At 35.5% G+C, this 72089-nt stretch overlaps 6 protein-coding genes across 7 annotated transcripts; 4 read left to right on the top strand and 2 right to left on the bottom strand.

The window, feature by feature from the left end:
• Positions 1-16683: 16683 nt before the first annotated feature.
• Positions 16684-18563, bottom strand: LOC132286006 (UDP-glycosyltransferase 89B2). Its single transcript, XM_059788259.1, has one exon. The coding sequence runs from the start codon at positions 18460-18462 to the stop codon at positions 16969-16971; it is 1494 nt and encodes a 497-aa protein (XP_059644242.1). The 5' UTR covers positions 18463-18563; the 3' UTR covers positions 16684-16968.
• Positions 18564-21157: 2594 nt separating this feature from the next.
• LOC132280995 (UDP-glycosyltransferase 89B2-like) lies at positions 21158-22564 on the top strand. Its single transcript, XM_059782738.1, has one exon. It carries the CDS (start codon positions 21158-21160, stop codon positions 22562-22564), a length of 1407 nt encoding a protein of 468 aa, XP_059638721.1.
• Positions 22565-28285: 5721 nt separating this feature from the next.
• Positions 28286-29704, top strand: LOC132280994 (UDP-glycosyltransferase 89B2-like). The gene has a single exon (XM_059782737.1). The coding sequence runs from the start codon at positions 28286-28288 to the stop codon at positions 29702-29704; it is 1419 nt and encodes a 472-aa protein (XP_059638720.1).
• A 14646-nt stretch (positions 29705-44350) lies between these two features.
• LOC132285580 (UDP-glycosyltransferase 89B2-like) lies at positions 44351-46118 on the top strand. Its single transcript, XM_059787771.1, has one exon. The coding sequence runs from the start codon at positions 44395-44397 to the stop codon at positions 45820-45822; it is 1428 nt and encodes a 475-aa protein (XP_059643754.1). The 5' UTR covers positions 44351-44394; the 3' UTR covers positions 45823-46118.
• Positions 46119-55299: 9181 nt separating this feature from the next.
• Positions 55300-62437, top strand: LOC132284572 (UDP-glucose:glycoprotein glucosyltransferase-like). 2 transcript variants are annotated; one of them, XM_059786682.1, is made up of 5 exons: positions 55300-56053; positions 56516-56602; positions 56893-56966; positions 59174-59303; positions 60988-62437. In XM_059786682.1, the coding sequence occupies exons 2-5, from the start codon at positions 56543-56545 to the stop codon at positions 61060-61062; spliced, it is 339 nt and encodes a 112-aa protein (XP_059642665.1). In that variant the 5' UTR covers positions 55300-56053; positions 56516-56542; the 3' UTR covers positions 61063-62437. The 2 variants fall into 2 exon arrangements, 1 of the variants encoding a protein (XP_059642665.1); XR_009472315.1 differs by having other exon boundaries at positions 55302-56053; positions 58941-62432.
• A 2678-nt stretch (positions 62438-65115) lies between these two features.
• Positions 65116-67299, bottom strand: LOC132280993 (protein DETOXIFICATION 33-like). Its single transcript, XM_059782736.1, has 7 exons — positions 67111-67299; positions 66382-66923; positions 66199-66285; positions 66048-66104; positions 65652-65890; positions 65338-65543; positions 65116-65193 (listed from the first exon to the last, which is right to left on the bottom strand). The coding sequence occupies exons 1-7, from the start codon at positions 67297-67299 to the stop codon at positions 65116-65118; spliced, it is 1398 nt and encodes a 465-aa protein (XP_059638719.1).
• Positions 67300-72089: the final 4790 nt, after the last annotated feature.

Below are 72089 nucleotides of genomic sequence, written 5' to 3'. Positions count from 1 at the left end.
TGGGCCTAGATGACCCCAGAAGTCCTAAAGTCCATCCTAGAAGGAGTATGACTTAATTTCTCCTATAAAAGAAGATGAAAGGTCACAAGGAAAAGAACTTTGACACTCTTGCAATTTTTAGATCTCGCGGCAGCTTTTAAGTTTTTGGAGTTCTCTTTGAAGATTGAAGAAAAAGATCCCAAGAAGAAGAGTTGCAGTCCATGAAGATGTTTTCTACACCAACAACGATGCTATCCTCCATCTTCATAAGTAGCTAAATCTTCTCTTAGGGTATTGATGTAGCCCGAATTCGAATAATATGGTTTGATTATTTTTTAACTTTGGGAATTTTTATTATTTATGTATTTTAATTGCATGATTATGAGCAATTGACTTAGGATTTCTAAGCAATTTGAGTTTTAATGAAATTAATATATTATCTTAGAATTGATTTTATTTTAATCAAATCCGAATTATTCTTATTGTTTGAGAATGGCGGCTAAGGGCTTCTCATAACGATTTGAATAGTGAACATGAAGTGCTTAAACTATTTTATGAATGAATGTTTTGATAATATATGCTCAGGAAAGATGAATTATTCTGCAATTTAGTTTAGAGTAGTTAGGTAGATAATTCGTGCCAACCGAAGATAGGTTATTGCTTAATGTAAATTCATATTTTATCTTCTTGAAATTGAATTAAATAGGATGTTAATTCATTTAATTCATGATCATGTATAAGTATCAAAATCCTTAAGGTTAAATCAATTGACCATATTATGAGGTTTGTGCTGAAATCAAGCCCTAAGTATTTCTTCTCTTGATTTCAATCTTTATTATAGATACTTATTTTTACTTTCATGTTATTGATACATAACCAAAACAAACAAATCTTCTCTCTGAATTAAATTAGCAATTGATTTTACACTTGACAATCCACCACAATCTTTGAGGTTCGACACCCTCAATATAGCCCTATCCTATAAGGATTCATTCTATTACGAGTAGTTTTTATCATTGATAATACACACGTCAATATTTTTGATGTAGTTCATTTTGATGTCTCAAACCTCCATTTATGCCTTGTTTTCTGGTTTAGCCTTCTGATATGGATACATATATATGATATCTTGTTGTGACTTGAATTCTTATCATCTCAATATATTTATATATTTGATTTGAGGCTGTGCAAGTTGAGATTTGGCCAGAAAAGTGACCATAACAGAATTTGGTCTTGTGAACCTTCAAAAGCTAGGGTTTTATCTGTGTTGAGGTCTTTGAATACTGAAATTGTTACACCATTTTTGTTTTATTGTGAATATCATCTGAGCATGTGTATAAGGCTGATATAAGGTTGTGAGAACCATTTGGTGGGTTTTATTCATACGAAGTTCCATATTTGCCCTTCTGTCACAGATTCAGCAGAATAAAGGTTTTGAGCTGCTATTTGACAATTTAAGTTGTTAATTTAATCATTCTTATCTTGTGTAATAACTTAAGTGTAACGACCTGAACCCGGGGATCCGAATCATTAACTAGATCCTTACCTAAACCTGAAGACTCTCAAGGGCAATATAGTTATTTCTTTTGCCGAGGCATCATTAAACTAATAATTGGTCAATAAGACTCGATGGAGTTGTGAAAGGGTCAAAGAAGGAACAAAATCTGCTCATTAAACAAACTGACCCAACCCTCAGGAATTGGTCGATGTATGGGACATACATGTCGATTGGTTTATGGAACTCGGTCAACGTGAAGCCCATAGACGTCAACCGGTTTGGATCGAAATAGTACAAATGTATACTGCCCTAATTAAATAAGATACTGGTTGACGTGAAAAGTCCACACGTCGACCGGTTCTCTCCAGGTTTGTGACTTTGGTTCTTTTTTAGGTGCCTTAGGCAGTTGGCACCCCTCTTGGCTTAAATAAGACATTATAAATGACTTTAAACCAGTCCCAAAACCCTCATAAAGTGAGTAAAACATCAAATGCTTGAAAACGTGGATCATTTGATGAAAATAACCCTTTTTAAATTGGAAATCATGCAACGACTTCATCAAATAAAATCTTGAAATCATTTAATGACGACTATCATCATTCATGCTCGAAATAACCAAAAGTTAGAAAATTACATTTCAAAGATAATAAGTTTACACCCCTAAATCAATACTTTACATTGCCATTGAAAAGGTTTCAAAATAATACAAGTTCATGCCATGCTTTACAAAAATAGTCATGGTTACAAAAAATAATCAAAACAAACCCTATGCCTATGTCTAAGTTGTAAGAACGCACCATCCTTCACTTCGCTTCCAAGTCTCGAAAATGTTTAAAATAAAGGGGTGACCACCACTATTCAGTAGAGTATGCTTAAGGCATGACTCTTAAAGCCCCGTGAATAAACACATATAGAAAAAGGGAGAGCAAGGTAAGAGGATTATGCTATTACAGGGGAAATAACGGAATCAATAATACATGGCATTAGCAACAATGTATAAGCATTAACTTAACCACATTCACACATACAAGTCCACTACAAAACTAAAAATGCAATCAATGCTTATGCCATAAATCCACCCGAACCAATCCAATTATCTCATTCTACACACAATAGCACTTTCCCAACCAATTCATCTCACGACACAAATCCACACTAAAGGCCTCTAACTCCAAATGGCACAAGTCTACCGCTTATCCACGATTTGGAACCCTGGCTAGCTATCCCTAGTGTGAGACTACCGTTCATCCAACCATTTGGGACCTAGCTACCGAAATCTCGAAAAAGACTACCGTTTGTCTTCTGTCCATCACAATCTCTCATTAACTTGAATCTCATCCTTCTCACATCACCTTTTCACTCATACATTCTCTACCCAAAACATGAGCTAAAATACCTCAATAGATGCTCGTCTTCCAAATTTAAATGACTAGACTCCTAGCTAGCCTCATGAAATAAATATGCCATTCAATAAACTCAGAACCATATTATACAAACATGCTTCCACAACACAACACTCAACATGTTAATCACATAATCAATTTTTACCAACATCAAACATGCTTATAAAACATCATATAATCATCTTTACATACGAAATTGGAATATTTTAATCATATAAGGCATGCTAACAATTTCCTCACATAATCATTTTGGCATGCCATTGACACAAATTTAACATATAAGTCATGCTTTCACCTTTCTATATAGATGGAATAAATTACACATAACTAAACCTTATATAAAGCATGACAATGACTTATACTTACACATAATCAATCAAATTGTAACAAGAAGATAACCATAGCATGCTATATCACGAAATCAATACATAGAGACTCACAAAAACCCAAAACTCCAAGAATTAGACACCCCTACCTCAAATTAGGGTGAAAACCCTAATCTCACCAAAATCAAAATACCTCCCTTGCAAACGGGTCTGTAGGATGAAAAAGGAGGCAAAAGAGATCAACCTTTCCTCTTGAAGCAACCCCAAAAGCCTCCACTCTTGCCTTGGCCGAAATCTCAATGTGCTCCAATGGCCTCCAAAATCACTTCATCTTGTAGATCAAAAGGTGCTCTACAACATCTTTAACCACCCCTTCTTCCAAATCTTATCTCCAAGAAACCTGAACTTCCAAAGTGAGTACAATCTCTATTTTTTTTCTTTGGGTGTGTAGAAGAGAAGGAGGGGAACCACTTTGCCTTCATAGGTACATTCAAAATCATGGGTTAAGGGCCTCAAATCTAAGTTTTTTCAAGTTTATACATGGAGGGTGATATTCTTTTAGATATAAAGAGAGAAAATGAAGGAGGAAGATGATGAATAGTGGCAAAAATTTGCCAAACAAATTATATATATATAGTCCCATATAACTTCTTACTAATTACATCATTTAACCCAAATTTTCATAGCTAATTACTCCATTCCTCCAAATAACTTTCATAAAATTACACTAAGGTAACTGTTGGGAAACGTGCAAGTTTTAAAAACTTTTCGAGGGATTTTGATTCATAGATCTTGATTCATCACATAGAGATAAGTTTTATGCAAAAATAAAATATGATGTATCATTTAAGTAACAGATTGAATACTTACATCAAAGGTCTGAGTAAACCTTTAAATCTTTCCTCTAAAGTGAATGTTCTTACTTATTGTAGATTCCTTAGCAAGATGCCTTCTCCTTAGATTTCCATCTTCTTGGTAATTGTTTTGCCTTTAGGAATCATTCATAAACCTCCATGAATGACCTTGAAAAACTAGGCTTGTGGGAGTCTCCATTAGATGAGAACATAAACCCTAATTTTCTAGAGAGAGAAAATATATTCCTTTTTCCTTCTTCCAAAAATCACCCAAAAAATATACATAGACCATGTATATTTATAGGCAACATAAAGATAAAGAAAAGGAAACAACAAATCCTTCTCAATCTCTAATTCACATGTCTCAAATCTAATAGGATTCCAATATCAAGTTGGGCTATGAGTGAGAATCCATTGGGCCTATTATTTTATTGGCTATAATGAATTAATAATTGGCCCGGTCCATGGACCCAATTCAATTAATTCATAAATTAATTTCTACTCCACTAAAAGAAATTAATTGAACTCCAATTAAATAATAAATAACCTCTAAGTCAATATTGCACTTTGACCCCTCTATGCATAATTAATTATTAGATAAATAAAGCTATCAATCCGACTACTTAATTAATATATTTATTTTGGTACCTTTGATTATTTCTGGCTCGATCACAATAAAACATTTGGTTGACAAAAATAATAATTTAAATAAATAAATATATAATAAATCATTTTATCTAAAAATATACGAAGGCCTTCGAATTTACTTTGTAATCAACCATAATCAATACAAAATAAATACAAGTAGCAGTGATGCAAATATCGAAAATATAACCCTCTAACTATTAATTACATAACTACCCAAAGTGTCGGTCTAAGGATCCCGAAGAATCCGTCGAACAAATCAAAGTAATTATTAATTAATAAAAGAGTTTATACTTTTCTCGTGCTTAAGAGTCAAATGACACGACGGTGATAGGGAGCAATTGCATACGACGGCTCTCGCAATATATCTCAACTTAACGCGTATCCAGTTCAAGTCTTAATTAATTATGATTCCATCCATAATTACCGACTATGAACAATTTATAATTACTATTTATATTCATGTATTGATCGCCATCACATACATAGATAAATATCTCTTGTAATCAAGAGGACACTATCAATTCTATAATGAATCGAAACATAATACATTAAATTCACCAATTGTACAAAACACAAATATTTCAGAAACGTCAGGAACATATGTCACTATAATCCAGATGGGAATTTGCTATGCCAGGGCATATAAATCCCAACAGTAATATCCCACCAAAAAGATACAATAATGCCCTCCAACGGATTTTCATTTAAGCCCTAGCTATTTTCGCGCAATCGGGCGACCTCGGACCCACACCGGACCTCTGGGTCCAAAAATGACCACAATGAACTCAAGTGAGTTTTCTAAGGGTTTTAAACCTAAAGAAACACCCCAACCAACTCCTAGAACACTTTGGCAAGCATCCCCATGCACCATTAAAATAATTAAAAAAAAAAATGGTTCAAAATTTATAAAAAATCTGGGACGTCACATTAAGTATTGTTGATATACATCATTTTATATGTATTTGGTGAGCTGTGAGAGCTCAAAGGGTCCAACCAGGGTTGCTTAGGATAGGGAAGTGCCTGTGTGCATTATTGTGAGCTAGGGTATATGAAGAGTGAGAGACAGTTGTATGTGTATCTACTTGCATTACAACTAGTAGAAGATTACATTGGTTGTGGCCAAGAACCAAGGTTTTTGCTTTGATCTCTAATTGAGGGAGATTTTCCTTATAAAATCATTGCACTTGTGGTTGAATGTGTCATCCTATTTGTACTTGAACTTAACTAAGTGATTGAAATAAGTTTTTGTAAAAGAACCAATTCACCCCCCTCTTGGTTCATCAGTTTGTCCATGATTATTCTGTGTGAGAGTTCTACTTGTGTGTATCCACAAGAGAGTCTGTGTGAGAGATATTTCTTATGTGAGTTGAGGGCACCACATTTGATATATATCTTACACTATACCATATATCTTGTGATTTTGTTTTTATATTATTTATACACATCATATACTTTGCATTAGATATGGTGATTATGATATATCCATTGTATTGATAATATTATTATGGTATGAGCTGAAAGTTCAACATTAATACAAAGCCAAGAAGTGTTACTATCAAAGCTAAATTAAACCAAAACAATGTGGTGGACATATTAGTTGACGGAATGAGTCCAAGGTGAAGAAGTTGTGTAGGGTGGGATTGATGTTGATCAATGGGATCATGTAACGGTTAGATCTTTTAGAGTGCTTTAGTAAGGGGTTGGATCAGGGTCGGAGCCAGGATTGCAAAGTAGGGGGGTTAAAAATAATTAAACCCATGATTGCTTAGTGTGTCATCTATACTTTAAATACGGAATTCTCATGCATCAGTTATTCAATTAAACCCAATAATTTACAACCTTCTAACACATTTATACTTCCAAACTCGAACGTATTTTCACAGTCAAGAATCCACTAAAGTTTGCTTCATACAAATATTAAAATAAACACCTGCAATAATGCAAAATATATATGTTCCTTATCAACAAATTCACATTAGAAAGAAAGACCTATGTGCTCCACCCCTTACTAGTTTTTAATCCATTATAAGTAAATTACCCAATTTAACAAGAAATCATTAAGTCATCAACACAGCCCTTTTTTTTTTTTTTTTTTTTACAAAAATAAAAATCAATATTTCACTAGATTAACAATAATAATACATGATATCCATTCACCTATATTTTAGTGTCAATATCCATTCACCTATATCTTAGTGCCTTACACACGAAGGGTTTAGGTATTCTTCCATAGACTAACAATGTGTTTGATTTATTGGGCTTCCCTATTATGTTTTATTATGGTTTATTTTGTGATTGGGCATGTCCATAGTTCATGGACTTGCTCATATTTAAGGCTTAGCCTTTATAAATTTTATAACTCCTTTTATTTATAGAATTACTATGAATTGGGCTGGATTGATAGGAAAAGAAAGAGTAGTATATGAGCTTATAAGAACAATAATACTATTTTTTTTTTTTTCAATTAGACTTGGGCTCAGGTTAGCCCATTACTAGTTCCTCCATTGGGTTGGATGAAACAGGTGGAGTAAGCAATTGCAACAAGAACGAATTAAAGGTTTGGTATCTTACTGAGTCTGAAGGTTAGTTGGTGTACATGATGATTGAATTGGACTAGTTGTAATCTCTTTCTTCATAGTAATTTTTTTGGCTTTACCAAGTCTCGAGATTTTTTTATCTACCGTTGGGGTAGGTTTTTCCTCGTATATCTGGTGTGCAAGTCTTTGTCTCTATTTACTTTAATTCATATATTAATTGCTTATATATTTCTATGTGAATGATGTATGCTTAAATGTTTATCATGATGAAATGATCTCATGCATATGTTTAAGAGTCAAAAGTAATTAAACTGTATTTATCACATCGCTAATTGGTTGGCTAAAATCAACTAGGGCCTGGTTTAGAGTTTATTTTGTTTATTTAATAAATCAGATAGTTAGTTTATTTATTTAATTAAATAAATAGCTTGTTTGTTGAATTCTGATTTATTTAATTAAGGGTCACACACTTAATTGATCATTGAATACATAGTACAATAAATTCACCAATCTACATTTGAATTAATATATTATATTCCACATTTAGAAGAGAATATAAGAATTGAGTAAATTTATATCAAAGTCTTAACATAAACGAAAAAGTGGGAATCGATCTATTCACTCCCTCTGGGTTGTATCTCAAAGTCCTGCCCGTTGCGTTCTTAATTGTGACTTGCTACAGTTTGATTTTAGTTAAAACCTCTTCAGTTAATTGTGTGGCAATAAGTGATTCACCGATAAAGATACCAGCAATTAAAGTTATATTTTTAAAGTTTGATTTATAGATTTAATTAATGTTGTAAGGATATTGTGGAGAATTTTTTTTTCAATTCTTATATGAAAATACAATGGATGTCATCTTTTCTTTTTGCCTCGTGTGCACTCGAGGAACCCACTAATTTGGAGGGGAATTGCGTTCTCTCTCTCTCTCTCTCACACACACACACACACACCCCAATAAATGCTCTGATAGTTTGATGAAAATTGCAAAAATAATCTTAAAAAGGGATCCTAAAGATAATGGTGTGATATTCCATATTCACAAGTCTTTATCTAGACTACATATGAGCATATCTGTTATTAGCACACACCCTGATTGCATATTATGACATACTTAATTTCTACTAATGTCTAATATTTTTGTTAGCAATATACTAAATTTTGCAAGCATTATAGAAATTACAAAATTTAGTGTTATCAAAAGTGAATCTAATACATTAAAATGAAAGGTACTTCTGAATATCCTAAATATACTCTCTTCGATTATGAGGCTATACACTATATTAAAGGTACATCTGAATGTGCTCACTTCGATTATGAGGTTAGCTTAAGGCATCTTGAGTTTATTGATCTCAACTCCCAACAAAATAGACACTTAAAAGTCTGTACACAATTTTTTTTAACCCCGTGACTATAATAAAACCACATTTTGGGTTATCTGTTTATGTGCGTACAATTTATATAGTTAATTGGATGGTTTATGTAATCTATATGGTATTTTGAAAAGCGTTGGAAAGGGAAAAAAAAAATAGAATTATTTGTCCTTAATTGTGGTTCAATAGGTAGTTTCTACATGATTCTTTTTTTGGTTATAAAGAGAAAATGCATGAAAAAAGAGAAAATAGAACATTGAACAGTTAAGTACAGTTTCAATAGAATTGTGTAATCTGAAATGTACTTATAATAATTTTTTTGAATAAAAGAAGAAGAAGAAGAATATGGTTTTCTTATTATCATGAATTTGATATATTTTACTAATAGTAAAATACTTTTTAAAATGAAAATTTTATTCTTTAGCATATTTATCATTTTTTATGTTTATCACGTGTGATACAGAGAATTTAGATAAGCACATGTAAGATAAAAATAAAGTGGTTTAACCGGGTAAAGATAACTTAGGACGGTATAAGTTCAAATTCAAGGAGTAGATAATCTCCCCAACAAATCTCTTCTAATCTTGCAATGAACAAAGGGAGAGCTGGCTATAAGAAAAGGACCCTACCAGTCATTCAGGTATGATAACAACGATATATTAAATTCCTACCTCTATTTTAGACCTCTAGAGACTGACTTAATCGTCGGAAAGCTCTTGGTAGACACTACACCGGTGTTATCAAGATTTATTGATCTTCTCCTCCCTTCTTTGTAGGAAAACGGTGTCGTCTCGGATCGTGTTGATTTTCGCTTCAATAGTTGGCGCCGTCTATGGTAACGAAAGTTCTCGTCATAAAATATCATGGTTTAATTACGACCCGGGTTAGCTGGGGAAAGGGAATGTCGATGTAGAATCCTAGTCAAAAGGAACTGCCTGGGAAACATCCAGATGCCTCCATCGACCGGGAATGCATCACAGCATTGGAACAACAGTTCCAGACATTAAACCAAGGGTTAGACCAGTTGGTCCAACAACATGCGATGATTTTACAACACCTGACTACTCTGGCAGGACCACCGTCTCAACAAGAATTGTCCGACAGACAACCAGATCCTCCCAATCTGAACGATGGGGGAGAAAACGGGGAGGATCGAGATAACGATCCTCATCGCGAGCTCGAGGCAAAACAAAGTCAAGTCGGGAACCGATACAGAGAACCTCCTCCTCCTCTGCAAAATTCCCAGCCTCGGGTAAGTACAACCTCCTATGTCGAGGAGAAGTCAGAGGAAGTTTCCCATTTCAACCTGCAGATCTAGGATTTCAAGGTGAAAATGGAAGATGTAACGTAGGCTATGAAGGGGAAAGGACCTGCCGATATAGATGACCTGGTGCGGAGGACTAACTTGTCATTCAGTCCCGTCATTATGAAATGCCCCCTGCTAAGCAAGTTCAAAATGCTCTCGTTTGAAAGTTTTGATGGGACCAAAGATCACCTCAACCACCTGGAGACCTTTCAAACTCTTATGCATTTACTGTAATACCCCTAATTTTCAAAGGATATAATGGGGAGTTTATTATTTGTTTTAACTGCATTTTAATTAATTATTTGATCATGTGGCTAATTGTTTATTTGAATTATTTATTTAAATTAATTGTGTGTTTTAATTAATTGATCTTATATGATTGTTTGTTTAAATGATTTGCATTTATGTGTAACTTGTTTGTTGGGTGTAAATAATTTACTTGTTTTATTTATTTTATTTTAAATTAAAGGATTGGATCTCGGTAGTAGTAATGGACCAACCTAATAGGTCACATGGACTACTTGGATAGGAGGTCTTAATGGGTATGGATAGTTACCCATGGATATTAGTGTGTGTGTGTGTGTGTGTGTGTGTGTGTGTGTGTGTATGGGTATATATGTATATAAGAGTATTATTATTATTATTATTATTAGTATTATTAGTAATAGATGGGTAGTCAGTATTAATATATTTTTATATATTAATGTTTAATTATATATATATATATATATATATATATATGTATATACGTTTATCATACGACTTATATATATAAATATTTTCCTTTTTTATTTTTATTTTCTTTTTTCTTTTCTTTTCTTACTCCTTAAGGTATCACAAATTGTTTTAGAGTAGGATTAGTGTAGTCTATATATATAGGATATATTAGTCTGCATAAGGGTTACATAACCTTTATACGTAGATAGAGAGGGGGGCGAGGCGAGGAACAGATCGAGAGAACGTGAGAGAGAAAGAGGAGTTTTGGCTAAGAAGCAAGGGTCGAACTAAGGAGAAGGAAGGTAGGAAGACTGTTCATGGGCTAGATCAGAGCAGTAGAGGATAGTGAAGGCAACCCAAGGGTCGCCGGAATCAGAGGAAGAACGCAGAGAAGGAGTTTGGGATTTTTAACCCGAAATCGTAAAGATACATTCTTCTTCTAACTCTTCTACTTTGATCACGTGTTTTATACATGCCTAGGACAATTCCAGGACGATTAAACATTAAAATCGAACATGTATGCATGCTTAAACATTTCTGAATATATGTTTATGTTCTTGAGATTTGATGCATGATGTGTTGTTTAAACTTGGTCTTTACATGCTTAATCACTCTAAAATAAATTATTAAGTATGTATGGGACTTATATTGAAGCTTAGAACCCATAATAATAGAGTTTGGAGAAGTTGCAGAGGTTGAAAAACAAAGAAGACGACTCGTAACAGGAACGAGTTAACTTAGTTCCAACTAAGACGAATCGCAACAGGAATGAGTCAACTCAGTTAGAACCAAGTTGACTCGGCTAATGAACGAGCTGACTCGTTTAAGAACGAGCTAACTTAGTTGGACACTGAGTCAACTTCTTCTGAGAAGAAGCCGACTCATTTAGGCTGGAATGAATTCCCAGAATGCATTTTGACCCATTTTAATTAACTTTAATGAATTAAATAGGCTTGGTTTATTCTTAGAATGTATTGTTAGGAATTATGTCTCAAATTCCCTTTATTATTAGTTTCTATTTTAGAGTGTATTTTTTATGGTAATTTCTTATTGAGAGGTGAATTGGGCTTTAAGAAATTGTAATCCTTATCCACAAAGGAATTGGGTATGTGACTCTATAAATAGAAACTTAGGCTATTGTTGAGAATTATGAGTTGAGAGAGATGTAGCCTCATGAGGGATGTAACCCTAATTTTGGTTGAACCATGTATATATCTTGTGTTATGGTTTGAATTGTTGTTTTTCTTTCTTTATTTTTGCCTCTGCTGTACCCTAACAACTGGTATCAGAGCCAAAGGTGAAAGAGATACAGAAAACACAAGAAGTCTCAACATGTGCTACAACGGGCTTCAGTTGTAAGTGGAGTCAATCGGCTTGGTTACATGGCATGGAGTTTGAGTAGTCAAGGTGGAGCCTTGAGGTTTGACTGATTGAGCAATGTATAGTGGGGATAATCCGAGTTCTGCAATAAGATCGAGAAGATTGAAGTTGCAGAGAATTGTCCAGATTCAATTGCCATGAGAAACTATGATTGACATAATAAAATTTGAGCTAAGGTGGAGATTGTTAGGAATTATGTCTCAAATTTCCATTATTATTAGTTTCTATTTTAGAGTGTATTTTTATAGTGATTTCTTATTGAGACGTGAATTGGGTTCTAAGAAATTGTAATCCTTGTCCATAAAGAAATTGGGTATGTGACTCAATAAATAGACACTTAGGCTATTGTTGAGAGTTATGAGTTTAGAGAGATGTAGCCTTATGAGGGAATACGTTGATGGTAGGGGTGAGTTACGGGTTTGGTAGAGTGAACACTGATGGCGAGAGGGAATCTCGTGGAGTAAACGGAGAACTTGGTCAAGAGTTTGTATGCATGGTCAGGTGTTGAAATTCTCCACTATTGTAATATCTCTACATATACAGTGAATCTCTTCTCATCCGTGGATGTAACCCTGATTTTGGGTGAACCACGTATATATCTTGTGTTGTGGTTTGAATTATTATTTTTCTTTCTTTATTTTTGCTTCCGCTATGCCCCAACATGTATAATATACTTTAATATGCTAAGGAATTGGACAATATGGAATTTTAAATAACTTCTAAGTTGTTTAATGGATAAGTTTATTAATTTAAATTGTGTTTAACAATTGAAATAAATGCTTAAATGATTTTAATCATTATTAAAGAGGTTTATATAATTTAATTAAGATGAAGGTTAATTACTTGTGATGTATGTTAATTGCATGCTATTTAAATTATTTATGTTGCTTAAATAAATGTAATGGATATCTGTATGATTTATATCATGTTTTTTTTTTTTTTTCCCTAGATTATTTTGATGTATATACATGCTTGCATCATTATATGGATTGAAAATTATTGTTTGGTTGTGTTATGGATTGATGCACCATTGTTAGGATATAAGGCATATTACTTGATGGACTGGCTAATAAGTTAAGTCACATCTATTCGTGTCAGGTCATAGAACCATGTGAATGACATGCCATTGAAAGATTATGGCGGATAGTTTATTTTATTTTGGATAGGATATGAATTATATATATATGGATATGTGCCACAATATGAACTTGAGTTGTCAGGATCAGTGGTTAGGGATATTACCTAGGATGCATAGTTGGATATAATGGATAATTGTGTGCCTTGGTAGATCTTGGTACTCATGCCCACTATGTGTGCGTTTTACATGTTGCCTACTATCCAGGTTGATGCCGCTCTATAGTACAGTGAGAGTCCTTTAGTATGTATTTATATATATGTGGACTATGTATTTTTTGTATGAGTTGACTAAGATGTATATGTGTATCGAGTCTCTATTTGGGATGTAGTAGAGTAAAACTTGTTCGTAGTCCTGACTCACTATTATTTTTCAGGTATTTGTCAGGTATAGAGATTATTCGTGTAGAGCAGAAACCAGTCTTCATCACTCTTCCGATTATCTACGTAGGATTCTACTTTATATTTTCAGACTTTGGATTTAGTTATTTATTTCAATTATTGTTTTAGTTGGGATTTTATTAGGGGTCTACATTATGGATTCCCGAGTTGTAATCTAGAGGATTATTGGTATCAGAGTATTTTGGAGAATTATTTAATTGGGATATTATTTTGGAGAAATTAATATTAGTTTCTTTTCAACTTGATTATTTATTTATCTTTTGTAATCCGTGTTTGTTTATTACCTTAATTATTTGGTATCCCTCGATTTTGGACATGGACTTGGTCAACCCGTGGCTTTAGAATTGAAGGGTATCACATTTACACGATGTGCTAGATGAAATCATGTGCCGAACCTTTCCTATGACCCTCAAGGGATCGGTACGAGTTTGGTTCAATAAGCTGAAGCTAGGAACCATCGACAACTTTGAAGAACTAAGTAAACAGTTTGTAATCCACTTCATTATAGGCCAGAGGCATAGGAGGCCGGCCACCTACTTGCTGACTATGAAGCAATAGAAGAGAGAGTTGATCCGGGAATACATCACCCGATTCAACACAGCAATGTTGCAGGTAGAAGAGGTGGATGACAAGGTGGCTTTGACCATTTTCATTGGAGGACTCCAAACCACCAGTATGGCAGAGTTGTTGGTTAGAAGCACATGAACGCTGAAAAAGCCATGAATGCACGGAAGGAAAATGAAGAAGATAACAAGAAGAGGTCAGCCTCTGACACCAAGGATGAGAAGGAAACCAAATATAAGAAATCATTTTTCTACCAAAGCGATAAGACATTTTGTGAGGACTCAGATAAGTATACCAACTACACTCCTTTGAATACATCAATTAACCATATTTTTCTTACAGATCCAAGAGGATTTGTCTTTGAAATGGCCACAAAGGATGAAGTCTGATCCAGCGAAAAGATCTCGAAATAAGTATTGCATGTTCCATCGGGATCATGTGCACACTACGGATGATTGTTTTAACCTTAAAAGTCAAATTAAGAATCTGATTTGAAGGTGTCACTTACAAAAGTTTGTTGCCAATGAAGGTACCAACCCAAATAATTGCCTTCTGGGGCAGCAACTAATTGGGGAGATCATGATCATCTCTGGATGAGTAGACCTAGGATGATGAATCCAACTCAGCTCATAAAGCTAGTGTGATTAAAGTTGCCTCCTAGCTGGAAGTAACCTCAGTAAGTCATTCAAAATAAAGATAGGGGGCATGTCAGTTAATCATTATAAAGGGAGGATAGCTCCCTCACATGTCATCTTATTTTTTAATAAAGTCACGATCACCAATAAGATGACCCCTCATGTTTACGCAATAAAATATTATGTTTTCAGTTACCTGTGAATGACCAATATGGTAATGTTTTACATAAAGCTAACAAAAAACCAAGCTTCCTTACTAAAGGGATTAGATGAGTAAAGCTCGTGAAAACAGTTCATTTACTAAAGGGACGAGCTGAGTGAAGTTTGTAAGAATTCATTCTCTTACTAAAGGGACGAGCTAAGTAAAACTCGTAAAAATTAATTCATTACTAAAGGAACGAGCTGAGTAAAGTTTGTAAAATTCATTCCCTTACTAAAGGGACGAGTTGAGTGAAACTCGTAAAAATTCATTCCCTTACTAAAGGGATGAGCTGAGTGAAGCTCGAAATATTTATTCCCTTACCAAAGGGATGGGCTGAGTAAAGCTCGAAATATTTATTCCCTTACCAAAGGGATGAGCTGAGTGAAGCTCGTAAAATTTGCAAATAATATGTTAGATTCCAAAGAAAATCTAGCTTTGCATCACTAAAAGTCATTGACCATAGGTTTGAACCTACGCCTTTACAAAACATAACCTTGATTTGATATATGTATTAGTTCCACCTTGGGAAGAATACCCCAGTGTACTGTTCACCTTGGAATAATAACCCGAGGTTAAAAAGAAAAACAAAAGTTACTGTTCACCTTGGGAACTATGCCTGGGGGGGCAAAAAATTTGCCTAGTACTATTCACCTCGGGAACCGTGACGAGGTGAAAAAAATTGCCGATACTATTCACCTCGGGAACGTACAGTACCTGAGGTGACACTGTTCACTTCGGGAATTGGGCCCAGGGGTAAAAAAAATTTAAAATTAAAATTTTTACTCGGAACAGTACACGAGGTGACATTGTTTACCTCGAGAACTGTGCCCGGGGGTTAAAAAAAAAAGTTTGACATTCCCAAAGCTAGATGAGCAAGCTTGGGAATGCGGGGCAACTGATAAGGTGAATTTAGATAAGCAAATAAGATAAAAATAAAGTGCTTCAATTGGGTAAAAATAACCTAGGACAGTATAAGTTCAAATTCAAGGTGTAGATAGTCTCCGTAACAAACTTTTTTTGATCTTGTAACAAACTAAAAGAGAGCCGACTATAAGAACATGGCCCTACTAGTCAATCAGGTGTGTTAAAAACGAAATATTAAATCTCTGCCTTTATTTTAGACCTCCGGTGACTAACTTGATTATCGGAGAACTCTTGGCAGACATCACACCGGTGTCGTCAAGATTTATAGATCTTCTCCTCTCTTTTTTTGTAAGAAAACGGTGTCGTCCTGGGTCATGCTGATTTTCGCTTCAACAACATGCATCGCACCTGTTTTTTCCTAGTATACTAAAATATCATTAGGTCAACACGATATGAATATGACCTGCCAACACTAATTGCCATCATTAGAAATTTTAGATAAGAACGATTTGGGTCATAATTAAAGCAAGGGCCTTTTTTTAGAAAATAAAAAAGAAAATGGAGGTTGATTAACTGTGAGAGAGAAAAAAAAGGATAAGGGATAAAAAAATTTTATGTCATGTTACAAAAATATAGTAAGAGAGAAAAAAGACAACAAGTGAGAGCGAAGAGAAAAAAAAAAAACAAAAATACTCGTTGCAACCGATGTGCTTTTTGTCTTTTTATTTTTATTTTTATTTTTTATTATTTTGGCAGTTTCATGGTAAAAAAAAAAAAAATTGTATTGGTATTTTTTTTTCCTAAATAATTGTATTGATATTGAATGAATTATAAAACTATGTATAATGGATTCACAAGATGTGATTATTTACTTCTTATAAGTTCCATGTAAAAAACATTAAATTAATAATATTAATATATATCTCTATATATATATAGTTTAACTTTTCAAATGAGATATTTATATTAATACAGCCAAAACTAGACAGATGAACATTTAATAAAGAAATTTTTTAATCAAGAGTCGACAACAGACTCTATTACAACTGCTGTAAACCTAGACCCTACCACATTTCTGTCGCTGTCTCTTTAGCATTGCTCAAAAAATCAATCACCATTTGACTAACCAATCTGTCCAAATCTTTTTCAGGCATGCATGATTGGTTTGTAATGGTTATCAGTGAACTCCATGGTGCTACATTTTTGTTCGACATCAAGTATTTTGTCTCGCAATGAAGCCTCCTTTGTCAAATGCATAACCAATCTGTCCAAATCTTTGAATGAGCTGCCTCCTCCTTTAATGGCATTCAATACAGCCTTAGACGATTCCATGGCTCGAACCATCTCAACCCGATTCCTATCCACCACCAATTGTGCCACCAATCGACCCAACTCGTCCGAGTTTGGAACCGATTCTGCACCCTCACACACTCTAATTGCCACCTTCAACTCCTCCACCAAAAGGGTTGCGTTCACGAACTGATCTGCTCCCATTGGCCACGCCAACATTGCCACCCCCGCAACTAGTCCCTCGAGAACCGAATTCCATCCGCAGTGAGTTAAGAACGCCCCCACGGCTCGGTGACTAAGTATCGACACCTGTGGGGCCCACCCCCTCACAATCCGTCCCCTCCCGGCCACAAGATCCTCTAGCCCAGGTGGGACCACACCACATTTAGCGTCTCCTCTGGCCTCTTTGATGCACCATATGAATGTGGCCCCACTTTTCTCTAATCCTAGTCCCAAAGCTTCCATTTGCTCACTTGTCAACACAGCTTGACTCCCAAAGCACACATACACCACAGTATGGTCCTTGCAACTGTCAAGCCACGTCATTATATCACCAGCCCAATTAGCACCGGGCCCACCTCTTTCCGTTGGCCCAGATGGATCTAGCAACGGCCCAACAGTCCACACTCTATCATGGCCCAACTCATTCTTCAGATAATCCAAGTAATCCTTTTCTAAGGATTCGAACGAGTTAATAACGAGTCCCCAACTCTCCATGTTAGCGCGAAACCCATCCTTGATAAATTCCGAAACTGGGTCTCCTTCGATGTAGCTCCGATATAGACCGGAGAGCTGGTACCAAGGGTAAATAGGGGAATTCGGCATTTTGGGGAACGATATCATCGCGCTATGATCGTCGGGATCATTTCGTTTCGGTAGGTCGCGCCACAGGTAATACATGACGGACAAGGCCATCGCACCCGAAGGTGAGAACACGACACGTAGGATGCCGAGCTGGCAGGCGAGGTGGTGGGTCCACCCGAGGAACATGTCGGACACGATGGCAATTGGCGGCGAAGGGTGGCTCTTGAACCATTGGAGGAGAGGCTGGCGAAGTTCGCCCAGGGCGCGCATCATAGCAGGGGCGGATTTCGGGGTGAGGTCTTTGGCGTTCTCTACGCCGGCGGGAAGGGAGGGGTGCGTAGGGAAAGGCAAGACCAGGGTTTTGATGGAGGATGGGTGTTTGGAGAGGAGAGGGTTTAGGAGAGAGAGGTTTTTGGGGGTGACGAGTACGGTTACCGTGAGGCCAAGGGTGGCCAAATGGTGTGTCAAATCCAGAAGAGGTATCATGTGCCCCTGCGCAGGATAAGGGAACACCAGGATGTGTGCACCGCCTCCAATGACCGGCATCGTTGAATTGCTTTACCACCTATTTTACATTTAGATATATCTATAGAGAGAGAGGTTTGGGATGTTAGAGAAGGAAGTGAAGAACCTGATGCTATTACAGAGTTATATATAGAGAGAGAGTGTGTGTGTTTTAATGCATAGGATTGATATGCGGAATAAGTGAATATCATATAAAGTGGTTACTATATATTCTTGCAATTTGGAGGTAATTATCAGCCTACATGTAGCCACGTGTGTGTACAGGTGGTTGCTTGATTCGATTTCGAGAACTTTTAATTACCAGATTATTATAGCAAAATTAACCAAACAAATTACTTTAAATAGATAAATGAATAATGAGAAGTAATTAATATATATATATATATATATGTGTGTGTGTGTGTGTGTGTCTGTGTGCGTTTGTGAATATACAAGCCAGCATGCTTAATATGTATAGCTTACAAGATGATTTAAATATCATGGCCCCACATGCACATTGTTTTTTAATGTTGAACTTCATGCATGATTCAAGCTTTAATTCTACTTACATAAGATTGGTCCGACCTATCTGAATGAATGATAAGGATTATTTATTATTACTCCGAAAATTAGTCCCATCTATTTGATTTAATTTATGTGAGTGGAGATTTATTTCAATCTGTAATATTATGATGTCATTAATTTTTACTTGCATAAAATTGGTTTTACTTACATAATGAGAAAGTCTATGATACTCCGAATATTCCAATCATCAATTAAGTGATTTTTACCATCACATCTAAACGATTAAAAGTTCCAGAAAGTATTGATTGGATTTCCTATTATTACTCAAAAACAATTATTTGTTTTTGTTATGGAATTGGTTAAAATTATTTCCATCAATCCTCAAGTGAACAGAATCATGAGAGGGTACTATTCCTAAAACAATTATTTTTGCTAGAAAAATTCAACCAGCAACATAGAGAGATTGTTCAATAAATTATGAAGTAGTATTATATTTTTATATGCTACTATTTATGACTAACCAAAAATGATATTAATATGAAAAACAGATTAATTAAATAAATGATATGCAATTACCAATATATTTAATTAAATAAAACAACTATTAAAAGAACCACACCAACACTTGTTTCTCTCCTCTAGCCTCTTTGATGCACCACATTATGAATTTGGCCCACTTTTGTCTAACCCAAAATCCCAGCATTAAATTGGTTGACGTTGAATGGTGCGCACCCAACCCACCGCGAGGAGCAAGTTGAGCAACCACGGTTGGCAGCAGCAGGAGAAATCCCTCACCCACGCACAACCACACACAGTACTGTCCTCGCAATTTTCAAGCCATAGTCCAGTCCAAGTAGCACCGGGCTCACCTATTTTCATGGGTCCATATGGATCTGGTAAAGGCCCAAAAGTCCAATCCCTATCATGGCCCCAATTCCACCATTAGATAATTCAAGTAAAAAACCCTTTCCAACGAGTTAATAACGAGTCCTCAACTGGCCATGTTACCACGGTTGGCACTTGGCAGCAGCAGGAGAAAAAGCTCTGGTCAGAAACAGTGAAACACACACAACCACACACAGTAATGTCCTGGCAATTGTCAAGTCATTGTATTCCCAGTCCAAGTAGCACCGGGCCCACCTATTTCCATGGGCCCATATGGATCTGGTAAAGGCCCAAACCCCATCGTTGCCCAATTCCTCCATTAGATAATTCAAGTAAATCACTTTCCAACGACTTATTAACGAGTTCCCAACTCATGTTACCAAAAGTAACCAAGAAATTACTTTAAATAGACAGATGAATATACACGTTACCAAATCAACAATGGTATTTCTATACTTAAATAAATAAATAAATAAAATCTTATAAAAACAGTGGTGTTACTATAATAAGCAATGCTATTGGCATTGAAATATTAAATGTCAGGAAAACGTAAAAGATGTTGAGAACTAAGTCACATAAAGTGCGGGAACATGAACAGCAGTCAGAATTTGAGCGAGATCGTACGCGACTTGAAACGTAAAAAAACATCCATTGAAAATGATTATATAACTTAGCTTGAGAAACCACATTATACACCATCCATGGATTAAATGAAACCCATTTGTTAAATGAATTTAATTTAACAATTAAAGATAAACAATTGATCATAGGCTTGGAACCGAAGGTTATATACCATAATCTTTAGATAGACAAATGAATAATGACCAATTATATATATATATATATATATATATATATATAACTACAGAGGTAAGATTCTATTTGTGTTAATCTCGTTCACACTGAAAGAAGTAGGAAACAAGGCCTCAAATTGGCCGTTTAATTTAAGAAAGATTAGATTAATATATAATTATATATCCTCTCTCTCTCACATTCATATTAGAGCACTGCTAGAAATCAAGTTCTTATCTTGATCGTTAATTTGTAATGTGATACAGTGTGTGCATGTAAATGAAAGTTTCAAATTAAATGTTGTTTCCGTTTTCTTGGATACGTTTCAAATGACCATTAATACAAAACTAAAACCAAAACCAAAACCAAAACCAACATTCAATCCTCATTAACTTCACATTCGTTTTCCATTTCCTTCCAGTCTCTTTCTCTTCTCGTTGAAAAACATATATATATATATATATATATATATATATATATATATATATATATATATATTCATTTATCATATTCCACTGTATACGAACAAATATCCATGGCACACATCTTAGTCTTCCCCTACCCATCGGCGAGCCACATGATGCCTCTCCTTGAACTAACCCACAAACTAGCCACCCGTGGTCTAACCATCACCATACTAGTCCCCCCACAAAACCTCCCTCTCCTAGACCCAATTCTCTCCAAACACCCCAATTCCATCCAGACCCTAGTCCTTCCTTTCCCTTCCCACCCTTCCCATTCCGTCGGCCTCGAGAGCGCCAAAGGACAACCCCCGAACGCCGTCCGTGTCGTCATGCGCGCCACAACTGACCTCCACCATCCCATCCTCCAATGGTTCCAAAACCACCGCTCACCACCTGTAGCAATCTTGTCCGACAAGTTCCTAGGGTGGACCCACAACCTCGCTTGCCAGCTCAACATCAAACGGTTCGCGTTCTCTCCGGTTAGTGCGATCGCCGTATCCCTCGTTTATTCCGTGTGGCGCGACCTACCCAAGCGAGATGACCCAAATGATCACAATTGTCCGATTTCTTTCCCTAAGATTCCGAATTTCCAAGTTTACCCATGGTGGCAGCTCTCTGCTTTCTACCGTAGCTACGTGGAAAGAGACCCAGATTCAGAAATTGTCAAAGATGCGATTTATGGTGATATAGCCAGTTATGGTCTTGTGATCAACACTTCTCACGAATTGGAAATGGATTATTTGGATCATTTAAAGGAGGTATTGGGTCATAATCGGGTCTGGGCTGTTGGGCCGTTACTTTCTCCTGATGAGGATAAGGCTGACCCAGGGCCCACGAAGGGAGATGGGTCCAAAACGGGTTCGGCCAGAGATGTGTTGTCGTGGCTTGACACGTGTGATGATCACACGGTGGTGTACGTGTGCTTTGGGAGTAAGACAGTTTTGAAAAATGAGCAGATAGAGGGGCTAGCGTTGGGGTTGGAGAAGAGTGGGGCCCATTTCATATGGTGCGTTAACGAGCCAAAGAAGGGACACGTGGAAGGAGGTTATTGCGCAGTCCCGAGTGGGTTTGAAGATCGTGTGGCTGGGAAGGGGTTTATCATAAGGGGGTGGGCTGCACAAAGGTCAATACTAAGTCATCGAGCTGTGGGCGCGTTCTTGACTCACTGTGGTTGGATCTCGACTCTTGAGGGACTGGTGTCTGGAGTGCCATTGCTAGCTTGGCCCATGGCAGCTGAGCAATTCTTCAATGCAAAATTACTTGTGGATGAGTTAAAGGTGGCAATTATAGTGTGTGAAGGTGCACAAACTATTCCAGACTCGGCCGTTCTAGCTCGAGCGGTGGCTGAGTTGGTGGGTGAGAATCGAGTCGAGAGGGCACGAGCAGTAGAGTTGAGTAAAGCAATCGTAGATACTATCAAAGAAGGCGGGACCTCATTCAAAGATGTTGATGAATTGGTTATGCATATATCCAACTAGGGTTTAAAAGGATTAGTAGTTTAACAACTACTTCACAAAAAAGGGAAAAAAAAATGCTTTGTTTTACTAAAAATAATTAAATAGTCCAACACCATGGTGGTTCAACCTAATCAAAACTCGTATTTTAATTTATTTATGATATTTATAAAAGAGTAAAGTACAAAAAACTCTCTACTATACAAAAAAAATGTACAAAAAACACCCTTATTAAAAATTAAATGCATATAAATTCCTATATTATCAATCTTTTGAGCAAATTGCCCCCCAATCATCCATTTTGACCAATTTTTGTATTAAAACCCCACAATGCCTTTAAAATTAAAAAAAAAAAATTCATATCCCTTTTAACTCTGATTATGAAAGTATAAATTTACCCAACTCTTATAAAATTATTCCTAATTACCTCACTGCTGAATATAATAATATATGTGCTTGTTGTGTTTATATATATAGATAACATATATATAGAGAGAAACAAATATATATATGCACAGTGTGTGTATATGCAAACTCTCTCTCCTTCTCTTCCAATTATCTCTTTCTCTCTTTACAGAAACATTGTGTGTGTGTGTGTGTTTTTTTTTTTTTAGTTGCTATTTTTTTAATATATATATAACATATCTTTGTCATAAAAATTATTGTGTTCATCTTCAAATTTTCTTATCTTTAGCCCCCCAACAACTTTGCAATCCTAAGTCCGCCCCTATCTGTACCCAAGTCTCTACTGAAAAAAATCAATTGTGTCAACGATGATTGCAGCAATGGGACGCGAGAAGTAGGACATGGACAACTTTGTAAACAATATAAAAAAAAATCATCTGTGTCAGCGGTGATTGCAGTACTAGGAAGCGAGAAGTAGGACCTGGACAACTTTGTAAACAGTGCCTTTGCCAATTCGACTGATTCGTTCCAGTTCCGTGAAACCCATTTGCTGCGATGGCAGGAGGAGAAATGGAAGGTGCGGCTGGGGACCAGACCTTTTGGGTAATAGGTAGGTTTAGGTCTAGCTGCTGCCGTTGTGGCCGATTGCTGTCGACTGTGGCAGTGGCAGATGACGGTGGTTTAATGGGTGTCATGAGTCCTAATATCTTGGTTAGCTATGGGAGGATAGAGGGTGGTGCGGGGACACGTGAGAGTAGAGGTGGGTAGAGAGAAGAAGTGGGGATAAGGGTAATTTAGGTATTTTATTTTATCAAGTAATAGAAAAGAGGTGTCGGAGCAATTTTTACGCAAATTTAATCGGAAATCAATAAACCCAAACCTCAAGAAGTGTCAAAGCATTTAACCCAAATATTTTTTCTTCTAAAAAAACCCCTTGCCCAGGCTGGCCCATTATCTATGTGCCTAGATATCGACATCTAATTTGTAAAGTATTACATAGTACCCTATAAAATTAAATTCTTGCTCCGTCCCTTATTATAAATGTATTGAATGAAAAATATTATCAATCAACATTTATATTTTTGTATTTATTATCTTCGTTTTTTAAAAAAATTATAATTATTAAAGGTTGCCTTTACTAAAAAAAATTCTGATAAAAAAATTAAATTTCACTTAAAGAATTAGGGGTGGTTTGGGTATGAATAACCCGAGCAATTCAAGTCCCGTCAAAAAATTTAGGAGTGTGGACAAGGTATTTGAGATCATCAAACGGAGATTGAGTTTTGTGATACCCCTCGATTCTAGAGTCACGGGTGATCAAGTCCGAGCATAGATCTGAGGGATACCAAACAATTAAATATGTAAATGAATACAGAATACAAAAAGAATAATAAGAAATAAATAATATCGTTGAAAAGAAAACTAAATAAATAATCCTCAAATAAATAATAATTAAATAATGCCATAATAAAATCTTTGAATCCTCTGATACCAGTAATTATTTAAACTACAACTCAGGAATCCATATTGTAGACCCCTAATAAAACGAATTAGAAATAAATAAATAAATAAATAATCTAAATCCATAACTAAAATATAAAGATGAATCCTACGTTGAATTCAAAGAGTGAATAAACTGTCTCTACTCAGTATGATCAACCTCTAGGTTTGGAATTGACGAACACCAGAAAAATAATGGTGGGTCAACCCACAAATAAGTTCTAATCTATTCAAATAGAGACCCGATACATGTATATATCATAATTAATTCAACAATAACTAAATAGTCCGTATATAGATATATAAACACTAAAGGAACCTCACTAGACTATAGAGTTGTCTCAACATGAATAGTAGACAACATGCAAAACGCACATATAGTGAGCATGAGTACCTAGACCTACCAGGACACACAACTACACTATATCTAGCTACATATTCCTGACAATATACACACCCTAACTACTGATCTTGAGACTCAAGTTCATATCATGGCGTATAATTATATATGTAAAATCCGTCTTATCCAACCATCAAAATAAACCATCCAAATATTATTTTAATAATATGTCATCTAACTATTCCGTTGACCTGACAGGAATAAGTAGGACTTAAATATATAGTTAATTCCATTCCCTTATAAATATAAATAGGTTGGACTTAACTATTCCGTTAATCAATTCCTAAAGTGCCCCCATCCCATAATGGTGCAATCATAATATCAATCATATATTTATGCATTAAATAAATATTTACTAATTTATTTACATTACATCATGTAATCCAATTCTTAATAAATCTATTTTCATTAAACAATATTTAATACTGATCCATCAATTAAAAAAATAATAATAATAATTTAATATTCCAGCATTAATCAGATTCACATACAAATTTATTTAATGCAAAAATCATCTAATCAAACGGAACAAACAAACATATATAGACAATTTAAAGAGTTACTTAAATAATTAATTAAATCCCATTATATCAATGATTTTTCCTTCCTTCCTCGTTCGGTGTGCATGAAGGCAAATACAAATTTTGATTTAATTTACACCAACTGATACTTTTTGGAGCTGAAGATGGGACACGTGGAGGGAGGTTATTACGCTATCCCGAGCAGGTTTGAAGATCGTGTGGCTGGGAGGGGGTTTATCCAAAGGGGGTGGGCTCCACAAGGGTCGATACTGAGTCACCGAGCTGTGGGCGCGTTCTTGACTCACTGCGGTTGGATCTCGACTCTTGAGGGCCTGGTGTCTAGAGTGCCATTGCTGGCTTGGCCCATGGCAGCTGAGCAATTCTTCAATGAAAAATTATTTGCGGATGAGTTAAAGGTGGCAATTAGAGTGTGTGAGGGTGCATAAACTGTTCCAGACTATGCCGTTTTAGCTCGAGTGGTGGTTGAGTTGGTGGGTGAGAACCGAGTCGAGAGGGCCCGAGCCGTGGAGTTGAGTAAAGCAATCGTAGATATTATCAAAGAAGGCGGGACCTCATTCAAAGATGTTGATGAATTGGTTATGCATATGTCCAACTAGGGTTTAAAAGGATTAGTAGTTTAACAACTACTTCACCACAAAAAAATAAAAATAAAAATAAAATAAAAACCTTTGTTTTACTAAAAATAATTAAATAGTCCAACACCATAATTGCTAGTTCAACCTAATCAAAACTCGTGTTTTAATTTATTTATGATATTTATAAAAGAATAAAGTGCAAAAAATTATCTCTTATACAAAAAATGTGTAAAAAACATCTTTATTAAAAAATAAGTGCATATAAATTCTTTTATTATCAATCTTTTGAGCAAAGTGCCCCCCAATCATCAATTTTGACCAATTTTTGTATTAAAGCCCCACAATGCCCTTAAAATTAAACTTTTTTCACAGCCCTTTATTATGAAAGTACAAATTTGCTCAACTCTTATAAAATTATTCCTTACCTCACTGCTTAATATAATAATATACGTGCTTGTTGTCTATATATATAGATAACATATATAGAGAGAAACATATATATATATATGCACAGTGTGTGTATATGCAGACTCTCTCTCTTTCTCTTCCAATATTTCTCTCTCTCTCTCTTTACAGAATCATTTTTTTTTTTTTTTCCAATTTTTTTAAATATATATAACATATCTTTGTCACAAAAATTATTGTGTTCATCTTCAAATTTTCTTATCTTTAACCCTCCCACTTTGCAATCCTAGCTCCGCCCCTGTCTGTCACCCAGTCTCTGCCGAAAAAAATCAGTTGTGTCAGCACTGACTGCAGCACTGGGAAGCGATAAGTAAGACATGGACAACTTTGTAAACAGTGTGCCTTTGCCAATTGGACTAATTCACTCCAGTTCCGTGAAACCCATCTGCGGCGATGACGATGATGATGAGGCAAAGGCAAGAAGAGAAATGGAAGGTGCAGTTGGGGACCAGATCTTTTGGGTAATAGGTAGGTTTAGGTTTGGCCACTGCCGTTGTGGCCGATTGCTGTCAACTGTGGCAGTGGCAGATGGCGGTGGTTTTAATGGGTGTCATGAGTCCTAATATCTTGGTTAGCCATGAGAGGATAGAGGGTGGTGCGGGGACACGTGAGAGTAGAGGTGGGTAGAGAGAGAAAGTGGGAACGAGGGTAATTTAGGTATTTTATTTTATCAAGTAATACAAAGGAGGTTTTTGAGCAATTTTTACATAGATTTAATTAGAAAGCAATAAACCCAAACCTTAGGGAGTGTCAAAGCATTTAACCCAAATATTTTGTCTTCTAAAAAGCCCCCTTGCCCAGGCTGAACTAATAACTATGTGCCTATATGTATATTTATTTTTTTTTAATTTTTACAAAGCAAGAAGAGTTAGAAATTAGATTAGTAGGTACAAAGAGTCAAAACCTGGCACTCCCAGAATCCACTGGAGGCACTAACTACTGGACTATCGAGGCATCTGCATGTGCCTATATATTGACGTCTAATTTGTAAAATAGTATCCCATAAAATTAAATTCTTGCGCTGTCCTTTATTATTTGAATGAAAAATGTTATCAATCAACATTTAATTTTTTGTATTTATTATCTTCGTTTAAAAAAGTATATTATTATTATTAAAGGTTAGCTTCACTAAAAAATAAAAAATAAAAATTAGGGGTGGCTTAGGTATGAATAGCAATTTGAGTCCCGTCTGAAAATTTTAGGAGTGTGGACAAGGTATTTGAGATCATGAGACTGAGATTGAGTTTTTAAATCTTAGAGCTCTAAATTTATTTTAGAGGATACATATTTTACTAAAACCCGATCAACACGAATAACCCAAAATTCAAGAAAAGTCTAGAATTTATATTTTTAAGACTTTGTTTATATATATATATATATATATATATATATATATATATATATATGTTTGAATAATTTAATTTTGTAATGGTATAACATTATGGGGTATTTTTTTCGCAAAGCCACATAATATTTTTTATGGGGTATTTTTGTCATGTTTTGAGCAAGTTTTTGTTCTTACCCTTTGTGTGTACTTTTACTTTTACACTTTAGTACATTTTTATCACCATTCTTATTATTTATAATTCCGTTTCGGCTCTCAAATTTACCCTTATTCTTGTTTTTCTAACCGGTAATACTAGCAAAATATATATATATAGTACAGTAGTGTAATTGGACCGAACCCAATAAAAATATGAGAATCAACTTGTCGTAATGCATGACGTGATTTCAAAACCTTACTTTAAAAAAGTCAAAAAAAAGTTTGTATTGGTTTCGGCTTTATATATATCAATACCCAATAACCTAGTAAATGGCAGAGGCCCATTAATATATATCAGGTCCATCTTTCTGAGCCATGTCAACCGTGGCCGTCGGCAACTGCGCACACATCCTCGTCTACCCTTTTCCTGCGCCGGGTCACATTATACCCCTCCTCGACCTCACCCGTCTGTTACTCACCCACGGCGGCCTCACCGTCACCGTTTTGGTCACACCCGAACACCTCCCTTTACTCCAACCTCTCCTTTCCACCCACCCCTCCACTTCCCTCCAACCCCTCCTCCTTTCTCATCCCCCAAACAGCCCCAATTCCAGTGGGCTCGTCGCTAAAGTGCGCGCCACGGGCGATCTTTATCACCCTATCCTTCAGTGGTTTCGATCCCACCCTAACCCCCCTGTGGCCATCGTATCTGATTTCTTCCTCGGCTGGACCACCAACCTAGCCCGCGAACTCGGCGTGCCACGTGTCGTTTTCTGGGCATCCGGTGCTTTTGCTGCGTCGGTTCTTGATTTCCTGTGGCGCCACCTACCGAGAAATGATGAACCTCACGACGACGACAACTCGATCCGTCTAGCAAATGTTCCGAATTCCCCAGAATACCCCTGGTGGCAATTTCCTCGTTATTATCGCCAATACACAAAAGGCAATCCAGATTTTGAATTTTTCAGGAGCAACATTTTGGCCAACATGGAGAGTTGGGGAATTGTATTTAACTCGTTCACCGAGTTGGAACGAGTTTACATCGATCATGTCAAGAAAGAGCTGCTGGGAAACCAACGTGTCTGGGCTGTGGGACCCTTATTGCCTCCTGATGACGATGCAGTGGGCCCCGGCGGACGGGTCAATGTGCCACCTCATGAGGTGATGACGTGGCTTGATGGAATGGCTGACCAGTCAGTTGTCTACGTGTGCTTCGGAAGTCGTGGCAAGCTGACAAGTAAGCAAACGAAAGCATTGGTGGATGCTATCGAGCACAGTGGGGTGCATTTTATTTGGGCTGTCAAGGCAACAGATAAAGGACGCCTGGCCGATGATGATGCTGGTGCAATTCTTGATGAATTTGAAGAGCGTGTGGGACCCAGAGGTTTTGTCATCAGAGGATGGGCCCCACAGGTGGCGATACTGAGACACCGAGCCGTGGGAGCGTTCGTGACTCACTGCGGGTGGAACTCGGTGATGGAGGGACTGGCGGCTGGGGTGGTGATGCTGACGTGGCCGATGGGGACCGACCAATTCACAAACGCTAAATTGTTGGTTGACCAGATTGGTGTGGCGGCTCGAGCTTGTGACGGTGGGGCTCAGTCTGTTCCCGACTCAACCGAGTTGGCTCGGTTGTTGGCCGAGTCAGTGAGTGAGACGGGGCCTAAGAGAGCACAAGTCGTGCAATTGCGTGATGCAGCTTTGAAGGCAATCGCAGGAGGCAGTTCAAGCATAGATTTGAAGGATTTTCTCAACCGACTCACTGAGCTTCAAAAACAAAATACTTGTGATTAAATTCAATTGCAGGGAAGCTAGCTACCTGATATTTCTACAAGTTAACAAACTGTCTCGAGCTATTTAATCTTGGTCCCATACATCTTTTTATATTTTGATCTCTCAAAATAGTTGTCATGTTTCAAAAATAAATGCATTTTTGAACTATTCTAAATCCTTATTGCATTAGAATGATAAAATAAATTAAAGTGTCAAATATAACACAATAATAACTTTTACATGGGGTTAAATTCAGAATAGAATAATATTAATATTCAATCTCTTAAAAACTTTGAATTTCAAAATTGTACATCTAAACTGGACAAAGGTAATGCATAATCAAATAGATGTTCTAATCAACATGTAAATGATCGACAATAACCAATTTTTTTTATTCCCCAGAAAATAATCGTGGCACCATAAAAGAAAGATTATTTGTTATTTTACGTTTGTTGCTAAGTTTTGGTCCTTGCATATGCTAGCGAAAGTTCAATAGACTTGGACTCTTTTGATTGATTCTAAAGTTCAGCAGATTATACTCCCAAAAAAAAAAAAAAAGGGTCAATAGTGTTATTTTGATTGATGGTTCACATTCTTGGACTTTCCAAGTTTCTAAAAATGGTGTGGCCGAAAAACTTTTCGTCTTGTTCTTTTCGTCTTGTGCCTTTGGACTCAAATTCATCTTGGGCTTAGCGCAGTATTTAGTCATCTCAGGAGTTGCTTCGGCAAGACTTGCGTTGGTTAGTGGGAGATGGTGCTTCTATCTATATTTGGAAGGATAAATGGATTCCGGGTTCCATGCCGTTGGGACCTAGGAGTCTGCATCCCGTTTTGTTTGGGTTGCTGACTTATTGGATGGAAATACCAGAGAGTGGCGTATGGATGTTTTGCGACAACTTTTTAATGCATCTGAGATCCATCGTATCTCACAAATCAATTTACGTCATGGGCCTTTTCCGGATTACCAAATTTGGGAAGTTGAGCCTGCAGGTAAATTCAGTGTTAAGTCAGCCTACAACTTAGCTGTGTTGCTTTCTCACTCTCAAAATTTGCACGACATGCCAAGGGTGGATTGCCAAAGGAGTTCTAGTCCGCGCTGGAGGTTATTGTGGAAGTTTCATTTGCCTTCAAAAGTTGAACATTTTATTTGGAAAATGCTTTATGGGGTAATCCCAATAGGGTATGCTCTTGTTCATGGAGGTTGCTTGGATAATCCGGTTTGCCAGCGATGTGGATTGGAAGTGGAGGATGTTTACCATCTTTTTTTCTGATGTTCCCATTCGGTGTAGGTTTGGAAGTTATCCCCTCTTTGTTGAGATTTTCTTGCAAACCCTTCTTCCTCTTTTCTTGAATGGTGGGATGGAATTAATGAAGAATCAGCGCTTTCCCAGGAAGGTAAGTATCATATGTTGGGTTTGGCTTCATTTTTGTCTGTGGATGATTTGGAAGGCTAGGAGTAAAAGGGTTTTTGAAAAGGAAGAGTGAAATCCTTTGTTGGTTGCCAATTAGCTTCCAGTCAATTTTAGGAATTTGTTAATGTGTACAAAAAATGCCAGCTACTCCTTCACCCATCGCAGCAGACCAATGCCCTTTCTGGACCCATCTTGTGCATGGTGTTGTTAAATGCAATGTTGATGCTTCTTTCTCGAAATTCACTCAGTTGGGCGGCGGAGGTGCGGTGTTTAGGGACTTTTTCGGCTCGGTTATTCAGGTGGTGATTTTTAAGTCTTTTGTTGCCTCGTCCGTGCTAGAGTCGGAGACTGTTTGCTTTCGCCGTGCTGTTTTTTGGGCTCGAGAGTTTAATTTTTCGGTGGTATGCTTCGAATCGGATTCTAAGCTAGTAGTGGATGCCATTGAAGGGGTTAGTTATACAGATGTTTCGAATGCTTCTCAGGTATCTGAGATCTGGAAGGAGCTTTAGTTTCTTTTTGGGTTCTCCATTTCGCATGTTAGAAGGCAGGGCAATCGGGTGGCGAATGCTCTTGCTCGGCTCTCAAAGAGTGGTATGAATGCGGATTTGATGCTCCGGTCGCTTCCGCCACCAATTTTTAAACTTGCAGAGTTGGATATTATGAATGATGCTTGTTAATGTTGTTGTTTCCTGTGGGTTGGTGTTGCCAAAAAAAAAAAAAAAAAAGATGGTTCACATTCTAAGAGACTGTAAGTGGGTGTGTGCCATGAAAGGTTCACATTCAAATTTTGTTTTTTTTATTACGTGTTAGGTAGTGATTGTTCGGGACTATAAAATAATTTCTCCAAGCAAGCACTAACCGTGGAGTTTCGTAGAGCAATCCTAGGTGCTGTAAAAGAATATGGGACGGTTGGGAGGTAAAAGTCACACAGAAACAAGCAATTAAAAAGAAAACAATTACACAGAATCAACGAAAGATATGCGTGGATCGGCAAAATGATTTTGCCTACTTTCACAGATTGCACCGAAAAAAATTCACTATGAATAAGTTAGAAGATTGTAATGAAGAACACTCTTTCTTTGAATCTCTCTCTTGTTGCTCTCTCTTGTGACCACCCTCTTTATAAAGTGCGCACATTTTTTTTTTTTTTTTGCATACCATAGGGTTGGTACAAAAGTCTAAGCCTTTTGGAAAGAGAAAAACGGATTAAAAAAAAACTAATTTTCAAATATATCAAACAAGAGCAATCGGTCCCAAAAAGTGCCACCAATGGCATCCTACACAACTTCACCAACCGAGAAAGTTGGACCGGTCCGTAAAAGTGTAATCAATTGCACTTCTCGAAACTCTCGTTGTGACACAACTGAGACCTGTCGTACTTTCCATAATAGCATTCCGGATAAGTGATTCAGGCTCCACAATCTCAATAATCTCTCACTTAGAGACCAAAGCACTAATAAATCCATTCCAACAATTATAGGTACATATTAGTGCATGTCGATGTTCTCATCTTTATCTTCAAGTTTCTCCACAGTTACTCTCTTAGTTAACATATCTACCAAATTCTTCTTACCAAGTATCTTATCAAGTGTCAACACTCCATCTTCGAAAAGCAATTCAATGAAGAGATAACAAAGTCCTATATGAGGCTACCATTCGGAAGAAGTGAGTAACCACTTTTAAGACCTTTATACTTGAATTCGAAATCCTGATAACTAAACCAGTAGCCGCCTCCTAACCCTTGGTGCAGTAATATACATGTAAATCCCAAATTTTGAATTGAAAATAGTGGGAAAATATATAATGTCATAAATTTCAGGATCCAATGTTCTTCTTAAGCTTCTTTTTCCTGGCAAACTTTATCTTAATTTTATGTGCTTCCATTTTGAGGCAAAGGTACTATGTTGGCATGTGATTGGATATGCTCCGAAGCTTGCGATGCCTGCATCAGATAGATTTATTACTCATTATTCTGTTAACATTGAAAGAATAATTTAGGCAAAAGTGCAAAAAACCCCTTGAACTATCCAATTTTTTGCAAATACCCCCCTTAACTAGGCAAAGTGTGCAAATACCCCCCTGGAAGTCACTGGATCAGCTTTCTGGCAACTGTTGATTTGAAATGACCGAAATGACCTTACTTATTAAATTATATAAAAAAAATAATAAAAAAAAAACTAATTGTGAAATGCCAATTTTACCCTACTAAATTAAGTTGCCCTAAAATCTCATTTAGTTGATTATGTTAGAGAGAGAGACACACAGAGAGTTAGAGAGCAATGGAGGCGCAGATACGAACTTAGGGTTTCATACTGTGGGTGGAAGACTTTGATCGTATTCTTGTTCTGTTCAATTGTGCGCGACATCGTGTTGTTGTTCTCTTCAATTGTGCGTTACATCGTGTGGTATTTCCTGTTGGGTCTGTCATTTTCACGAACTTTGATTCGATTTTACAAGTTCTCCAAATTTGTAAGTTTAGATTTTGTTCTATGTCTTTATGTCGATTTTAAATGAATCTTATTTTTCATGTTGTATGTTAATGGTTCTATTTTTGGGTTAATTAGTACTAATCGAATATTTAATTTATAGGGTTTTTGAAAATCTATTTTGACCTAGTATAAAATTCTCTTTTTTGTATATATAATACACATGCATGCAATTTTTTAGAACTTGGGAAATGTTTGGTGTAGGCTTTATGTTGATTAAAGAAGATAGACCCCACTGACAATAGAGTTTATAGTTAATGACAGTGGTCCATGTCCTTTTTGTTTTTTACTTTTATGTCTTCGTATAGTGATACACAATGGTTCATGTCTTGTGTTTGATGTCAGTTTATTTTCTACATCATTTTTAGACTGATGTCTTGTGGGAAATGTTTGATGTCTTGTGGTCCATGTCTTGTGTTTGATGTCAGTTTGTTTCCATGTGATCATTACTGCATTTATCTTCATATGCTCCGTTACTGCATATTTAATAACAGTGAAAAAAAAATACTCTATTACTCCATTAGGGTTTATGCATATTGTTATTTTATTGCTTAGATATAGGTATTGTTATTTGCTTAATTTTTTATTTTTTGTGCTTAGGGATTGTCTTTTGATTATTTTTTTCTTTTTTGTACTTAGGGTTTATGTATATTGTTATTTTATTGCTTAGGGATTGTTATTTGCTTAATTTTTTATTTCCTGTGCTTAGGGATTTTCATTTAATTATTATTTCATTTTTTGTGCTTGGGGTTTGTACAAATTGTTATTTTATTGTTTAGATATTGTGATTTGCTTAATTTTTTTATTTTTTGTGCTTAGGGATTGTCATTTGATTATTATTATTATTATTATTATTTTTTTTTTTTTTTTTTTTTTTTTTTTTTTTTTTTTTTTTTTTTTTGTGCTTAGAGTTTATGCAAATTGTTTTTTTATTGCTTGGGTATTTTTATTTGCTTAAATTTTTATTTTTTGTGCTTAGGGATTCTCATTTGATTAATTTTCTATTTTTTGTGATTAGGGTTTGTGCATATTGTTACTTTATTGGTTAAGGATTAGTATTTGTTGAATTTTTTCTTCACCATGACTTATGTGTTTTGGTTTGCTTGATTGAACAGACAATGAATACTACCAGGTTGATTACACTGGAAGTACATTTTGGAGGTAATTTCCAATACACACCACTTAAGTCATATATTGGTGGTGAGGTAGACCTACTTGACAATGTTGATGTGGATTTTTTATCACTTTTTCATCTAAAAGAGGTGGCTAACAGGCTTAGGTTTGAAAAAAATTATGAGTTGTATTATAGGAATCCAATGGTGGAAAGTGATGAAGGAGTTAAGAAAATTGAAAAAGATGAAGATGTATTGGAATGTATAAATGCTCATAACAAGTTCAGGTTGATGAAAATCTTTATAATTTCAAAAGGCAGTGTTGAGGGTGAAAATGCTGAAAATGTAGAGGAAAGTTATGAGTGTATGGAGGATGGAGTACAACCTGAAGTTGACATGCATGATGATGATTGTAATTGGGATGATGAAATACTATAATGGGCAACTCAGACTGAAAATGAGCTGAATGATGAATTAGAGCATGAATATGCTACTGTGGATGCTAATGTGGATGCTGATGTGGTTGATGTGGATGCTGATGTGGTTGAAGATGTGAATACTGATGAGGTTGAAGATGTGAATGTTGGTGTAGATGAAGATGTGAATGTTGATGTAAATGAAGATGTGAATGGCGATGTGGATGAAGATGTGAATACTCATGTGGATGAAGATGTGAATGGTGGCATGGGTCAATACTCAGATATTGAATCCATATATTCACCAAGTGATGAGTTGGAAAGCTTATGCAGATCATCCTCCGAAGAAGATGGTAGTGACAGTGAAGTGGATATGGTTCTAAGAAGGCATAAATTTAGGAATAATGTCATAGAACTTGGCAATAAATTTTCTTCATCTGAAGCATTTAAAGTGGCCTTAAGGGATGATGCTTTTAAAAGAAAGTATGATATTAGGTTTGTAAAGAATGAAGGGAATAGAGTTACTGCTACATGTTCAAAAAATTGTGGCTGGAGAATTCATGTATCATTTAACTCAGAGGATGGCAGCTTCCAAATAAAGACTTTTAACTCAAAACATACTTGCAGTTACAACAAGCTTAATAGTCAAGCATCAGCCAGTTATTTGGTAGCCAAATACATGGACACAATTAGGGATGAACCCACATGGAAACCAAATGCAATGAAGAAGGCAGTTTTAAGAGATTTGGATGTTAATGTTTCCAAATACAAGGTTTATAGGGCAAAAAAGAAGGCTAGATTACACATTGATGGTGACCATGGACTACAATTCTAAAGGGCTAGAGATTACTGCCAACTCATTCAAACCACCAATCCTGGTAGTATTGCAATGACTACTGTTGATAGACCAACACTTGATGACCCTGCCAGATTTGAAGGGCTATTTGTTTGCTTTGAAGCAATGAAAAGAGGTTTCTTGGAAGGATGTAGGCCATTCATTGGATTGGATGGTTGCTTCTTGAAGGGTCCTTACAAAGGGCAGTTATTAAGTGCAATTGGCAAGGACGGAGACAATGAATATTTCCTATAGCCATAGGTGTGGTTAGATCTAAAACAAAACAATCATAGGAATGGTTTTTAAACCAACTAGAAAGTGCTTTGGGTCCTCTAAACAGATTTACATTTATGTCCGATAGACAAAAGGTAAAAATGTTTAAATAATTTATTTTATGTCATTTATTTTACATTTATGAACTTTTTATATTAATATTTTCTTTATTGTTGGTTAACAGGGTTTAGTTGAAATCTTTGAAAACAAGCTGCATGGCACTTACCACAGATTTTGTGCGAAACATATGTATGAGAATTTTAAGAAGAAGTTTAAGGGTGCGAAGTTGAGGGATGAGATACGGAATGCAGCACGTGCTTTGACTAAAGATACATTTAAGCATCACATGCATCTCATAAGTCAAATTGATAAGGAAGACCATGAGTGGCTGTCAAAGGTGCCAGCTAGGTTATGGTCAAGGTCTAGGTTTAATGATAATTCAAGATGTGATTTGCTTGTTAATAACCTTTATGAGACTTGAAATGACAACATTGGTGATGCTAGGGATAAGCCATTAATTACTATGTTGGAGTGGATTAGAGGGTACTCGATGTATCGGTTTCAATCGAAAAGGGAATGGATTCAAACCCAAAAGGGGTTGTTGTGCCCTACAATTGCTGACAAATTGACCAAGCTAATGAATGATTCAAGGCATTGCACTATAAAGAAAGCATGTGATGATATATATGAAGTTTGCTATAAGGGGTTAGTGATGCTCTTAATTTGGCAAACAGAACATGTAGTTGTAGGGAATGGGATGTAAGGGGTATACCATGTATGCATGCCATTACATGTATAATTGACCAAAGGGGTAATCCTAAAGACTTTGTTGATAGTTGTTATCATAGGGAGACATACTTGAGGACATATACACCTGTTATTTTCCCTATGCCTCTTAGGCAAATGACACGTGAAGTTGCCACTGATCCCATACACCCACCAATAGTTAAGCCATCTGGCAGACCTAAAAAGGCAAGAAAAAAGGCTGTTGGTGAAGTGAACAACAAAAATGGTGCAGTTAGCAGAAAAAAAAAAAAACAACTACTCAACGGCAGAAAGTGTGGGGGCAAAAAGACACAATGGCAGAACTTACAAAGCTACTGAAGTAACACCTCAAGCTGCCAAATAAGGTACACCAGGTAGACCTAGACTGCCAGTTACTTCTGGGCTACCTGGTGGACTGCTAGACACTGATGGACTTGCATCAATAATGGCAAGAGGTATTGCAACTACAAGAAAAACTGTAAGAGGAAGAGGCATTAGAAGAGGAAGAGGGGCTGCAGGTGGTATGGGAGAGGTTGGCACTACAAGTGGAGGGACTACAAGTGATATGGGAAGAGGCATTGGAAGGGGAAGAGGGGCTGCAAATGGTATTGGAGAGGTTAGCACTACAAGTGGAGGGACTGCTAGTGGTATGGGAGAGGTTGGCACTGTAAGTGGAGGGATTACAAGTGGTATGGGAAGAGGCATTAGAAGGGAAAGAGGGGCTGCAAGAACAAATGCAAGGCAACTACAAGAGGTTATTGTTTTAAACCATCATAATCAATTAATTTGAATGTTTACTGTCATATTACTATTTTTAATATTTTATCATTTTGTTTCATAGGTGATGACAATACAATCAAGATATGAGAATTTGTTGAATAATTTGTCTCAACCATCATCATCAATTGATTTCAATGTCTTGTGGAGTAGTCAAGCATCCTCATCATCTAGGTATGTGAGAGTTTTTTTAAAAAAAAACTCTGGAGCAATCAAGAACAGTTTATAAATGTCTTTGATGATTTTACTTTTTCTTTTTTTTTTTCATTTTTTTTTTTTTTCACAGGCCCACTACAATTAACCCAGTAGTTTAAGGAAATTTGGTGGTTTTCTGCTTTTTGGAGTTCATGGTACAGCTTTTTGTAAGTTTTGGTGCACAGATATTGGTTTTCATCTTTTGGTATGTTGATGGTGCACAAATGTGGTTTAGATTTTTTTAGTTTGTTGGTGCACAGATATGGTTTACATTTTTTTGGTATGTTGGTGGTGCACAGATGTTTGGTTTTTTGAAATGTTGGTGCACATATGTTGTTTGGTTATTTAGAATGTTGGTGCACAGATTGTAGTTTTGATTTTTGGGAATGTTGACGCAGAACTTAAGATTTTGTATGGTTATGGCTGATACTACTATAATTTATATGGTTATGGTTATGGCTATGTTTTTTTGTATGTTGGTGGTGCATAGATTTTGTTTTTGTATGGTTATGGTTATGTATTTTGCTATGTTCTGCACTTAATTTATTTTTGTATATTTTTTGCTATGTTGGTGCAACTGGTATGTTGGTGCTGTAAAGATTACCCCAGATTATAATTTTTTTTGTATTGTTATCACCTATTTTGCTATGTTGGTGCAACTGGAATGTTGGTGCAACACAGTATATTATATAAAAAAAATAATACATTAATTAATTATAAAGTCCATTACAATTATATTATACTAAATAACCACACAATAACCATTACAATAGCACATGCTATAAATCTCAACATGAAAACAACCAAATTTGTGATTACATGATTCCCAATATTGCTTTGCATAGGTGGTGCACCCACAAAGTTGATACTCCCATCAATAGGCAGTGTTTCATCTTCTAAATGGTTCTCATAACCAGTTCCCATAGCAATTTGGCCTCTAAAAGATGATATGGTTCTCATAGCCAGTTCTCTTCTATATGGTTCCAGTTCTCAGGATCCACCCATCTATGGAACCCACAAGACATCATGGGATACCTTCCACATCCATAGAACCTCCGACCTAGATTATTTTGTGTAGTGGCTCTTCTCAAAGGAGATTTTACTCCACAATAGTAATACAATACATTGTTTGATGGCTCCATATCAGTACTACAATACATATTGCAAGCACGTAAATAATTTAAAAAAAAAAAAAATTAGTATTAACTACTAAACACTACTATGCATCTGAAGGAAAAAAACTAACACAAAAAAAGTAATATATATGTATTATAATTATATATATATATATATATATATATATATATATATATATATTCAAATCTAATATATATGTATTATAAATAAATTTAATTGCATAAGAAAACTCACCTTTGCCAAAACCCCTTCCAGTTCGTTGCAGAGAGAGAATGAGTACACAATTTGGCAAAATGACATACAATGGGGTTATATAGGCCACAAGGCTATAATGGTCACAAAAGGGCATTTTCGGCATTATAATACTTTGAATAGGCGCGTGGCATTACACACGCCTGAAAAGCTGATTCGGTGACTTCCAGGGGGGTATTTGCACACTTTGGTAGTTAAGGGGGGTATTTGCAAAAAATTAGATAGTTCAGGGGGTTTTTTGCAGTTTTGCCAATAATTTACTTAACAATGTTTGGAGCCAAACATTCTCAATGCTAGGTTTACTATCCTAGAACTGAGTTTATTTGCATACTATGATTATCAATTAATCTGAAGATACTAACCTATTTATGCCAGTTAGTTTGAAAAACAATTAACAATAAGGGTGCATTTTAGTAACGTTTTCGTTTTCTGTTTTCGCAGTCTTAACAAAGCAGAAATATGATTTTGTTTTCTTGACTGAAAATAGAAAACAGAAATAATGTTTATTAACACTTATTGTTGCCATAAATTTGAAAACATAAAACAATGATTGTGTTTAATATTACAACATATTTGTTACAAATTGTACATAATATTCTTAAAAAATTTTATTTTATTTTATTTTTTTCATTTCTATTTTATTATTATTTTTTTTTTCATGGCAAGAATTTTAGGAGTTAGTGATTAGAGGGGAGGGTAGATGACTTGAACACGAACTTTTGGACACAGAGAGCAACCCAACCACTTAGGTATGACACTTACTTCCATTAATATCAAAAAGTCATAAATTTAAAAAATCTAATTTAAAATTATAAATCTTAAAAATACCTGTACATCATAAGTTCAAAATTAAATATACCAAGACAAAAACATTCTAACCAATTATGTATATAAATACATGTATATGCATGATGTATACATTTATTATGTGATATATAATATATTTAGCATATGATAATTTATTATGAATAAAAAATATTAAATAATATATCTTATATGTAATAAAATATATATTGTGTTATAATATTGTAAATTAATTATAATTTAATATTTACATATAATATAATATAGATATGATATATAATAATATAAAATATCTACTACTTAATAATTTAATAACATTATATTCTATATCAAAAATTGTTTTGTCACAAAAAATCATTTACATTACTATTTAATATATAATATATTAAAATATATTTTTATCAAATAAAAAATAATATACAATATTTAATTTATTCTATATTTAAAATATATATTTTTATTAAAATTTAATATGCAACTTAGTATATAACACAAATAATATGAATTTTATTTGAAATGAATAGTGCCTGTGCACTAATATTTGTGAAAACGTTTCTTTACTACAGTACCAAAAATATAAGAAATATCATTTTGATGTTTTCTCTTTTCTTTACAAAAATTGAAAACATTTTCTGTTATAAAAAAATAAAAACATTTTATTGAACGCGATTTTTGTTTTCATTTTGCCTTTTTAGAGATTGATAACAGAAAACAAGAAACGTTTCTCGTTACTAAACGCAACCTAAAATAACTGTTTGGAGCAGGCAACCAGCTATCATTTCATACCAGATGCCTCGAATGCCAAGCTTGAATTTGTAACCAAGCAAGGCACCTAAAGGAAGGCCAAAAATGTAGTAGCACCCGGTGTTTATCAGTGCAACTGAAAACTGCCAAGCTACACCTATGGCAACCCCTACAATAACTTCAACGGTAAATGCTTAGATTTGAGACGAAAATGGCTACACTAGTTAGTTTCCACTACTCTATATACTTTCAATTTATCAACAATTTAAAAATTATTACAAGAGATCGAGTTACCATGAAGAACCGGTTGGATACTGTTGAGGAGAATGGTTGCTGATAGAAAATAACTAGCTTTGATGTCGTTTATGACCTCGGGTTTTTCTATAATTGGCCGTCCAGCTCCAAGTTCATTGGAAACTCGGACACTGCAAGAAAGTTAGGAATTTGTTAGTGAAATAGTAACACTTTCAAGTATAATTATGTGTCCTATACGTTCAAGGGAAAAATAAAAAATAAAAAAAACTCCTGCTATACAAAAATGTGGAAAAAACACCCTTATTAAATATTAAGTACTTATAAATCCCTATACTATCAATCTTTTGAGGAAAATGACCCCCCAATCATCAATTTTGACCATTTTTTGTATTAAAACCCCACAATGCCCTTAAAATTAAACTTTTTTTCACTGCCCTTTTAACTCTGATTATGAAAGTACAAATTTGCCCAACTCTTATAAAATTATTCCTTACTTCACTGCTTAATATAAAAATATACGTGCTTGTTGTGTCTTTATATATAGATAACACACATATATAGAGAAACAAATATATATATATATATATATATATATATATATATATATGCACAGTGTGTGTATATGCAGACTCTATCTCCTTCTCTTCCATTTCTCTCTCTCTCTACATACTCATCGTATTTTTTTTTTTTAATATATATAATATATCTTTGTCGTAAGAATTATTGTGTTCATCTTCAAATTTTCTTATGTTTAGCCCCTCCTCCCCACCTACTTTGCAATTCTAGCTCCGCCCTTGTCTGTACCTAAGTCTCTACCGAAAAAAATCAGTTGTGTTAGCGGTGATTGTAGCACAGGGAAGCGAGAAGTAGGACATGGACAACTTTGTAAACAGTGCCTTTGCCGATTCGACTGATTCGCTCCAGTTTCGTGAAACCCATCTATGACGATGACGATGATGATGAGGCAAAGGTGGGAAGAGAAATGGAAAGTGCAGCTAGGGACTAAACCTTTTGGGTAATAGGTAGGTTTAGGTCCGGTTGCTGCCGTTTTGGCCGATTGTTGTCAATTGTGGCAGTGGCAGATGGCGGTGGTTTAATGGGTGTCATGAGTCCTAATATCTTGGTTAGCCATGGGAGGATAGAGGGTGGTGCGGGGACACGTGAGAGTAGAGGTGGGTAGAGAGAGAAAGTGGGAACGAGGGTAATTTAGGTATTTTATTTTATCAAGTAATAGAAAGGAGGTTTTTGAGCAATTTTTACATATATTTAATCAGAAAGCAATAAACCCAAACCTTAGGGAGTGTCAAAGCATTTAACCCAAATACTCCCTCTGTCCCAATTTATATGTCGCTTTTAGGGGTAGGAATTTTTAAGGGAACATGTGGGACATGCTTTGTCTCCTTGAAAAAGTACTAATTTGTCCTTATATTCAAGTTTGAAATTTTAAACTCCAAGCACATATATGAAAAGATGTAAAATATATTGTTTGAAAAAGGAAAGTGGACAACTCTTTTGGGACAGACCAAAAAAGAAAACATAACATCTTTTTTGGAATAGAGGGAGCATTTTTTCTTCTAAAAAAACCCCTTTGCCGAGGCTGGCCCATTAACTATGTGCCTATATATCGACATCTAATTTGGAAAGTATTACATAATACCCCATAAATTAAATTCTTGCTTCGTCCTTATTATAAATATATTGAATGAAAAATATTATCAATCAACATTTATAAATTTGTATTTATTATCTTCGTTTTAAATAAAAAAAAACATATTATTATTAAAGGTTGCCTTCACTATAAAAATTCTGATAAAAAATAATTAAAAAATTAAATTTCACTTAAAGAATTAGGGGTGGCTTGGGTATGAATAACCCGAGCAATTCGAGTCCCATCTAAAAATTTTAAGAGTGTGAACAAGGTATCTGAGATTATGAGATTGAGATTGAGATTGAGTTTTTAAATCTCAGAGCTCTAAATTTATTTTAGGGGATAAATATTTTACTGACCGGCAAACCCGAATAACACAAAATTCAAGAAAAGTTAAGAATTTATATTCTTATGACTTCATTTTTAAAAATATAAACTAAGATTATGTTTGAATAATTAATTTTTGTAATGGTATAACATTATTGGTTGTAATTAACTACGTTGTGACACAATTGCTTTGAAAGTTTGAAGTAAAATTATAATAACTAATATTAAGTTAAATTTAAAGAGTATAAAATTTTGAATCCTTTCTAAATTCTAATATGAAGAACAGTATTAGATTCCTCAAGTTTGAGTGGTTTTATTTTAGGTTAAATGTATATAGTTTCAGTATTTTATACATTACTTTTAACACACTTTCTTTTCTTCTTCTTCTTCTTTTTTATTTTTTATTTTTTATTTTTTTTATTTTTTTAGGAGTGAAACCAAGGACGAAACCAATAAAATTATGCAGACGGAGAGGGCAACAGTGGATTTTATTTAGTAATTTCAGTGAGGGTAATAATAAAATTTTATAAGTATATATATTAAAATAAAAATAATAATAAGTATATAATATTAAAAAAAAAATAATGCCCACTGGAATATTCATTAGGTTTTTGTCGGAGTGAAACAAGACCATCCTTCATTATATATATCAAGCACGTGAATGTTCATTGAAGTATATTGCAGCATGTTAATTTTTATTTTCCATAAGAAAATATTGAGGTTTCAAGTCTCCTGAGTCGTGAAAGCAAAGTGGAGTTTTAAAAAATACAAATAAAAACTTTTTTTACGAAAAAGGAAAATTATTTCACGCGCCAAAAGTAATAATAAATCAACCACCTTTTCCAAAAATCTTGCATATAATAAAATGACATGGGTTGGTGGGTATGTATGGCCCCATCTCCAAGGTCACATAATATTTTTTTATTCGGGGTCGCTATCATGTTTGAGCGTGTTTTTGATTTCACGCTTCGTATTCTTCGGATGGATTTTTATCACCGTTCTTACCATGTGACTTAATTTGATTACTTTTTACTCTCAAAGGTAATACCAGCAAAAAATTATAGTAGTACAGTAGTGTAATCGGACCGGACCCAATAAAAATCAGAATCAACTTGTCGTAATGCATGACGTGATTTCAAAACTAACTTTAAAAAAGTCAAAAAAAAGTTGCATTGGTTTTGGCTTTATATATATATATATATATATCAATACCCAATAACCTAGTAAAATGGCAGAGGCCCATTAATATATATCACGTCCATCTTTCTGAGCCATGTCAACCGTCGCCGTCGGCGACGGCGCACACATCCTCGTCTACCCTTATCCTGCGCCGGGTCACATTATACCCCTCCTCGACCTCACCCGTCTGTTACTCACCCGCGGCGGCCTCACCGTCACCGTTTTGGTCACACCCGAACACCTTCCTTTACTCCAACCTCTCCTTTCCACCCACCCCTCCACTTCCCTCCAACCCCTCCTCCTTTCTCATCCCCCAAACAGCCCCAATTCCAGTGGGCTCGTCGCTAAAGTGCGCGCCGCGGGCGAACTTTATCACCCCATCCTTCAGTGGTTTCGATCCCACCCTAACCCCCCTGTGGCCATCGTATCTGATTTCTTCCTCGGCTGGACCACCAACCTAGCCCGCGAACTCGGCGTGCCACGTGTCGTTTTCTGGGCATCCGGTGCTTTTGCTGCGTCGGTTCTTGATTTCCTGTGGCGCCACCTACCGAGAAATGATGAACCTCATGACGACGACAACTTGATCCGTCTAGCAAATGTTCCGAATTCCCCAGAATACCCCTGGTGGCAAATTCAACCTTATTATCGCCAATACACAAAAGGAGATCCAGATTTCGAATTTTTCAGGAGCAACATTTTGGCCAACATGGAGAGTTGGGGAATTGTATTTAATTCGTTCACCCAGTTGGAACGAGTTTACATTGATCATGTCAAGAAAGAACTGCTGGGAAACCAACGTGTCTGGGCTGTGGGACCCTTATTGCCTCCTGATGATGATGCAGTGGGCCTTGCTACACGTGGCGGACCGGTCAATGTGCCACCTCATGAGGTGATGACGTGGCTTGATGGAAAGGCTGACCAGTCAGTTGTCTACGTGTGCTTCGGAAGTCGGGGCAAGCTGACAAGTAAGCAAACGAAAGCATTGGTGGATGCTATCGAGCACAGTGGGGTGCATTTTATTTGGGCTGTCAAGGCAACAGATAAAGGACACGTGGCTGATGATGATACTAGTGCAATTCTTGATGAATTTGAAGATCGTGTGGGATCTAGCGGTTTTATCTTCAGAGGATGGGCCCCACAAGTGGCGATACTGAGACATCGAGCTGTGGGAGCGTTCGTGACTCACTGTGGGTGGAACTCAGTGTTGGAGGGACTGGCGGCTGGGGTGATGATGCTGACGTGGCCGATGGGGGCCGACCAGTTCACAAACGCTAAATTGTTGGTTGACCAGATTGGTGTGGCGGCTCGAGCTTGTCACGGTGGAGCTCAGTCTGTTCCCGACTCAACTGAGTTGGCTCGGTTGTTGGCCGAGTCAGTGAGTGAAACAGGGCCTAAGAGAGCACAAGTCCTGCAGTTTCGTGATGAGGCTTTGAAGGCAGTCACAGGAGGCAGTTCAAGCATAGATTTGAAGGATTTTCTCAACCAACTCAGTGAGCTTCAAAAGCAAAAGACTTGTGATTAATTCAATTGCGAACTAGGATCCTCTAAATTAAATCTTCTTTACATTATCCTAAGTTGAATTGTTATGATTTTAAAATGTGTCATTTCACCAAAATCTAGGGCTGACAATGCTCCACATAATTTAATAATAAAAAGGCTTGAAACGACAATGTTTTAAGGAAGAAAAACTAAACGCTAATCTCTTCACCTTTCATTGTCTTCCCTCTATTTTAATTCATTTTTGATGTTTAAACCTAAACTCTGCTCTTTCTAATCTCCTCTCACTGAATATAAAGTTAAGTCGTTCACTTTTTCTTATTTTTTTATTTCTTTATTATCTAAATCAATGAGATAATTGTGTTTATTTAAATATATGATTTGTTGATTACAGCAAGCTGATAACTGCATTTGATTCTGGCTAAGTGCAAGTTATTCATTCTAAATTGAAAAATGGGGCTTAAACTCACCGATGATCACCACAAATTTGCAAACTTCACCACCAATTCTATATCAATCCCAATTTACTTCAATTCCTCCAAAATTTTGAGAGCATATATGCAGACATATATAATAAACACAAAGGGAAAAGATTTGTAACAATGAAGAACCCATTAGTTTCAGGCATAAGAGACCCAAACCAAAAAAAAAAAAAAATAATAATAATAATAATAATAATAATAGAGTTGAAAAAGTTTTAACATACGTTAACGACGTTTCTCTGTTATTGGTTAAACGACTTTAGTTTTTATTTTTAATTTGTTGATGTGGTACATTATGAGTCATAGATCTACGACAAAGGCCACATGTCAAAGTTTCTAAGATTCAACTTAGGATAATGTAGATGAGTTTTAATTTAGAGGATCATAGTCCTCCAATTGCAGGGGAGCTAACTCACTGACGTTTCTACAATTTAACAAACTGTCTCATGCCTTTTAATTTTCCTCCAATATTAGTTGTATATTTTTCAATATTTAGCTCTCTCAAAATAGTTGTCATGTTTCAAAACTCAATGCAATATATTTTGTAGGGTTAATTTGACTGACATCCTCTTAGGTTTGACCAAATATCATTCTCAAACATCTTTAGAAAATAACTATCACTCAAGTTACAAACTTTTGCTCAGCTTTTACTCATATCCCAACTATTAGTTGAACAGTTCTGACACGATACAAAATGACTTAAATACCATTTGTCTTTGTCAAAAGAATCAAAACAACTCTTTATCCTTAACAATTGGATTAAAATATTAAAATATCCCTATTTTTTTTTTTGTAAATTTACAAATTATATGTATGCACACGTGTATATACACACACACACACAGAGACATATATACTCCTCTCTCTCTCCACCACCATACCTCGATCTCTTTCTCCACCACCACCACCATCACCGTTCCTCTCCCTTCCCACCACCACCTATAACCCAACCACCAAAATTAAAACAGAGTAATTTTTGCTAAAATTTATTATCCGTCTTCGAGATGCTAACACACATAGAGCCTCAAGCACAAGTTAAATAACCAAATCAAGAATGATATCTATCTTGCCATAAGTGGATATCTGTGTATGGTGCACGATGAACTTCAACGGTTGGCTTGGTTGAGGAAGATGTCATCAGGGCCGCCGGAGTTGCCGACTTTGTTTTGTGAAATTAGGTTCAATCAGTGAAAAAAAAAATAGGTTCAATCAAACCAGATGTGTGTGAATGTGTTTTTGATTTGATACCAGATTGTGAATTTGGTTAGGTTAGTTTTGAAATTGAGAGAAGTAAGTGCTCCTGTGTTTTACAATTGACATCAATTGATGACAAATAATTGTTGTGGATAGATGGTTATGGTGGTGGTGGACGGTGATGACGCGACGAAGAGAAAAAGTTAGTATCAAATCTATCTTTTTCCAGAGGCTACGACCATTGATAGCGAGGACTGTTGTTGAAAGTCTTTAAACAGCGTGACATGCTCGTTGTTTCAGAAAATCATCGGATCATCACCAGAATCCAGCGACCTCCTCCCAGTGAAAGGCGTCAAGACCTCAAACATCACCGTTGACTCCACCTGCAATATCTGGTTTGTCGTCTTCATTCCCATTAAACCACCACCGTCCGATGATTTATGGGAAGAGACAACCATTTTGATTCTCTGGTGCTGAATACGCCCACTCGTCTTTTTAATGGAGATTGTGAATTGAAGGGTTTGATTAGAATAGATGATGATGATGATGGGTAATTGTGGGTGTCTGCGTTTAAGGTGATATATCCCTCTCTGTATATATATATATATATATATATATGTTGGGGATTTTGTTTGTAAGGTGATGTATTTTGTTATTAGGAAGTCTGTGATTATACATTCATTCATCATATTGTGATGATGGTGGTCCTTGTGGAGGTGGGATGACAATGGTGGTTGTAGAGGTGGAGATGGTGGTGGTGGCTGCCACACTTCGTTCTTGTCTCCTCCACTCCGTGGCGGGTGTGTGGGTTGTGGTGGTTGGTGGGTGTAATAATGAGGGGTATAATGGTTATTTAAGTAATCTGATATTTGGTGATAAATGAGATTAAAAAATTACGGTAAAAATTATCTTTTTACATATTTTTAATAGAAACTGTGACGGAAAAGTAAAAATGGACCTAAGTGATAGTTATTTTCGAAAGATATTTGAGAGTGATTTTTGGCTAAATCTAAAGGGATGTCAGTGAAATTAACCCTATTTTGTAACATTTCTTAACTATCCTTGTTAGATTAAAATGATAAAATAAAGTAGGGTTAATTTCATTGACACTCCCTGATCAGGTTTGGCCAAATATCACCTTGAAATATCTTTCGAAAAGTATTATCACTTACACCCCAAATCACTTTTCCGTTACTAACACCATTAAAATGGCTGTGGAATGACATTTTTACCCTCATTTTTAATGTCTTTTATTTTAAAACCTATAAGGATGAAATTACCCCACCACACCATCATTGCTAGATGAGTCAACCTTTTAGCTAATCTACATCTCCACTTGTGGTTGCCCTTCATCACCAATAATTTTTTTATTTTAATTATTATTATTATTTTTTCCATAAATAATTCTTTTGGTTCTTTTTCCTTTCCTTAGAAGGATTTGGAAAGAAAACGAAAAATAGAGAAAACATGGAAGGCTTGAAGTTTCCCTATTTGTTGAAGGTAAAACACGTAACTAGCGATAGAGAAATAGTGAGAAAGTAGAAAGAGAAAATAGAGTCGTATATATATATATATATTCATGTATATACACATATACATATGGTGTTTCTCTGGCTACTCAATTCAATTCATCGATGAAAATTCCTACCTCACTCCCTAAATAGCAGGTTTAGCAGTTATTGGTGATGATGCTTAGCGGGTCTTTTGGTCCAATTTATGCAATTTTGAGTCTTCTGACCATCAAGTTTATTAGCCAAACCCAAATTTGTTCAAATCCCAATTTTCTCTCTTTATCAATTGAATTCACAAACCCTAATTTTTCATTCAAAATGTTCTATTCTTTGTAACATCAACACGCACCAACTTCGACCTCCCAAAAATCTAACAAGAACAATAAAAAAGAAACCAGACACTCTATTTCCCTTTTCAACTCTTCCCTAACTACAATTTCTTCCACCTCCAAACACAACAATTCATTAGAAACAAATCACACCACTTGTTCTCAATAGATCGAAGCCATTGGTGGGTTGATGGGTGTGCGTCCGATGGAGATCTGGTGGTGGATATGAGAGTAGAGATTGTGGTGGTGGTGCTGCTGTTAGTTGTTGGGTGTGATGGTGATGACGGTTATTGCAAGAGATTTTGGGGGTGAGGTGGTGGTGGTGGTTATCGGATGGGGATGGTATTGTAGCCATCGTGGTGGTACTGCGGTGTGGTGTAACAATATTATCTTAAATATATATTTATATATACACACACTATATAATACTTAGATATATATATATATATATATATATATATATATATATATAATTGTAAATTTGCAAATCATTTAGGGATAATTTAGTCTTTTAGTATATTTTTTTAGGTTAAAGTTTTTTTTGACAAAGTCAAAGGGCATTTAAGTCATTTTATATGGTATTAGATGTTTAAAGATAATAGTTAAGGTGTAAGTGAAAAACAGAACAAACATTTGTAGCATGAGTGATAGTAATTTTTGAAAATTATTTTAAGGTGATATTTGGCCAAACTTAACGGAGGTGTCAGTAAAATTAACCCAAGAAATTAAAGTGTCAATTATAACAACTTATGGACTCCACCAATAATAACTTTCACAAAGGGTAATTAGAATAGAATAATATTAAATTTTTTTATTTTTCCTGGCAAAGAAAAGAAACAAAAGAGAACAAGAACACCACCAAACTAAGGAACAAGACCAAGCACATCATCCCTAGCTAAAGCCATGATCCAAAACGGAAGAGGAATCAACACCTGATCTTCAGGCATACATGCACTAGAAAAAACCGCAAGGGCATGAGCCACCCGATTACCCGATCTATGAACATGATTAATAGAAACGGAAGAAAAAGATTTAAGGTCCTCCTTGATATCAAAACAAAGAGTTGCAATCTCAGAAGGACAATCTGATTGTCCCACCATAGCATCAACAACAACCTTGGCATCTAATTCAAAACACAAACAATTATAGCCCAGGGAGGAGGCCCAAAAAATAGCACGCTGAAATGCATGAGCTTCCTCGACCATTGCCGAGGAAGCAAAGAAAGGTCTAAAAACCACAGCATGAAGAATAAAACCTTGAGAATCCCTAAACACAACGCCACTACTACCACGAAAAGAGCCTGGAACAAAACTGGCATCAATATTACATTTGAAAAACCTGTGGTCAGGAGGCACCCAACAATTCGAAGAGGGTGGGGAAATTGCATTATCCAATTTTTTGCATTGGGATTTAGCCTCCCTAAATTCCCAAAAACTTGCGATGGCCTTCTCCACCACCTTCCTCGGGCTCCATAAAACCCCCTCAAACACCATTCGATTCCGAGCCTTCCAAATACACCAAACACAAAACGAAATCAAACCAAGAACAATTGATTTATCAGGTGAGGAAACAACATGGTTCACCAAAAACTTCCAACCATCCAAGAACAATTGAAATAAATAACAAGAAAAATCATATCTAAACGGGGACAACTTCCACACCTGAATAGAATGCGAACAGGTAAACAAAAGATGCACAATGGATTCTTCCGCCAAACCACACCGATGGCATAAAGGGGACACCACACATCCACGGTAAAAAAGAGACACTCTGGTAGGCAGAGCATTATGACAACAACGTCACAGAAAATGTTGCACTTTAGACAATGTATGGCAACGCCATATTGAATTCCAGGATATTTGTGCTGTTCATCCTGTAAATGAATCAACAAAGGTTTTAGCAAGAAAATAAGCCGAACACACAGAAAACTTACTGGACACCTCAGGAGCCCAAAATTGAACATCCAGTTTATCGCAATGAGAAATATACAGTCGCAAAATTTCTTGAACTTCAAGAGAAGAAAACATCTGAGATAAAACCTCCACCTTCCATGTCTTAGTGGACGGATTAATTAAATCGGCAACATAACAACACGATACATCCACAGACAGAGGCAGGAGTTTGTGAGGTAGCGAGAGAACCCAATGGTCCTGCCAGATACGAATAGATTTACCATCGCCAATCATCCATCGTGTTGCCCAAGAATGAACTCTAGAGGGGGGGTGAATAGAGTCATTGTCTAAATATGACAGATTTAAAAAACTAAGTATATAAACAATATGCTATTTTAGTTTTAACAAGTATGAACAAACAAAATCATCAAATAGATGTAGTAGCAAGATGTGACTGATTTTCAGTTTATGCAACTTCAATTTCCAGCAAGTAAATTGTAGGTATTGTGCAATACTAGAGATATGAATTCAGCAAGTTAATGGCATAGTAATAAGAGAGATAAGGGAAGAGAAATTGCAAACATAGACACAACGATTTTAGCGAGGTTCGGAAACTCCTACTCCTCGGCTCAAGACCCCTCTTGAGACTTCCCAATCCACTGTAGCTTCTCCTTACGGGTGGAGAGCAAACCTTGTAGTTGTAATACCCCTAATTAAAAAAAAAGGACTTAATTGGAATTCAATTATTATATTTTAGGTGTTTGTTTAATTGTTGAACTTGATTTATTTATTGTAAATTGAATTGAACTTTTATGTCTATATGGTATTTGTTTAATTGGTTACTTGAGATACTGTTTGAATTAATTTGGTTATGTTAAAAGGAAGTGCTATTTTTGAATTGATTTAATTGTTCATTTAGAAATTAAGTGTTTATTTTTATGTCAAGGAGTTGGGCTTGGATAGGAGTAATGGGCCAATGGTTTTGGGTCATATGGTTTACTTGGATTGAGAATTAAATGGGTACAATTAATACCCATGGATGGTTCTATGTATACATTTGGGATTTATATGTGTATAAAGGTTGGTTTAATTATTAAGTGTTATTAATGATTAAATTAGTGACATTTTTGTTATATGTTTAACGTGGTTCTAGGGTTTTATCTTTTAATTAAAGCGCCGACTTATACATATAGTTAATTTAATTGTTATTTTCTTTTCTTTTGCGGCGGCGTCTCCTCAGTTAATTAGAATTAGATTTTCCTATACACCTATAAATATATCGTATGAGGGCTGTTTAGGGTTTAAAAACAAAACAAGAATCCCTATTCACGTAAACAGAGAGACGGAGAGAAACAAAGACAAAAATAGAGTATTTTGGTTAGGGTTTAGCTAGGACTAAGGCTAAACCAAGGAGAGAAGGAAGGAGTGGGGTTCGTAATTGGAACCAAGGGCAACAGAGGAGTCGGGAACTGTAGGTGGTTTTCGCCGGAGAATTTAGGAAGACGACGGTCTAAGACCTAAAGACAAGTTCTATTCCTAACTTTTTCCCTTTGGCTCGTGTTCTTTACATGACTAATACAACTCCATGACTAAATAAAGATTAAAATTAAACTGGATTGCATGTCTGAGATACTTAAAACTGGACGTGTGTACAAGTTGGTTATTGTTGCTTTAAATTCTTTCTTGTGTAATTCTTGATTTACTTCATGTTTTATTTGATGTCAATTAATGAATTAAGGATTTAATTAGTGCTGGACCACCTTGGGAAAACATGAAACTTAACCTGGTTCACATGGGTGATCACTTGAAACAGTACGTTCATGAATGGGTAATTGTTCCGGTTTAAATTCTTCTTGCATAGGTTGTATTTTAACTGATGTGTGGTTGATGAATTAAGAGTTCAATTAATTTTGGAACACATTGGGACCTAGTTCAGACATCTAAGAACCTTAGGAATAGGGGACAGAGGAATTAGAATTCGCCGGAGACGGAAACGATGGAGAATAGCAAGGGTGGAGGCGGCTCCATCTTAAATAGAGGAGGCTCAATCTTTTAATGGAGGAGGCTTAATCTTAGATAGAGGAGGCTCAATCTTTCAATGGAGGAGGCTCAATCTTAGATAGCTCCACACTTATTTGGAGGTGGCTCCAAGAGGTTGGAGGCGACTCCATATGTTTTTGGAGCCGGCTCAATGTTGATTTTTTTTATTTTTTTATTTTTCTTCCGTTTCCAGTAAGTTTTGGCTACAATGGTTGGATTTCTGGGTTCCAGTTGGGTTTATGCCTGTATGTGGGAAGTATAGATGATTCTTAGAGACATATTAAGGCTCTAGGAAGCTTGTTAATAATCTAATTATGGTCATCACTTGAACAGTATATGGTTTAAACAAATTATTACACTGTTTTGGAGTTGGAAGATTTAAATTGCTTAATCTTTTTTTGATAGCAATTTTTCTGTGAAGTTTTATATAATTGAAGCTTGTATTGCAACATATTATGATCATGTATTTCAATTATGCTTTGGGGATGAACTGATGTGTAGTGGTATTATGATTTAAATTTATCATTTTACTGGATCTTGTGGAGTAGTATGAACTAAGCATGTTTATGTATATAATTTTACTATGCCTATTGATGCTTACTTTATTATTTTTAGTATCAATTAATGGATGTGTGGATTAGTTGATAGTTACTTTCATTATCTGTATTATTAACTACTGGATGGATGGATTGTATGCACCGGTATGGGACGGTGGCATACTAGGGACATATTAGTTTCTAAATACTAAATCCTACCTTACGGAATAAGGGAATGGATTATAAAATAAATCCTACCTATATTTAAGTCAAAGAAGCTGCACAAGTTGAATGACTGACTGGATTACTTGATATCTATGTGAAGTCAAAGAAGCTGCACAAGCTGAATGACTAACTAGATTTCTTATGGATGGATAAGATAGGGCTTTATGTATATGTTTATGGTATCGTGATATGAACCTGAGTCTCAGAGTCGACGGTTAAGGAGCGTATATGCAGTAGGATGCGTAGCTGGTTATGTTGGTTGAGGTATACCCTGTTGGGCTCAAGTAGTCTTACCCATTCAGGTGCGTTTTGTATGTTGCCTTCTATTCAGGTTGAGACCCTCATCATAGTCCAGTGGGAGTCCTATAGTGTGGATGTGTATATATATATATATATATGTATGTATGGACTACATAGTTATTGTTGAGTTGGTTAGGATGTACATGCGTATCGAGTCTCTGCTTGGATTGTAGTAGGATAGAACTTGTTCGTGGACCTGACCCACTTTTATTTTTTAAGTGTTCGGCAGTTCTAGTTTTAGACCTGATCGTGCTGAGTAGAGACTATCACTCACTCTTCCGACGATGTATGACTTCTCTCCGTGGTTGAACTTTGGATGTTCTTTTACTTTACTTTAATTCTTCAGTTGTTGTTTTTAATGTTGGAGTTTGATTAGTGGTCCACTAGATGGATTCTCAAGTTGTATTAGAAATGGAGAAGTTGAATGTATCAGAATAATATAATATTTATAAAATTTTATTCTGAGGATTAAGTTTGGGTTATCATTTTAGTTTTCTTTAAGCAATTTTTATTTATTCCTTTTTACCATAATTGTATTCTGTGTTTGTTTATTGCTAATTGATTTGATGTCCTCGTGTAATCGGGCGTGGGACTGGCTAACTCGCATCCGGAAATCTGGGGGTATCACAGTAGTGAAGCAACTCCCTTGGTTCTTCTTGCTAAGAGACACCCTCTCTTAGACTTCCTTTAGGCCAAACCAGCCCTTACAATATCTTTGCTAAAAGACAACCTCTCTTAGGCTTTCAACTGAAATATAGAACACTACAACATATTAGGGTTTCACCAGCGCTTTTAAAAAAAGCGCTGGTGTTGAGTACTAATTACCAGCGCTTCTAAAAAAGTGCTAGTGTTGAGTACTAATTACCAGCGCTTCATTAAAAAGTGCTGGGGTTGAGTACTATCAACACTAGTGTTTCTAAAAAAAAGCGCTGGTGTTGAGTACTAATTACTAGCGCTTTTTAAACAAATGCTGCTAAGTGCGAAATGTAATGCCGAAAAATTTGGCGCTCTAATATTATTTCATTTTATTTCTAACCTTACCAATTTCATCCGAGCCCTAGTTTCTCTTCAGCCTCCCCAATCGTCTCCATCTCTATTCTCGGTCTCAATTCTGAACTTGGCCCCCTCTCTCTCTGCAACTCCCCAATCGACTCAATCTCTCTCTTTGCAACTCCCCAATTGCCTCCATCTCTATTCTCGTCTTAACTCTAAACTTGCGCCCCCCTCTCTCTACAACTCCCTAATCGTGATGACACGTGCCCCTCCTCCTCAACCACCCCCCTCTCTTAGCAATTCTGTCTCTCTTAGCAATTCTGCCTCCAATCTCTCTGTCACTTTTCTCATTTTCTCTCTCTACGTACCTATACCATACCAGTCTTGATTGATCAGAATGGTGAAGCTTGTATTGGCCCGAGAGAGTCGGATATATGGACCCCAGCTGGCTCGAAACCGATCTGAGTACATAAACGCCGACCTATACGTGTTCGCCACCATTGTTCTTCTCTGTGGCTTCGTGGCTCAACTCTTCAGCGAGCCGAAATTGGGTTTGGTTCTTCTACTTATAGGCTTAGCTCTCATAATCTTTGTGAACGTTCACGATCTCCTTGCTCATCTCGCTGGCATCGATTACCAATTGCCGTTGATGGAATTCCACGTCTAGCTTGGCCTCGTCGAGTTCGCCGTCCCCGTGGTTCAGATTACAGCTACACTTCTCTATTTCTTAGGGATTCTTTTTATTTTCATTCAGGTATGTTCTTGTTTGTTGTAATTGTGTCAAAAAATCTCTATCTTGGTGTTATGTTGATGATTATGTTCATTGGACATTTTGATTTAGACTTCTATATATATATATATATAAATTTCTAATTATGGAAGAATTGCCCATGGGGTTGCCGTATGTATCATTTATTTTTAAAATTCATTATTGCCCATGTTGTATCTATCACCAAATAATCTCTCTAGTTTTTATTTTATTTTTAATTTTATTAAATTCATTATTTTTTATGCACAAGCTATTTTGTGTTCGAGAAGGTTTGGTAATGGGTTTAATACATTACTAATCATGGACTCATAATGTTCCTAATCTCTTTTATTTTTGTACATTTTTGCATACATTGATGTCTTTCTCATCTCTGAAATATCAAAATTGGAGTAGTCCTTGCTTATATAAACTTTTGGGCTAAGCTCATTTTTTATTCTAATGCTTCAGGAGCAGAAAATAAAAGAGGGTCAGTACATGATGGGTCTAAAAGATGAGATATTCTATTTTTCTTGGTTTATTACATACGCTTTGCAGGTAATTTTTGCATTCTTGCTGTTAAAATGAGTTAGTACTAGCATACCTTTTTCTGTATGACCAATGTTTAAGGCGGAGTGCTTTTTTTTTTTTTTTTTTTTTTTTTTTTATTTCTGCAATTCTATTTTAGCTTTCTGTTATTCAGTTTGGTTTATGGATAAGGAATGTTATACAACTTTTTTGGGTTTTCTGAACTGTTATATTGCCATAGAAGTAAGGCACTTCCATTTTGTACTCCTGGGTTTTTCATTAAGATTATTTTCTTTAAGAAAATGATGTATGTGGTGCAGGTGTCACTCTTGAAGATCCTCACACTGAAGAACTCAGTCAAGAAGTTAGAGGGTTCATATTCTCTAAAATTCTGGTTTGTTTGTTCCTGAAAAAGTCACTTTACTTTTACCCAAATTGTGATACCACGTTACAGTGGCTTTGATGCTTTAGTTGTTTTTATTACTACTTAAATTGCTAATCCTTTATCTGAAAACATTTGAATTTTTTACTATCTAAATATTTTGTATCACATTTTAGTGAAACATAATTGTGACTTGTGACCCATAATTGCTATTGTTTTCCGAGTAGGAGAATCTTCTTGTCTGAAAATAAATTCTGAAGAAACTACAAAATGTCGTTTCATCATCATACGCCATGTCTTCATCTTGTATCTCCCTCTCTCCCTGTCTCTCTATATACATATTGCTTGGTTTATACAACCCCAACCTCACAATGGGAAAATTAAATATAAGAATATGAAATCTTACTTGGTTATAAGCAGCAGATTTAATCCTAATACTCCTTGCTAGTGGGCTATGAAAAGTATTAAGTCTAATCCAAATGTGAGCAATTCGATTCCAAACAAAATGTTCTAAGAAATCTCATCCCAGTTCAAGAAAATTAGAAAGACAAGTGACTTGTGTAAGGTCAAATTTTTTTAACTGTGATGAAAAATTATTTATTTTTTAATTTTTAATTATGCTGATAATCGATTGTGACTAGCACATAGGATACAGTGACAGAATATTTTTCTTTTGATAAGTAAGATATAGTGACAGCATATGATATTATGAAGTTCTAACAAAATTTGTGCATTGAGAAGACTTTTCTTCTTAGATCCTGACTGCAGTTTATCACCTGCTCTGTAAAGGATAAACCATCTAGAACACAAAGATTGATTAATCCCAACACTTGAGCTTCTTGAGTGAAAGTATTGTTCTTTTTGTAACACCTAGTATGCTCTCATACTCCTTTCTTTGAAGGCTTTCTAGTTTGGCTGCAAGAGTTGAGTAATTATAAATTAAGGTAGGTAGGGATATGCTAGTAAAAGATCTAGACTATAGTGATTTTATTCCCAGTTAAATGTATACCTTCTTTCACCCTTCTAAGTACTTGGCACCTTTTCCGCTGCTGGACCCCAAAAGACTTTTCCCTCTTCACTCTCAAAGGAAGACCAAGATACTTAAGCAGCCAACCTCAGATATCACAACCTAAGGAGCTAGTAACTTTCCTCAGAATACTTTGGTTTTATCTTCATAGCCCAAACACAAACACAAACAATTCAGAGATGGGATTATAGAACCCTTACTAAAAAAAAGAAACTAATATTTTACTTGTATATTAGGGTGTTATACAAGCTCCAATTGTTCTACCCTCACAACATTCTAGTAAGAACATCATCTGCGAAAGTTACCAGAAGATTCTAGCAAAGAGAATCGCCCCATCTTTTTGTGTAGCTGGTACCAGGTTTTCTTCGAATGATCTTGGTGTTATATATTACTAATCATATGGATGTAGGGTTTTCAGTTTTGTAGATAACACTGCAAAAGGATTTTTTTTGCCTTTTGAGATATTAAAAATTATAACTCAACAGACCAGATCCTAACTACTCTGGATTGGAATGTCATTTTTCTTTCCTTTCCAGGTTCAACTTACATAAGAATAATGAAAGGTTTCCTGTAGGTTGCCTTTCTCCTTTGTCTGAGCTCTGGGGACTACCTTACACACAACCTCCTTATAGTTCACGGGTTTTCTTATGCACGAAAGAGATAGAAGCCTATAATTAAAATTTTAACTATCTTATAGATTGGCATCTGACTAAGTAACCTAGATACACTAAACTCTTATGAGTAGAATAAATCTTCATAGTAGAGCTTTCGTGTTTTGATAACCAATGGTGGTTTTGGAGGTGGATGCAATGTACAATCGTTGGCGTAGTAATATAAATGAGGTGTGTTTATCTTTCACATGGATGTATTCAATTCTATTATTTACTTTAGATGGCTTCATGCACTAATTTGCATTCTTTTGAAAAAAGCGTTTCTATCTTTTTACTTTGGTGTTGTAGATTTTGATGCCGGTATTCCTTGGGCAACTACGTTATATTCATAAGAACTTGTTCTATACAGTTTTTGTTGTGGATCCTGCATCCATTTATGGACTTGAGGCAAGTTTTATTGTGTAAAAAGTGACGTCAGTTCGTTGTATGTGCATTATACTGTTGCCAGAATTACTTATCTAATTTTAGTTTCATTGTCTTTTGCGGGCAATTGACACGATTATTTCTTTGTACGAGAATAGTTTTCCTATGAGATTTGGGGTGATATTGTACTCAACAAAGTTTATCAAGAAGATTGAATCGAATAGTGGAGAACTCCCATTAGATCCTGTGGAAAATAACAGTGGGACAGAGGAAGATGTGTCCAGTTTGGTACTTCTTTCTATCTTATTGTACCGTCTTTTTACATCTCAAACATGTCTAGGCTAAATTTGATAAATTTGTACAATACGTTATATGCATTTAAGGAGAATGCCTTAGATAATCCAGACAGATGCATTTTCTGACTTCGGCCTGAACTACATCATTTTAAATAGAAATATGTTTTACTACTCCTAACAGTTTTACTTAAACCTCATAAGAGTACAAATTTTTGTTATAGTAATTTGAAAATCAGATTTTTAACGAATCAGTTATAGAAAAGGTTTCTGTTCTATCATCTAGGTTGTAGTAACAAGTTCTGCCTTTTTTTTAGGAAACCAGTGACTCACCATAGTTGATAAATAGCATAGATCCAGACAAAAACAAAATACAAAACATGCATTGTCTCTTCAAATCACTAATTATTATAGATTATTTGCAAAATTAATAATAATTATAGTTCCCACAACTAATTTTAATCATTTGGAGAATTATTATTGTAAATGCTATGATTCACCACATTATCATTCTTTTAGGGAAATCTTGTTTCATATTGTTACTATTAGAAAATCTATCTCTTTCTCTCTCACACACACACACACACCTTGTTTATCTCCTAAATTCTCTTCAGATGAGTGATTATTCTTAGGTTCTAACGAACATGACTTTGTTGCTAGTATTTCTTATAGCAGTTTAGTAGAACTCAGAAATTATTGTCTTATATATAATTTAGTATGTAAAAGGTTTTGTGTATGTTCTTGTGTTGTATATATTCATTTTCTAGTCATGATGCCAATTCAGTTAAGGTTATGATCTTTAATTTCTCTTATATAAATTTTCATTTATTATAATGTGCGCTTAATGAATTTATAAAAAATGTTTGGTAATTCAAATCAAATGGGCAAGAAGAGTTGTTAAAGTTGTAGTTGAAGCTGAAGATGGGGTTGTGGTTATGCTTTCAGCATTTCTTTCACCTTGGATGGGTTCTTTTTGAAAAACTTGTACTACATTTGTAAAAAATTCTTAATTCTTTTTTTTGTCACATTTAGTAGATCTAGACAATTTGGATGGTATTTTCATATTGGCATGTTAACTTATGGTTGTATTAGTAGACATTTTTTGAGTTTTGGTTGACATTTACCAGCTTTATCTATTAGTAAACAATTTCGATGGTATTTTTCATATTGGCAGTAGGTTAACTTGTGGTTGTAATATGTAAAAACAATTTGGATGGTACTTTTATATTGCCAACTTGTGTTATATTGGATGACATTTAGTAACCAAGACATTTTTCAAAAACAATAAAGGGCAAAAAATAAAAAAAAAAATAAAATAAAATAAAAATGTGCCTTTACCGGCGCTTCTTAAAGAAGCGCTGGCAAAGAGGCGAAAAAAAAAAAAAAAAACATAAAATGACCTTTTACCAGCGCTTCTTAAAAAAGCGCTGATAAAGACCTTATACCAGCGCTTCTCAAAAAGTGCTGGTAAAGGGTCTATACCAATGCTTCTCAAAAAGCGCTGGTAAAGCCCTACCGACGCCAGATTTACCAGTGTTTTTTCAAAAGCGCTGGTAAAACGCTGGTAATTGAATTACTAGCATTTTTTGGGACTTTTACCAGCGTTTTTGAGCGCTGGTAAAAGCCATAATTGTTGTAGTGGAAGTGTTTACAAGTATCTCATTCTCTATGATTTACAGATTTTAACTCACTCTAGAGAATCAATGAATACAAGTGAAGCTCTCTCTCTAAGTGTGATGAATGTGAGAGGATGAAGAATAGAACAACAGCTCTGTATCAATGTGAATATCTCAGAACAAAAGCTCTGAATGATGGTCTGAAAAATGCTCAATAAATTCGCAGCTTCTCTCTCTAGGTTTTGGCTATGCAAGTTTGTATATAAGAAGTTGAATGATTGTTTAGAACATGAGCTCTATCAAAGAGTAATACCAGAACAAAACCTCTGTAGAATGGTAGAGCAAAAGCTCTCTTGGATTTATGAAAATGGCTCCTTTAGCTCTGTTAATTCATCTTTGAAACTGATGCATATTTATGAAGTTCATGAGATGCAATATGACCGTTATTTTGGATTATACTTGATGGACATATGAATATCTGACTCTACGACGCTCGAAATATGTGTATAAAGCCTGGAGCAAGATTGCAGAAGTATTGAAGAAGATGCGCAACTTTGACACATAAGGAATGTAGCCGTTGGCTATTCCTTCAGGACTTAGTCGACTTAGTTGTGAACTAAGTTGGTTGGGTTGAGAAGGGAGTCGGCTCAATTATGAATTGAGTCGACTGGATTATTAAATGAGCCAGCTGAATTGAATTTTGATTTTGATGAGCCTCGGCCTAACTGAGTCAGCTGGATTCCAAACTGAGTCGGCTGAGTTGTGAATTGAACATGATGAGCCTCAGCCTAATCCAGTCGGCTGGATTGCTAACTGAGTCGGTTGAGTTGCATTATATCAGAAATTCAAACTGTTTGTGATCTGCAACAGGTATCTACACAGGACTTCTGCACACAGCTTATTTCCATTAAAAACATTAAAGTAAATGTCTTTACAGTATTTATATGTCAATTTACTTTAAGTTTACAATGTAAATAAGGAAGTACCTCCCATTTGGATTCAATAAAAAATATTAAAAAATTGAAATCCAACTAAATCAAAATGTAGAAATTCAGTTTTAGTACAAATTTGGATTTTTGACAGTTTTGGTAAAAATGAATCTTTATGTAAACCAATGTAGACTTGGTCAAAAATTCTGATAAAATCAGTTTAGGCTAGTTTAAGTATAAAGAGTTATTATCGGGAAAAATTATTTTTAAATAATCATTATTTCAAAAATCCATTTTTCACACTTAGTCAAAAAGCACAGTTTTTCATGAAGTGCATTCTGGGGTCCTAATGTCTGTTACCAACTCATGGTAATGAAGGCTTTTCATGCCTTAATTGTTGACCAATATGAATTTTATGATTGATGTGCATGGTCTTAGCATTTCTAGCACAAATGATGAGTTCTTTCAAAGCTTATGCAAGCTTGAACTAACTCATTCTTTTAGTAAAAACTTCATGTGTCAATTATATGAATGAAGTGTATAGTCTATTGCTAATGGATATATGAGCATATGAATGATGTATGATATGCATGGTCCTATAGAGATGAGTTTCAAATAGATTCATAAATACCTTGACAATGAATCTTAAACACTCACCAACCTATCTACCCCTTTCTTCATACTTTGTCCATGATTGTTTAAGCTTTGAGGTACTCTTGCTTTCTTCCTTTCTTTGAGTTGCTTGCTTCCTCATTGTAGTCCAAGCTATCTTTAAATGGACTTTGCATTTGGCTCCTTGCAACTTCAACTCTTCTTTGTATCCATTTCTTTCATTGATGTGATCTTGAATAATGGAATACTTGGAATGATCTTTATAGCTTCATTGAAGTCATTCTTTGAATGTGAATAATTTATATAACACTCAATGTAAACATTAGTCCTTAAACACCATTAATGGTTTGTTATCATCAAAACATCTGGATTGTCATTGGATGAAATCCTTAAGGTCAACACACCGCAATCCTCGATCTAAAATAGCTTGTGTGGGCCATATACTACGCCATCCCTAGGAAGGATTGTAGCCCAACGGAGCTTCCAAGAACGAACATGAAAAAAAATATTTCGCCTTAAGTAACTGATAAACCAGCCCCGTCTGGTGCACTTGGAAATTCCAAGCATGTTTCGTTAAAAGCGCCAAATTAAAAGCCTCAAGATCCTGAAACCCAAGTCCACCCCACTTCATACTCAGACAAAGAGCATCCTAGTGAATCCAATGAATGGAGCGAGATTTCTTTTTATTACACCACCAGAAGGATCTAATATGTTGCATCAACTCAAGACACAACGTATGTGGAAGCTTGAAAGAGGACATTACATACGTAGGTAAAGCGTATATGTTCTAAAATTGGACATCTAAACTGGACAAAGGTAATAGTACTTAAGGTTTTGCATAATCAAATATATGTTCTAATCAACATCTAAATGTTTTTTCTTCATTTAATTTGGGTTGATTTTAATTGGTTAGTTGATCAACAATAATCAAAATTTTTTATTCCCCTGAAAATAATCGTGCCACCATAAAAGAAAGGTTCTCTTTTATTTTACTTTTTGTTGCAAGTTGTGGTCTTTGCATATGCTAGCGAAAGTTCAATAGGCTTGGACTCTTATCTGGTTGATTGTAAAGTTCAGTAGATTATATTCCAAAAAAAAAAAAAAAAAAAAAAAAAAAAAAAAAAAAAAAAGGGTGAATGGAATTATTTTGATTGATGGTTCATCACATTCTAAGAGAATGTGAGAGGGTGTGTCAAGAAAGTTTCACATTCATATATATATATATATATATATATATATAGAAAAATAATAGGTCTTCTGACCTCAAGTGTCGACTTATCCTCCAAATACAATATGGTTGAACAGAAAGAGATATTTACGGGGAATTTTTATTTATTTTTATTTTATTTATGTTTTTTTTTTTTAAAGAGTTCTAACGTGATCCAACCACGTTGTATTCGGAGGAGGAGTCGACAATTGAGGTCGAAAGACCTATCATTTCTCATATATATATATATATATATATATCTATAGATATATATATATATATATATATATTCCTTGCCGGTCAGGTAGTGATTGATCGAAATTAATAGTTCTGAAATTATATAGTAATTTCTCCAAGCAAGCGTGAACCGTGGAGTTTCTCATAGAGCTATCTTAGATGTAAAAGAATATGGGTCGATTGGGGGTAAAAGTCGCAAAAACAAGCAATTAAAAAGAAAAACAATTATACACAATCAACCAAAGGTATTCGTGGATCTGCAAAATCATTTTGCCTACGTCCACGGATTGCACCAAAAAATTTCACTATGAATTAGTTAGAAGAGTGCAATGAAGAACACTCTTTCTTTGAATCTCTCTCTTGTGGCGACCCTCTCTATAAAGTGCGAACATTTTTTTTTTTGCATACCATAGGGTTGGTACAAAATTCAATAAATATAGAGAAACAACTTGCCCCAAATGTCTAAGCCTTTTGGAAAGAGAAAAAGGGCAAAAAAAAAAAAAAAAAAAAAAAAAAAAAAAAAAAAAAAAAACTAATTTTCCCATATGTCATGCAAGTGTGATTAGTCCCAAAAAGTGCCACCAACGGAGAAAGTTGGACTCGTCTGCAAAAGTGGATTGGTTGCACTTTTTGGAACTCCCGTTGTGACACAAGTACGTGAAACCAGTTGTACTTTCCAAAATAGCATGCCAGATAAGTGATTCAGGCTCCGCAACCTCAACAATCTCACTTGGAGACTGGAGCACTAATAAATCCATTCCAACAATTATAGGTGCATATTAGTGTATGTCGGTGTTCTCATCTCTATCTTCAAGCTAGAAGACAGACTGAAACTACGCATAACTTCAATTTCTCCTTTAAATTCTCCACAGTTGCTATCTTGGTTAACATATCAGCCAGATTCCTCTTACCAAGTATCTTATCACGTGTCAACCCCTCATCTTCGAAAAGCAATTCGACGAAGAGATAACGAAGGCCTATATGTTGCTACCATTGGGAAGAAGTGAGTAACCACTTTTAAGACCTTTCTTTCTACTAGAATTCGAAATGCTGAGAACTAAACCAGCAGCCGCCTCCTAACCCTTGGTGCAAAAATATACATGTAAATCCCAAATTTCGAATTGAAAATAGTGGGAAAACATATAATGTTATAAAGTTCAGGATCCAATGTTCTTCTCAAGCTTCTTTTTCCTGGCGAACTTTATCTTAATTTTCTGTGTTTCCATTTTGAGGCAGAGGTACTGTGTGGGCATGTGATTGGATACGCTCCGAAGCTTGCAATGCCTGCAGATAGATTTATTACTCATTATTCTGTTAACATTGAAAGACTAATTTAGTTAACAATGTTTGGAGCCAAACATTCACAATGCTAGGTTTACTAACCTATATTTGCATACTATGATTATCAATTAATCTGAAGATACTAACCTCTTTATGCCAGTTAGTTCGAAACACAATTGACAATAAAATAACTGTTTGGAGCAGGCAACCAGCAATCATTCCAGACCAGATGCCTTGAATGCCAAGCTTGAATCTGTAACCAAGCAAGGCACCTAAAGGAAGGCCAAAAATATAGTAGCACCCGGTGTTTATCAGTGCAATTGAAAACTGCCAACCTGCACCTATGCCAACCCCTGCAATATCAACGGGAAATGCTTAGATTTGAGACAAAAATGGCAACACAACTCTATATACTTTCAATTTATCAACAATTTAAAAACTATTACAAGCGATCGAGTTACCATGAAGAACTGGTTGGATACTGTTGAGGAGAATGGTTGCTGCTAGAAAATAACTTAGCTTTGATGTCTCTCTTATGACCTCGGGGTTTTTTGTGAAAATTTTGGGGATATAGCTCTTAGCTATAAGATCTACAGCCATGAAAAATATTCCAAAAATAGTAGATGTGACAGCAGTCACTGCAACCGAGAATTTTGCTGCAATTGGCCGTCCTGCTCCAAGTTCATTGGAAACTCGGACACTGCAAGAAAGTTAGGAATTTGTAAAGTGAAATAGTAACACTTTCAAGTATAATTATGTGTCAATGTCATAAATTTCCCCTATACGCTCAAAGGAAAAAAAATAAAAAAATCACTTTGAACTATAAATTTGGGAATGGAGGAAAATCTCTTATATACCTAACTGCAGCACTGAAACCCAAAGCAATCATTAAGGTCCATTGTTGCAAGTTCATGCTGCCATGTCCAGAAATGAAAGAGAATATAATAATAATAAATAAACAAATTAATTAAAGACTCGATCTGTATGGCGAACAAGCTAATGACTAACCAAATTGAAATGGCATCCACTGCAATTTCTGGATTCTTTAGCCAGCCTACCATTAGGATCACAATAGTGTAATACCAAAGTTCCAAGCTGTCATGAGAGCATACGTAGCGCATGATTATGATAAACAACAAAATATATAAATGGATTATATATTTTCAAATTTAAATCCAAGAACTAACTAACCACAACATCACAGCCGAGGAAAGTGACAATTTCACAAAGCCAGCTAAGGATTGGAATGCAGACAAAGATAACCCAGTCCATGCTTCCGAGAAATATCCAGAGACCACATAAACTATCTGAACCAAAACCAGTAGCCACCATGTTAAATTTCCAGCTATAGCAGCACCAATCATGCCGAGCCCAAACTTTGTCACAAGTACCCAATTCAAAAAAACCTGAATTCCCAGTGCTACTAGAGATATTATAGTCATTACCCAGACTTTGCTTTGTGCTTGCAGGAATTTTTGTACAGGAGAATTAATGGAATAAGCAAACAATTGAGGAATCACCCAGACAGCATACTTCCCAGCTAGTTGGGAAATATGCTTGTTTTGACCAAGTAGTTGTAACAAGGGCGATGTAAACACATAAATGGGGGTTAGAAACAAAGCTGTGATCATTGTGATAATCAATGATCTTTGCAATAAAATTCCCAGTATGTTTGTTCGCCCGGCGCCAACAGCTTGACCGCAAAGCGTCTCTAGGGCACTTCCCATTCCGAGCTAATAAAAATAAATTACAACAAAGTTGAAGAGTAAGATAAACTAAAATTTTGGTTATTGTTCATAATAGTATTAAAGCAACATTTGATTGGGGTGCTTCTAAAATTGCATACAACAATTTATATATATATATATATATATATATATATATATATATATATATATATCATTAACAATATATATGTACCATTATTCCATAGACGAAGCTTTCAAGCACATTTTGTACCATAGCAACGGCTGCGAGTTCGGCCTCTCCCAAATGGCCAACAAAGGCAACGGTGACCAATCCGATAGTGAATTGAGTTAATTCTGTTAGGATGGCAGGGGCGGCTATCTTCCACATCTTTCTTGATTCTAACCTGATTTTTTGCCCCATTGTAGAAACAAATATTGTCTTTAAAATATCACTCAAAATAGCAAGAAATTAGCTCTCACAATGTAATACTTAGATAGCTCCCTCACAATGTAATCTTTAAATTAAATTGAAGGGATGAGACCGATACTAATTTATAGCGAACAAATAAGTAACCCACAAATGCCAATTTGTGTGAAGATTAACTAACCCACAAAAGCCAATTTGTGTGAAGATAGTTCTGCTTCGCTACGCAAAAACAAATCTATACATACGAACTTCCTTGTGATTATTTGAATATATTTCTCCTAACCGATCAGAGCCAAATCATACAACAAACAAGTCCAAGTCCATATATACATAATTATATAATATATATAATGTGTGTAAAAGATTAATAACAATTTAAAAAAAGAAAGAAAAAGTAATGGATAAAATTTGCCTCCTAAATTATTGCTAACTTCATTTGATTCTCCCAATTCAAACCTTGAAAATGACCTGAACCGCCAGATATCAGTTCCGTGTCAAGTTATTTCACAAAGAGGAGGCATGATGAAGTGGGACACTGCTACTTCCCTAGTATTTTATGATCGAAGCCATAACTTTCCCGGCAAATTCATATTAGTCATTAAACATTGTTTAGCAACGTTGCTTATGGATCTCCGGATGTTTAGGAGGCTTCTAAGTTCTAACAGTTTCCTAGCAGATCTCTCTGAGTGGTACGCAGCAGAATGTTTTAGAAGTTTGGATTATTTTAAAACAAATCTATATATCTTTTCCAACTTTACTTATTTTAGTAATTAAACAATTAATCACATGTGGATAAAATAAACCAAAGTATAAAGTTAGAGATAACATCAGGATTTTTAGCGAGAAAACCATAGTTGATAAAATACGTCAACTATTTGTATAGAAAAAATCTCGTGGATTTTGCAGTCAAAAGTAAACTGATCCACTATGTTTGAAACAAAGTACACTGAACTTTGACTCTGGCTCACACCCTATCGTTCTACCAAATATCAATTGCTGACAATCCTATGGCTTTGCGACTTCCCATCCAACAGCGACTTGACCTCAGGTTTATGCTTGATATTTGTAGAAGAGTAGCAGGTAGATTAGATAACACTCCTCGAATGCTCCAACCATTTCAAAGTGTGATCGCTTTTACTTCTGTTCTTCAATTGTCTGAATTCGATATAGAAGTAGATTTGCTTTTGTCTGACCGATGTAGATGCAATTGTATGATCACGATCAGGATTTGAATACCATAACTCTAAACTCACTATGTGTTTATGTGTATGTGTTCTTAAAAAACAAACAGAAAATTCTCTAAAAATTTCTAAAACAAAAATCTTTCTAAGGCTTTTAAGAATGATAACTTGATAGTACAAAAGTCGTGAATAAATCCACGTGTATGACATAGCTTATATAGAGGTTTGCAAATTCCTATTCTTTCTAAAAATAAAGGAAATTTCGTGCATAGGACTTGAAAGGAAAGTTAGATAAAAAAGGAATCAAATAGAACAAGGTAACTGAAAACCTGTTGTTGTCAGGATTTATGGAACTGGTTCCTAAAGGATAGAATGGAGTTCTCTCGAATTTCAGCTTCTGGAATTGTTCCCAACTTCAGGTACCGGTTCCCACTTGACAGAATCCAATTTGAACTTAGATTTTCTGTTTTTGAAAACTCTGGAAAATATACCATATAGGTATTTGTGTCTTAAGTGGGAAATGATGTCCTAATGTGTTGTTCTATCCTTTTTGATGATCAACAGTACTTTTCTCTTCTGAACAACCTTCAAATTTTGCAGTCGATGTCGATTCTGATATGGTAACTGAAATTACAACTCGACTAGGACTTATTTTGTTACCGAAATATGCCAATTAAAAATATATCTCATAATCTCCCCTTTTGGTAATTTCGTGACAAAACCCTTAAAATAATTCATAATCTATCCAAAGTAGAAAAGTAAATTACAACTGTTTAAGAAAACATGAAATTTTTATTTTTATTTTTTTTTATTTTTTATCTCTGTTCGCTTTTGTTCTTGGACAAAATTTCACCTAAATTTTTGCACATAGATCAAACAAAACTACCAGTGAAAGTTTAATAAAACAATTTTGAAACTCCCCCTGAATAAATTATCCAAAAATTTTAGATTTTTCTCCCCCTTAATATAATCTTGTTCTCCCCCTTTTGGAACCAAATTGACAAAGTAATGTAAACAAGTCATTGAGAGTAGAAACAATATTAAACAGAGAAAACAGTAATCAGTTTATTACATGTCAGCAGTCACAAAATATCAAGTCATGACAATGTAAAAACTGAACAAAAAGTGATGCATGTATGATATAAATATAGAATCAAGCATCAACATCATCTCCGGCAAACGGAATAGTAGTAGTCGGAATCTCCCCACCACCACCACCAGTGTCACTACCACTACCATCCTCATCATCCTCGACATCCTAATCTATCTCATCCTCCCCATCTCTATCATCCTCAGGAACAAGTGACGGATCTGGAGAGGTTGGTCTGTAGACGTCCTCAGAAGTACTACCTGTCATCTACTCTCTAAGAAATTAATCTTCAGCCTGTAGATTAAGAACAACATCCATCATGGCTTTCTGATTCTGAAGAATCAGTGAGTAGAGCAGATTAGCATTCTGTGTGGTGAAATTCCGTTTAAATGGAAAAATCTAAGTAATCTTAGGAAGAGATAATGAAGTAGCTGAACGCCTGCTAGCTTTCCTAGTTATAGCCCTGGCAGATTTAGACTTGTTAAAAGCCCTAACATCAATCTCAGACATAATCTCAATATGATGAGCTCGGGATGGAAGTGGAATCTTAAACTGTCGATACAAATCCATGATGATCATAGGGAATGAAGACGACTTTTTCTTAGTATTGTTCTTATAGTGTGCTACTATCAAACCATAGATAGAAGTAGCAAAATGTACCTGTGCATCAATAGATAAAAGATATAATACCTCTGCTCGATCTGAGGAGACACCATTCTTCTTCCCGAAGAAACCAAGATTGAAGATGGCAAACAAATTCAGAAATGCCGCTTTATCCGTGAGATAACGAGATGGTATATAATCGTGGTATCTTAGCGAGTTTGGAAAACACAGTGCATTGCAAATATTTTCCCACTTTAGTACTGAATGGTTAAGTGGAAGATAATAGCCCGTGCTAGTAAATCTCTTGGGTGTACTAAGAATTTTGCCAATTGCCTCTTCATCAATCACATAGTCCTTGCCAAATAATGATACTTCAAAATATCCAGAATCATGAACTTTTCGGATATTTGAGTAAAAATAGTAAACCATGTTGGACTGTATGTATGATCCATCTTTGTGAAGAAGAGCCAATTGTGCTTTTCAATGTACTCAACGAGCTTTTTTCCCGGATTTTCTTTGAGCTTCTTCAAGTTCACATTCCGTTCGGATTTTATTGGACCATCTTTATACACATTAGTGTATACCTTCCATGCATGTTCATTGTAAAAGTGTTCTTGAACAAACTCAACCATCCCAATGTTAGAAATTGAAGGATACCCAGGTGGTATCTCAGTAGAAGGTAAGGAAGAACACATAGGCGAACTTGGTTCATTCCAAGCATGTGAACCCTCTTGTGGTTCCCGAATGATAATCGTCGTTTGGGCTCTCTTGGGAGGTGGAAGAGTAGCAATACCCTTTCCTTTGGCCTTTTTGGACAATCCTGGAGGCATCTTGTGTTCGAAATTTTTTGGTTTGAAGCCCTGGAGTTCACTCGGTAATTTTGTTGAACACTTGGAGTGCGCTTCAATACTTGTTCTTGAACAAGCTTATTTTGAATCTTCAAAACCCCCAACAATCAACAATCCAACAAGCACATATGATCCCAAGATCAAACCCAAGGTCTTCAAGCTTCAATAAATAACGATCTTTACTCAAACTTAACCAATCCACTAGGAAAGTTTCAAACCCAAACTCCTCTTTCAAACTTCAAACTTCAAATCTCAAGGTTCAATCTTCAAATCTTGCAATATATGATGAGAAAGATGTAAGAACAAAACAATATATGAAGATATATATATGGAGTTATGTAGAGAAAGAGAGTGCACAATATAGAGTGAGACTGTATGTGTGCAACAATACCTAACAAAGTAAAAATGGGTTACTTAATGCCTTTTTACGCTGCCAGGAATCGGTAGCCAATTTGGGAACCGGTTTCCACTAGGTAGTGAGCCTTTGCAAAGTGAGGACCACTTTCGAACCGGTACCAAACTTGTGGTACTAGTAGCCAAGCTCTAGTAAGGTATGACCTTTCTTCTTGGCACCTTGAATCGGTAGGGGATACCAGGAACCGGTAGGAACATGGAAATTTTTTTAGAAAAACTTTTATCGGACTTTTTGAATCAGTCAATGATAAAAAAAAAAAAAAATCTACAATCTAAAATCAAAAATCTTTTTGAATTTTTATAGTTTATCCAATTTTTTTTTTTTTTTTAAAAATTAAGAACAAAAATATTGAGCATTCAACCAAAGTCTTTCAAGTCCACACATGAGCTAAATGGTGCGACCGAGCGTGTGCACAAAATAATGCACAACACTTTAGGTTTAGAAATAATGTCAAGGGGGCACCATATTTTAAAATTTATAAAACCACTAAACACTTATACTATGGAGTATGAAGTGAGCAGGGATCGTCCCAAGAGATCTAAACAATTATAGGTTTTCCAGAATTGAATTCTACTTTAGTGCTTATGTGATTGCCAAAAGGGTTTTGTTTGTGATTAAAACTAATTTTAAACTAAATGATTGCAATA

This window comes from Cornus florida, unplaced genomic scaffold, assembly GCF_030987335.1.
Source record: "Cornus florida cultivar Cherokee Brave unplaced genomic scaffold, ASM3098733v1 CherokeeBrave_3.0.0_Hap2_Chr11, whole genome shotgun sequence".
Lineage (NCBI taxonomy): Eukaryota > Viridiplantae > Streptophyta > Magnoliopsida > Cornales > Cornaceae > Cornus > Cornus florida.
This window is presented reverse-complemented; position numbering and strand designations above follow the sequence as displayed.

Coding starts and splice junctions, on each gene's coding strand:
- LOC132286006 (XM_059788259.1), bottom strand. CDS start 18,462: ATGCCGGTCATTGGAGGCGGTGCACACATCCTGGTGTTCCCTTATCCT.
- LOC132280995 (XM_059782738.1), top strand. CDS start 21,158: ATGGCACACATCTTAGTCTTCCCCTACCCATCGGCGAGCCACATGATG.
- LOC132280994 (XM_059782737.1), top strand. CDS start 28,286: ATGTCAACCGTGGCCGTCGGCAACTGCGCACACATCCTCGTCTACCCT.
- LOC132285580 (XM_059787771.1), top strand. CDS start 44,395: ATGTCAACCGTCGCCGTCGGCGACGGCGCACACATCCTCGTCTACCCT.
- LOC132284572 (XM_059786682.1), top strand. CDS start 56,543: ATGATGGGTCTAAAAGATGAGATATTCTATTTTTCTTGGTTTATTACA. Junction 56,967..59,173: donor TCATATTCTCTAAAATTCTG/GTTTGTTTGTTC, acceptor GTACGAGAATAG/TTTTCCTATGAGATTTGGGG. Junction 59,304..60,987: donor AGGAAGATGTGTCCAGTTTG/GTACTTCTTTCT, acceptor TATGATTTACAG/ATTTTAACTCACTCTAGAGA.
- LOC132280993 (XM_059782736.1), bottom strand. CDS start 67,299: ATGGGGCAAAAAATCAGGTTAGAATCAAGAAAGATGTGGAAGATAGCC. Junction 66,105..66,198: donor GTGGATGCCATTTCAATTTG/GTTAGTCATTAG, acceptor TGGACATGGCAG/CATGAACTTGCAACAATGGA. Junction 65,891..66,047: donor GGTTTCAGTGCTGCAGTTAG/GTATATAAGAGA, acceptor ACTTTCTTGCAG/TGTCCGAGTTTCCAATGAAC.